Here is a 60222-nt window from a genome sequence, read left to right as displayed (position 1 = left end):
AATGTATTCGATCCCCTGCTGATTTTGTACGTTTGCCCACTGACAAAGAAATGATCAGTCTATCATTTTAATGGTAGGTTTATTTGAACAGTGAGAGACAGAATAACAACAACAAAATCCAGAAAAACGCATGTCAAAAATGTTATAAATTTATTTCCATTTTAATGAGGGAAATAAGTATTTGACCCCTCTGCAAAACATGACTTAGTACTTGGTGGCAAAGCCCTTGTTGGCAATCACAGAGGTCAGACGTTTCTTGTAGTTGGCCACCAGGTTTGCACACATCTCAGGAGGGATTTTGTCCCACTCCTCTTTGCAGATCTTCTCCAAGTCATTAATATTTCGAGGCTGACGTTTGGCAACTCGAACCTTCAGCTCCCTCCACAGATTTTCTATGGGATTAAGGTCTGGAGACTGGCTAGGCCATTCCAGGACCTTAATGTGCTTCTTCTTGAGCCACTCCTTTGTTGCCTTGGCCGTGTGTTTTGGGTCATTGTCATGCTAGAATACCCATCCACGACCCATTTTCAATGCCCTGGCTGAGGGAAGGAGGTTCTCACCTAAGATTTGACGGTACATGGCCCTGTCCATCGTCCCTTTGATGCGGTGAAGTTGTCCTGTCCCCTTAGCAGAAAAACACCCCCAAAGCATAATGTTTCCACCTCCATCTTTAATGGTGGGGATGGTCTTCTTGGGGTCATAGGCAGCATTCCTCCTCCTCCAAACACGGCGAGTTGAGTTGATGCCAAAGAGCTCCATTTTGGTCTCATCTGACCACAACACTTTCACCCAATTGTCCTCCGAATCATTCATATTTTCATTGGCAAACTTCAGACGGGCATGTATACGTGCTTTCTTGAGCAGGGGGACCTTGCGGGCGCTGCAGGATATCAGTCCTTCACGACGTAGTGTGTTACCAATTATTTTTTGATGACTATGGTCCCAGCAATCTTGAGATCATTGACAAGATCCTCCCGTGTAGTTCTGGGCTGATTCCTCACCGTTCTCATGATCATTGCAACTCCACGAGGTGAGATCTTGCATGGAGCCCCAGGCCGAGGGAGATTGACAGTTCTTTTGTGTTTCTTCCATTTGCGAATAATCGCACCAACTGTTGTCACCTTTAATTTCGATTTAAAGCTTTCGCGACTGCAGGGATTCATCCTCTTGGTTCTTTCAGTAAAGTCACGTAGAAGGGAAATAATAAAATAATAAAAATAAAACATCAAAAAAATTTATTCTCACGACGTTTCGGCCACAACGCAAGCAGCCGTCCTCAGGTGAAGAACAGGTCTGTCGGAAAGACAGCGTCTGAATGAAACACCACCAGGCTTGGAGCGTATATTTAAGCTGGGTTGGAGGGGGAAGAGCGCGTTGACAAACTAATTTGCATATCAAGAGGAATTTAGCATATTTATGGAAAATGCTGATATGGGATTAGTCATTACTTGTGGAATTCGTAGGAGGTGAGCGGGGGGTTTCAAAGTCAATTACGATACTATATATTACCTTTTACATTGTATTAAACATTACACTTTTATACTATTTATTATTATACAATCTGCTATACACTATTCCATTGACCGTCGCGTGTATAGTGAATATACAGCAGTGTGGTATACAGTAGGGTGGGTAGAATAATACATAGTATAATATTACAATGTATAGTCTAAGGTATAGGGTGGTGTATAGTAATACAGTATATAATTTAATGTTGGGTTTGTCTATGGCAGTATATAGTACGGGGTAGACCCGTGTGATGTAAGAGAAAAACGTTTAGCTGGAAGCATATTATATTTTTTGCGACATAGAAATGTAATGTATTACTTACTGTTAGTAGCTCAGCTTATTGGAGAGTATATGTAGTATACTGATGATACTGATATAGTTTATACTTTAGTTTTTTTACGTGGTGGTTTAGTTGCTGCAGCTCCAAACTATTAACATTCCTTCCCTTTATTAATGCTAACCCTAATGCAGTGATACCTGGGTTCACGAACTTAATTCGTGAAATGACTCTGGTCGTGAACCGAATTGGTCGTGAACCGAGGCACATTTTCCCATAGGGTTCAATGTAAATCCGGTTAATCCGTTCTGACCTTTTTTTTGGTTTTTAAAGCACAAAAATATGAAACAAATGACAATACACATTACTGTAGTACTGTACAGTATAGTAATGTATAAAGAGAGAACACTAACCTTGCTTGAGATGACTTCTGGCATGTAGGAAGGCAGTTGGGAGGCGGGTGGGAGGCAGTTATTGTTTGGAGGGAGAGTCCCACTCCATAAGGACATCAGGGGGATCTCCTTCAGGGGTTTCCTCTCTCCTTTGTCTCCTAGCTGCAGGCTCAGTTTTGCTGAAAAATCTGTCCAATGTCACTTGTCTCTTCCTGCGCTGCATAACCCTCCGGAAATGAGAGACCACATTATCATTCATGAGATTTAACACTCTGTTCGTGACAGCTATGTTGGGGTGGTGCTTTTCTAAAAATGTCATGGCACTCATTCCATTTTTGCATAATGGATTTTATGGCATCACTGCTAACCTCCTCCCTTTCTTCCTCTTCCTCAGTGGAATGCTCCTCAAGAAGTGCCTTCTGTTGCTCACTGTGGAGTTCAGAAAGTTATTTCGTGGTCAGCTCCTCCCTATGTTCCTCAACAAGCTCTTCCACATCAGCATAATCAACGTCCAGACCCATACTCTTGCCCATGGACACAATTTCCTCCACTACCTCTGCATCAGACCCTTCTAAGTCATGTTCACGTTCAGTGACACATTCTGGCCACAGTTTCCTCCAGGCTGAATTTAGGGTTCGGGGAGTGACCTCTTCCCAGGCTTTGTCAATGAGGTTAATGCAGTGGACAACATTGAAATGTTTCTTCCAGAAGTCTTTCAAAGTCAAGGACGTCTCTTCAGTGACATTAAAACACCTAGTGAAGAGCGCCTTTGTGTACAGCTTCTTGAAGTTGCAGATGACTTGCTGGTCCATGGGCTGCAGAAGTGGTGTTGTGTTGGGGGGGAGGAACTTTACCTTGACGAAGTCATACTCCTGTTCGTGAACCGAAGCGGAGTTCGTGAACCGAAGCATATTTTTATGAAATTTTCTGGTCGTGAACCGAGTTGTTCGTGAACCGAAGCGTTCGTGAACCGAGGTATCACTGTACCTCCCTTTGATGCTGCTAATCCTGCATAATCCTGATCCTGCATAATGCACGGGCATATTATGACTTTGAAACCCCCCGCCCACCTCCTACGCATTCCACAAGTAATGACTAATCCAATATCTGCATTTCCCATAAATATGCTAAATTCCTCTTGATATGCAAATTCTTTTGTCAAGGCGCTCTTCCCCCTCTAACCCAGCTTAAATATACGCTCCAAGCCTGGTGGTGTTTCATTCAGACGCTGTCTTTCCGACAGACCTGTTCTTCACCTGAGGACGGCTGCTTGCGTTGTGGCCGAAACGTCGTGAGAATAATTTAATAATTTTTATTTTTATTATTTTATTATTTCCCTTCTACGTGACTTTACCGAAAGAACTAAGAAGATGTTGTCACCTTCTCACCAAGCTGCTTGGCAATGGTCTTGTAGCCCATTCCAGCCTTGTGGAGGTCTATAATCTTGTCACTGACATCCTTGGTGAGCTCTTTGGTCTTGGCCATGGTGGTGAGTTTGGAATCTGATTGATTGCTTGCTTCTGTGAACAGGCATCTGTTATACAGGTAACAAGCTGAGATTAGGAGCACTCCCTTTAAGAGTGTGCTCCTAATCTCAGCTCGTTACTTGTATAAAAGACACCTGGGAGCCAGAAATCTTTCTGATTGAGAAGGGGTCAAATACTTATTTCCCTCATTAAAATGCAAATCAATTTATAAAAATTGACATGCGTTTTTCTGGATTTTGTTGTTGTTATTCTGTCTCTCACTGTTCAAATAAACCTACCATTAAAATTATAGACTGATCATTTCTTTGTCAGTGGGCAAACGTACAAAATCAGCAGGGGATCAAATACTTTTTTCCCTCACTGTACATGACATCATAACAACAGTCTGGAACACTGAATGGGTTCCGCAGGACTGGAAGGATGCCCTAGTGGTCCCCCTCTTTAGAAGGGGGACCGCACAGACTAACAACTACAGGGGCATCTCACTCCTGTGTGCCAGGAAAGGTCCTGGCAAGGATTATTCAACATCGCCTTGCTAGGCACGCCGAGGAGAGGCTTGCAGAGCCCCAATGCGGTTTCAGGAAAGGGCGGTCCTGCACAGATGCCATATTTTCTGTCAGTCTGCTACAACAGAGGTGTAGGGAGCATCTCTGCTTTATTGACCTGGTCAAGGCCTATGATACCATCAGTAGGCCTGGGCTCTGGGTTGTTCTTCGTGATTTTCGAGTCCCTGACTCTCTGCTCACGATCATTAAGGACCTTCATGATGGTGAGCGGGCTCGTGTAAAACTAGACGAATCACAGCTGTGTTCGTTAGTTTCTGAAAACGCTTGTCCTGGTGAGGGTTGTGGTGGCAGCATGCTGAGTAGGGTGGTCCAGGTCTCCCTTTCCCTGGCGACAGACTCTAGCTCATCCTGGGGAATTCCAAAGTGTTCCCAGGCCAGCCGAGCGACATAGTCTTGGGCAAGCCCCGGGGTCTTCACCCAGTGGGACGTGTCTGGTAGAGTTCCAGGGGGAGTCTATTGGGGAGCATTCTTACTTATATTCTATATTGATATCACCCCTAGAGCCAGGCCCAGGGGTTGTGTAAACAAAACAAGCGCCTCGTGGCTGTGTGACCCACGAACTCACTCAGGCCAACTCTAATTGGCTAAGTGGTGCCATCCTGTGCGTCAAACATCCACAGGATGAAGGGTGAGGGGCCGGTGCGATGCCAGTATGGCAGGGAGAGGGATGGTCTCAGATGGACTAGACATTGACGATGGATACTCAAAGCTTTGTATGGAGCAAAAGTACAGGCACCTTCCACACAGTGTTATAGTCTAATGAAAGAATGCGGCTCGACCAATTTTAAATGAGACTTTGGCTGCCAAACCAGAGCTGGTCGTGAACACATTAACTAGGTATGGAAGCTCCTCCAACACTTGTAGAACTTCCTGATTATTCATGTAGAGTTGAGCAGGTGCAGTGTTGTACAACATGAAATTCCCAGGCAGGTCATTTATTTTTGTGGAACATTTGCAAGGCCCCATTTCATGATGGAATTATCAAGGCACAGAACAAGATTCCCTAATTCCATCCCACTGAGTAGCCATTACCAAATCATCAGCAGATATAACATGGTTGACCAGGCAGGGAATGATCTTTTAACTATAACCAGGCATTGATTAGCGTATCATTGTAACCGTAACGAATGCAATGGTTTGTATATGACCATTGGGAGCTTCTCAAACTACATAGTTATTGAAGATGCTATGTAATGTAATGCATGGGGTCAGAGTGAATTTCTGTGACAAGCTATGTTGAACAGGAAATGGCTCGGACTCCTGGTTACGCAGCGTTAGACCATCCTGCCCAAAATCATACAAATCCTCAAATGTGAGCAGATGCATATATATGAATACAATTAACAACCCAAAGCCCCAAGCCTCTTTATGGTACTATAGGCCTTAATTTAATTAAGAATGCAGAGATCTAGTTTCTGTTGAAAATCCGTAAGCCTCTGCTGTAGTCAATAGACAGAAAATACAGCAGCCCCTAGCTTATCATGCAGGTTACATTCTGGGAAATTGCCGCGCGAAAGCTAAAAGCGCGATATTCAATACTTAAGCCTTACCTAAGTAATGGCGTTAAGCAAATGTCAACTACATTTTACAATTAAATGAAGTACTGTACTGTATTCCAAATAAACTATACAATTGAAATAAAGAAGATACCTATACAAAAAGTATTCCAAGACGAAAAATTGTATGGTATAAATCTATGAAGATAAAGCAGAGAGTTGCGCTTGTGTAGATTTTTTGTGAACGAAATTGCAGCAAACACACCTTCTCACCTTCATCACCTATACCACCTGCACACTCCAACCCCCCCCCCCCCCCGCTTCTCACCTCCCCCCCTCACTTTATCTTGCCATGTGTTAAAGCCCGGGCATTCTCACTACTTCCGGTTTCCCACACATGACAACACATTTTGACATTTCATCTACTACAATTCCACATACTCACCATAACATAAGTGTCTCCACTGCACTGCTATATTTGCTCTCACAGATTTACTTGCATGTCTGACAGCACTAGACAGGCTCACCAGCATTGCAACAATGTCATCAACACCAAGATGCAAACCCTGCAAGGTGATGATGGCGACCATTTCCTACTCCGCCAAAGTGACCCAGCAATAGGCTTGCCAAAACAACATAAGATTTCTGCCATGGAGGTCTTTGCCTTCAGGATCATGGTATGAAACGGCGGCTTCAATATCTGCTTGAGATGCAAAGAGCTCTTCCCCTAATTTGCTGTCGACATGTATGCCAAAATTTAAGCTTCATTCAATTAAACCCATCAGATGGCAAAACATCCAACATTGTCTATCCTGAAGCTCTCCAAGGGCAACGGATTGAAAAGCTGCCCTAATTATTAAACAAACAAGCCCTGCGATTGTATAACAACCGAAAAACCGTTACAAAAAACACATACCGACTTCATTGTCAGAAATCAATTATTCTAACAAAGCAAGCATGGCAAGACATTACTCATGTTTGATTACTGAGACCTGTGCGAAGCTGGGTAACTTAGCTAGTACTGAATAATTATTTTACTTTCAATGATGTTTGTGCGTGAGTGGGGAGCGGTAGTGCAACGCTTAGCATGCTGAGCTATAATCCCAGTGAGCCGATTTATATTTCCACACAGCCAAGCCACAACATTTGGCTATCGCTTGATTAAGCTGGTTGTAATTACTGGCGAAACGTACTCAGATTGTAAATGTTATGGCTTGGCTCTCCAACACACAACCGGTGTCGTGCTGCACTAGTGACGAATTGGCCACGTGCTGTTCATGTGACCAACCCTTAGTTGGCAGTGTCGGGTGGTGGCGGGTTTAACGACACATTTATATAGTTAGACGATCTAACCCAAACAAACCTGTATTAAAGATGTATATTTTTTTAGATTGCGTGTCTCTCTCCCCGTGGTCGCGTGGATTTTCCTCCGGATCCTCAGGGTTTTCCCATCCACATTTAGAGTCAACATCACCACGCGTTTAGAGTATTTGACCGACAGACATTTTCACACGTTGATAAGCCACTTTTGTTGTGGGCAGGTCGCTTCTGAAAACAAGAGCGGTATAGCAACTGAAGTGGGCTTGGCCTGGTAAGAGAAAAAAAAACTGTAGAAATATTTAAAATAAACAAAGTTTCAAAGTAGTGAGCCAGATGAAGACAAATTAAACTTAAGCAGAGAATTAAAGCAAATGCAATCAGGCGAGGGCAGGAGGCAAGGCCCCGCGTTGTAATGTTCCAACCTGGACATCGATTCCATACTCGCTGCTACTCAATTGATATCCCTACGAGAGAGAGAGGAGCGAGGCTCTACCTGGGTAAACAACAACAACCACCACCATAACCACGATGTGAACTTCTCACCTCGGATCTCAGTGAGAGCGAGCGCGGTGCAGCAGCTTTCGGATATATCGTGACGTCACGTGGCAGCAGGAGGTGACATGACGTCACTTACGGGGTTCATCACACAATCCCCTCCCCTAACAAACTGCGGTGTAATTGTAAAAATTATGTTAATAAGTTGGGCCCATGTGGGGTGATTGGGGTTGGCTGCTGAACCCGTCGCAATGAACTAGCGACGGTATTTATGAAAAAAATATGTTAATGAACCGCCAGTGACTGGGCGTAGCTTTGCCCAAAAAAAGATTTTACTGGTAGGAACCTCCTGGTTACACCAGCCCACAGGGGATTATTCTGACCGTCCGTCGTGCAGGGAGGGGCTGGGTGGGGAGGGAGGGGCCTAGTGGGGAGGGAGGGGCCGAGTGGGGAGGGAGGGTGGGGAGGGGCTGGGTGGGGAGGGTGTGGAGGGGCTGGGTGGGGAGGAGTTGGGTGGGGAGATTGGGGAGGGGCTGGGTGGGGAGGGTGGGGCTGGGTAGGGGGTGTGGGGGAGGGGCTGGTCACCCCGTGGTGCCCTTATAAAACTCAACTTTAACCTACTCACGCCGGCTTGTGCCCACCCTCACAGTCGGGCATATTTGCGGAATGACCCTGGCCATTGACCGAGTAACCCAACGTTCCTACCAGCTCCCTCCGCAGGAATGTGTTTACTGGAACGGAAATCAGAAGTGACCAACCAGACGTGACGTCACGCTCAAAAGCGAAGTAGAGGGGGGGGTGAATACCTTGGTGACATGGCGTCACTAGCGGGGTACAGCTCTCTCTGGCGTCTCACGCCGACAAGTTAATGAGTGGTGACGTCCGAGAGCGAAGTCAGGGTTAGAGTTTAATTCTAGATTTGAAGCTTTCGTGACTGCAAGGATTCATACTCTTAGTTCTTTCGGTAAAGTCACGTAGGTAAAAAATGAAATTAAAATTAATAAAAAATAAAAACAATAAAATCACGACGTTTCGGAGGCAACACAAGCTTCCGTCTTCAGGTAAAACTGTCACAGCAAAATATATATATCAAGTGAAGAGAAGTCCCAAGAGGTACGACCTTATATACTGGTTAAGGGGGGAGGAGCCAGGAAGGGCCGCGGGAGAGGAGGAGTTGTGAGATGATCAGTACTGCTGCTGGAACTTAGCCTTTGTAATGTAGATGGCATATAGGTTTAAGCTGCCTTTTGTTATGCTGTTGGGTGGGTAAATTAATTAAATACGATTAAGCCACCTTTTGTTATGCTGCTGGGTGGGTAAATTAATTAAATACGAAAAAGGAGAGTACTGTTAAACGCTGGGGATGTTAACACTCGGTAGAGTAAAATAGTGCCTGTCAGATAAGATGGTCCAAAAATGTGTAGTTAAATTTTTTTTGCATGGTTGATAACATCTTTCCAATGATTGCTAAGTTTGTACCCATCATCACGGTTGAAATTATGTCTGTGTTTGTATATCTGAATGGCTTCGTGTACAAACCTTTGATGGTAGCCAGAGGGTTTGCAGAGCACCTTAGTCTCGGAGAAAACAATATCATGAGAGCCCACCGCATTGTAGCAATGATCGGCAACGGCGGAAGACTCAATTTTGCCGTGTTTCAAATCTGACTTGTGCTCGCGGACACGATCAGAGACATGACGTTTCGTTTCCCCAATGTAACAGTCACCACAGCTGCAACTCAGTTTATAGACTCCAGGGTATTGCAAGTCAGGGATGACATCCTTCACAGATGGAATTAGATCACGGATTTTATGTACTGTACTGAATCGGACTTGGATCTTATGTTTGTTCAGAATTTTGGAGATCTTTTTGGTCACGCCTGCTATGTATGGTAACGTGACAGTTTTGATCGGAGTTTCAAGTGACTGTTTCTGTATGGTGGGAGACACAGCTTGGCGGATGGTGCGTTCAGAGTATCCGTTCATCCTGAGGGCCCGATGTATGTGTCTTAATTCACTGGCCAGGTGGTGTTGGTCAGAAATGCCATGAGCTCTGTGGTATAGCGTTTTGATGAGAGCGTTCTTTTGAGATGGGTGGTGATGGGAATCCGGTTTCAAGTAGGAATCTGTGTGGGTGGCTTTCCTGTAGACAGAATGTCCCAAGGATCCGTCAGGTCTCCTCTCAAACAGAATATCTAAGAATGGTAGTTTGCCATCTTTCTCCACTTCCATGGTGAATCTGATGGATGGGTGTCTGGAATTGATGTGGTCCAAGACGTGGTTCAATGCTGGGAGGCCATGTGGCCAAATAATGAAAGTGTCACCCACATACCTCTTCCACAGGGAAGGACGCAGGGTGGATGTCTGGATGGCGTCTGATTCAAACTTTTCCATGAACATGTTGGCTATCACTGGTGACAAGGGGGAGCCCATAGGGGTACCCTCATTCTGTTTGTAGAAGGTGCCATTCCAGGTAAAATAAGTGTTGGTGAGGCAATGCCTAACCAGCGCAGGTACATCCGAATTCAATCCATGTTGGACCAAGTCCTCAATTATTCTTAGGGTGTCAGGCACTGGAACTTTGGTAAACAGAGATACTACATCAAAACTGACGAGGATATCATCAGGAGATAGTACCATGTCCTTGACCATAGAGACTAATTGGGTTGAGTTGAGTACTGCCGAAGAGGTCTTGCCTGTGAAGGGAAGTAGAGTATCTGATAGAAAACGGGCTAGTTTGTAGGTAGGGGAGTTAATCGTTGACACGATGGGTCGTAGCGGGGTGCCTTCTTTATGGATCTTGGGAAGACCATAGAGTCTGGGAGGTCTAGCAGCCGAGGGTTTTAGAGAGGGACGTTTGGTTGGTTCAATTAGGGAAGTCGAACTCGTGATGATCTTGTTGGTTTTTGCCGTTAGGCTGTTAGTAGGATCGCTTTTAGAGTTTAAGTTTATTTAGGTTACATTTATATTGCTCCCTCTCTTGAACAGAGACCTCTTGGGTGCGTGAGCTCAACAACAACGTGAACATTATTGTGTGTGTACACTGTGTGTGTGTACACTGTGTATACAATTTGTATGTGTACACACTGTGTATGTGTACACTGTGTGTGTACAAACTGTGTGTGTGTGTGTGTATACACTGTGTTGGCACAGTCAGGGGTACAGGTGGTGCATCGGCCAGTCAGCTGAGTCAGTCGACCCATGGCACCTGGGTCAACCCCGTGCACATAGCCTGGCACAAGCGCCATGGTGACGTCACCACCACTTAGTAGCGAATGGCGGTCGTTGTTCTTTTTACTGTGGACAGTGCTGTGGGGGGAGGGCCAATTCCGATTAGACTTTTTCCCCAGGTGGCTCTGGACGGGTGCGAGGGGGTGGTACCCCCTCCACCTTCAATAAATTACCACTAAACCACGTCTAAGATATCTAATCTATTTAATAAGCTTTTGCCAGAGGCTCCGGGGGGACAGGTGTCTATGACATCTCCTGGTCAAACCCCATCTGGCGCAGCCAGGAGATTGAATCTCTAACCTCGGGTCTCCTCCAGAATCAACAAAAAGCCACTACGGATGGCCACGTGGAATGTTCGAACGCTCACTGCGGAGGAGAGGCTACCACTCCTCTGTCGGGAACTGGACCGGTACCGCCTGGATCTGTGGCATTCAGAAGGTCTGGTGGATCGGCTCTGGCTCCTGCCACTATGAGGGGTGGACAGTCCTCTAATCAGGGCAGGAGACTACTAAACAACAGGGAGTGGCTCTTCTTCTGAACAAAACAATGAAGGGGGCATGGGAGCGTGGCGGTGAGGTGTGGGAAGCTGTAAGCCCCAGGCTACTTTGGGCTCACCTTCTCATCAACCGGAGGCGAGGAGTGGTGGTCGTGGTTACTTATGCCCCCACCGAAGACGAACATCCGTGGAGAGATGCAGGCAAGGCCGATGAGTCAGATACCTTCTATGACCTCCTGTCACAGGTGCTGGCTAAAGTGGCCCCTCGGGATAGAGTCATCTTGTTGGGTGACTTCAATGCCCGAGTTGGTCATGATGCTGGCATCTAGACTGGAGTGATTAGACGGCATGGGCCCAATAAGATCAATAACAACGGTACGAGGCTGCTAGATTTTTGTGCAGCCCATGCATGAGCTTGTAATTACCAACACGCTGTTCAGAAATCGGCACATCCACACAACATTATGGATGCATGCCGGGTCCAAGCAAGAACATCTGCTGGACTACATAGTGATGGATCAGTGGATGCGGGCCCATGTCCTTGACACCATGACCTACCGTGGAGCTAATCTGCCCTCTGACCATCGACTTGTCATCTGTAAGATTCGCCTGCCATTCTTCCACTCCAGTGGTGGGTGTACACCCAGGACCCCATTCCAACCTAAAGTGGCCTGGTCTTAGCTAGCTGATGAAAGTTGCAGGCGAGAATTTCATCATCGCTTACAGCTGGGGTTGGCATCGTCCCCCACTCCCCCAGATGTCGAGAGTAAATGGGCGAGGTTTAGGACTGTGACTCATGCAGCTGCAATGGCTGCTTTTAGTAAGCGGTCCTGACCTCCCCAGAGACCCTGGCTAACAGAGGAGGTGTTCAGGATAGATGAGAAAAAGCGACAGGCCCACTTTAATCATCTACAGCATCCTACGTCAGATTATGAGGAGGCTTACCGCAGCCTTCGCTCGGAGGTTCGGAGAGCCGTGAGGCACTGCAAGTGTAATAAAAGGACTCAGACACTTCTTGCTGACTCCGTGTCCTTTATTTGGGGTTCGCGTTCTCCTTCCCACACGGCACTCCTCCTGAGACTCTCTCCCTGGCAGCCCCACATCTGCCTTCGCTCCCGTAGCCTTCCACGCTCCTGCAGCTCCGCTGCAGGCTCTTGGTACAGCCCTCTGGCTGCTCCCCCAGCAGCTCCATCTCTGCTCCCTGTTCCTCCGTGCGTGGCGATCTCGCCACCTCCCAATGTCAGCCCTTCGTGGCCTCTATGGCTATCTCGCCATTTCCTACCTCAGCCCTTCGTGGCCTCTGTGGCTATCTCGCCATTTCCTACCTCAGCCCTTCGTGGCCTCTGTGGCTATCTCGCCACTTCCTACCTCAATCCTCCACTCTCTCTTCCACCCCGCTGGCTGGCGCCGTCATGAGCCCCTCAGCCACCAGGCTGAGGCACGGCGACCACCCAACGTGTTCACCACCCTTCACTCCCCCGACTGACCCAGATAGCTTCCTGTCTCCCCGCTATAACTTCTCCCCCACGTCACCCTGACTCCTCCCTCTTGGATCGTCATATCCGCCCCGCCCATTTACGCCCGCATTACACAAGGATGGGTGGTGGTCGTGGGTTGCTGTGGAGATGGAATCTGCCTCAATGGCCCGCGATCACAAATCCCTATATAACTCCATCAAAAAAGTAACCTGCAGTGCCACACCTATTACCATCATTAGAGGAAAAAACGGTGATCCAATTTCCGACCGCCAGGAACAGGTTTGCAGATTTGCTAAGCATTTCTGTGAGGTCCTGGGGGAGGGGAAATTCCTCGGCATGGGAAACATCGTGGGACAAAGTGGGGATGATCCTTCGGAGGCTGCGGTGCCCCAAATATTTGAAGAAGTCACCCCCTGTGAGTGACTGGCTGAGGTGTCATTAGTTGAGGAGGTACAAAAGGCGATCCAAAGTCTGAGACCAGGAAAGACACCGGGCAGAGATGATCTCCCAAGTGAAATGCTGAGGGAGGGTGGCGTTTGTGCACAGACTGCCCTACATGACATCATAATAACAGTCTGGTCCACTGGACGGGTTCCACAGGACTAGAAGGATGCCTTGGTGGTCCCTCTATTTAAGAAGGGGGACCGCACAGACTGTAACAACTACAGGGGCATCTCACTCCTCAGTGTGCCGGGAAAGGTCCAGGCATGCTGAGGAGAGGCTTGCAGAGCCTCAATGTGGTTTCAGGAAAGGGTGGTCCTGCACAGATGTAATTTTTTCTGTCCGTCTGCTACAGCAGAGGTGTAGGGAATTCCAACAAGACCTACATCTCTACTTTATTGACCTGGTCAAGGCCTATGATACCATCAGGAGGCTTGGGCTCTGGGTTGTTCTTCACGATTTTGGAGTCCCTGACCCTCTTGCTCACGATAATTAAGGACCTTCATGATGGTGAGTGGGCCCGGGTAAAACTACGTGGCCGGGAGTCGGAGCCATTCGCTGTACACCTTGGGGTGTGACAGGGATGTCCTCTGGCTCCCATATTATTTAACATCACGTAGTTCGTGAGGCCTTCAATACCTGTACCGAAGGAATTTTCATCTGGTATAGATATAATGGGAGGCTGATTGATGCCCGGGTGCAGTTAAGGGATGGCTCCCTATTGCTCAACCATGTTATGTATGCCGATGATCTGGTAATCGCTGCTCAATCAGAGGAGGAGCTGGAGGCACTGCTGCTAAACCTGGAGCTTGCCACTAAGAAGTGGGGCCTTACCATCAGCCCCACCCAAACTAAGCACCTGCCAGGGTATTTTGCACCATCGGACACTCCACCCCCACAGCTCCCAATTGGTGATGGGGCAGTTGTGGAGAGAGTGGAGAGTTTCCCATATTTGGGCAGTGTGCTTATGGCCAGCTCCGGTTTAACAGCAGAGGTCTAACTCCGAATCAATCGAGCAGCATTATCTTTTCATCAGTTGCGTAACGCTGTGTGGAAGCTACCTGGTCTGTCGCTCCGCACAAAGCTTCAGGTCTTCTTGGCTTGCGAAACGTGGACCCCCCTTAATGGAACATTTTCGCCAGTTAGAAACATTTAGGCTGGCCTGCCTACGATTCATCCTGGGTTTAACCAGGCTGGATTGTGTGAGAAGCTCACAAATCCTTGAAAGATGTTGATAAAATCCCATCGGTGAGCTCCTCCAGCAGGCAAGGCTGCATTGGCTGGGCCGTGTAGCGCTCATGCCAAGTCACCGCATGCCGAAACAGCTTTTGTTTGGCCGGATCGAGGGGGCTAAACGGGTGTGGCACAGGTTAGAGAAGAAATGGAGTGATATGGTACAGGAGGATGTGGAGCTGAGTGGACTTGCCGATGACTTGTACCAGTGGTGTCAAGATCGGTCTCTGTGGAGGAGGCTCGTGCAGGACGCTACTGGGCAGTTGGAGGCAGTCGCCCTCCAACAACAAAGGAGGGTGGAGCGACACTCACAAGAACGAGTGGAGCATCGACTGACTAAAGCACAGCAAGTTTGCACAGTAGAGGGCACAGGTGGTGCATCAGCCACTCATCTCAGTCAGTCGACCCGTGGCACCTGGGTCTGCCCCGTGACCTCCTGCCAGTGGGCGTTCGACACTTCACGTGGCCTCAAGGTGCATATAGCCTGGCACAAGCGTCGTGGTGACGTCACCACCACTTAGTGGCGAATGGCGGTTGTTGTATACTGTGCGGGTACATTGTTTACGCTCGGTGTGTATGTACATGGTGTGTGTCCACCTCGTGGGTACACTGTGTATACTGTGCGGGTACACTGTGTGTGTTTTCGCTGTGTGTGTACATAATACATGTCTACACTGCGTATGTGTGTACACAGTGTGTGGGTGGTCCGAAAGTCGGGCAGCATTATCTTTTCATCAGCTGCACGATGCTGTGTGGAAGCTACCTGGTCTGTCCCTCCGCACGGAGCTTCGGGTCTTCTCGGCCACAGTCATACCCTCCCTTCTCTAGGCATGTGAAACGTGGACCCCTCTAAATGGAACATCTGCGCCAGTTAGAAACATTTATGCTGCCATGCCTACTCAGATTGAGGGAAGCCAGGTGGTAGCACCATCTCTATTAAAGAAGTGGAAAGACAAACGCGCCTGTGGAAGGAACGTTTGGACGAAAACGGGATGAGGTTCAACATCAAAAAGACGGAGTATATGGAGTGTGGCCCCCAAACCGACGGCACCATCAGTATTGACGGAGAAGATCTGAAGAAAGTGACGGACTTTAAGTACCTGGGCTCCACCATCAGCTCAGATGGTAGCATCACGACTGATGTGAGGTCACGAGTCAATGCAGCGTGGATGAAATGGAGGCAAGTCACCGGAGTCCTCTGTGATCGGAAAATGCCGGATAGGCTGAAGGGAAAAATATACAAGACCATCGTCCGACCGGTGGCACTCTATGGATCCGAGTGCTGGCCAGCCACAACTGTACACGAACAAGCTCTCCACACCATGGAGATGAGGATGCTCAGATGGAGCCTCGGGCTCACTCGATGGGATCGTGTCAGGAACGAAGACGTTCGGAAGCGACTTGGTGTGGCCCCCATTGCGGACAAGATGCTTGAGGCAAGGCTTCGGTGGTACGGCCATGTGATGCGAAGTGAAGAGTCATCAGTGGCCAAGACTGCCGTGCGTATTGAGCCAGAGGGCCGCCGTCCACGCGGACGTCCGAAGAAGCGATGGATGGACCGAATAAAGGAAGACATGAAGACGGTCAACGCATCCCCTGAAGATGCCCTGGACCGAGCCAAATGGAGAAGACAATGCCGAAAAGCGGACCCTGCGCCACAGCGGGAACAACGCTAGGAAGAAGAAGAAGGTTCAAATCTGACAGGCACCCCTGTCTACTCCAGTAATATTTACCAAAATATGCATCGTTTGCTTAAAAGCGGATGTAAACATACTATTGTGTCATTCAAAACGCATGTCATTGCATGTTGGTGTTATCTTCTTATATGTAAAAGTCTCCGCGCACTCGAGCTTGCGGGGGATTTGGCTCTCGGACGTTGGAGTTTAAGACCGAAATAACTTGCCAGCCGGCACGCCCTAAGCCCCACGGTGGGAATAGGCTATTCCGTTTTCACGTCCGTAAATTTTAAAGTCGTTTAATTAACGAATTAGTGGCATTCTTATTTTAATTATTTACTTATTGCGCGATACGGACCGTACCAACTCACGACAATTGCCTGGGGGCGGGCGGACCCTGCCAAGTGATGCGCGTTGCCTCCAGCTCAACGGGGGACATTTGATTTTATGCGTTTAACATGGAATAGATATACACATCACGGTGCCGATTTCTCTTCACAGTGTGATGTCCCCCCCCCCCATCCCAATGCGTGCAGTTACTGATATAAAGTCCGTAGATATTAATTTAATATTATTTAAGCACTTACATAATATTATTCTGCCTCGGGCGGGGGGATGGTGGGGGGGGCGGGGGTAGCGGCCCACCTCACAGCCTGGCAACGTCTCACCTCCTCCGGCTTGCCAATCTAGGCGAGGCCGCGGGCTCTGCACGGGATAAGGCATCACCACGCCTAGGTAAAGTACAATTTTATTGAATCTTTCACTAACAACTCAGGTTTATTGTTTACTATTATTAAACAAATAAGTTTACTAATATTACAATGATAATGTTTTTGTGCACGTAACTCTGCTTCATTCTTTACTATTATGAAACTAATACGTTGCCTAATACTGTATTACTATTATAATGTTCGTGTGCAGAAACTACATGCGTGTGCCTAAAGTCGATGTCTGTGTGTGTGAGTCCATATGTGTTTGTGTGCGTGTAAGTCGATGGGTTTCTATGTGTGTGGGTCCATGTCTGTGTGTAAGTACATGTGTGTGTTTCTGTCTTTTTCAAACGGACAACGCCCCATGTATGTGTGTACGTACAAGTGTTTGTGTGTGTCAGTCCATTTGTGTGCATATCAGTCGCAGTGTGTGTGTTAGTCCACATGTGTGTGTAAGTCCATACGTGTGTTTCACTCGATGCGTGTGTGTGTAAGTCAATGCGTGTGTGCGAGTCAATGTGTGTGCATGGCTCCATCTGAGTGTGTAAGTCAATGTGCGTTTGTGTGTCTGTGTGTCAGTCGGTGTGTATGTGTGTACATTGATGTGTATGTGTGTCAGTCCATACGTGTGTGTTAGTCCACATGTGTAAATCCATACATGTGTGTGTCACTCGATGTGTGTGTAAGTCAATGCGTGTGTGTGAGTCGATGTGTGTTAATCCATGTGTCTGTATCTAAAGTAAATGTGTGTGTCACAGTCCATATGTGTATGTGTGTAGGGCAATGTGTGTGTCAGTCTATGTATGTGTGTGTAAGTCCATGTGTGTGTGTCTTAGTCGATATGGATGTGTGTAAGTACATATGTGTGTTTACGTCATGTGTGTGCGAGTCCACGTATGTCTGTGTGAGTCGATGTGTGTGTGAATCGCTGTGTACGTCGATATATGTGTGTGTAACTCCATGTGTGTGTATCTAAAGTGCATGTCTATGCGTGTGTGAGTCCATATGTGTGTATCAGTCCATGGGCGTCTGTGTTAGTCGCTTTGCGTGCATGGCTCCATGTCAGTCAGTGTAAGTCCATTTATTTGCGTGTCTGTAGGTCCATGTGTGCGTGTGAGTGAATGTATGTGCTTTATTGACCTGCTCAAGGCCTATGACACCATCAGTAGGCATGGCCTCTGGGTTGTTCTTCATGCTTTCGGAGTACCTCACCCTTTGCTCACGATCCTTAAGGACCTTCATGATGGTGAGCGGCCCCGCGTCAAAGTAGAGCCATTACCTCTACATCTTGGGGTGTGACAGGGAGGTCCTCTGGCTCCCACATTATTTAACATATCTTTTGACCACATAGTTCGTAAAGCCTTCAATGGCTGTACTGGAGGAATTACCATATGGTACAGATACAATGGGAGGCTGATCGATGCCCAGGTGCGGTCAAGGGATGGCTCCCTATTCCTCAAACATGTTATGTTTGCCGATGCTCTGGTGATTGCTACTCATTCAGAGGAGGAGTTGGAGGCACTGCTGCTGAACCTGGAGCTTGCCATTAAGAGGTGGTGGCTTACCATCAGCCCCACCAAAACTAAGCACGTGCTTGGGTATTTTGTATCATCGGACAATCCACCTCCACAACTAACAATTGGTGAGCGGCAGTTGTGGAGAGTTTGGAGAGATTCGCATACCTGGCCAGCGTGCTCATGACTGGCTCTGGTTTAACAGCAGAGGTCTCACTCCAAATCAGTCGAGCGCCATTATCTTTTTATCGGCTGCGTTATGCTGTGTGGAAGATACCTGGTCTCTCGCTCCGCATTAAGCTCCAGGTCTTCTCGTCCACGCTAATTCCCTCCCTTCTCTACACTTGCAAAACGTGCACCCCCCTAATGGAACATCTTCGCCGGTTAGAAACATTTAGGCTGGCCTGCTAACGCTCTATCCTGTGTTTAACCATGTGTGTGTGTGCGTCTAAGTCGATGTGTTTCTATGTGTGTGGGTCGATGTCTGTGTAAGTTCATTTGTCTGTCTGCCTTTATCGCCCGGGCAACGCCGGGTTCTTAACGCGAGTGATCAATATTTGGGTAATTCCAAACATCAAGAAATTACATAATGGAGATTACACGTCAATTATCGCCCCCTACTGACAGACTCATGCCCAAATGCAGGCTGGTACAGGGCCACCCTATGCCACACAGGTGCAGCAGCCTCTTGGGGGTGCTCTTCGAGTGTTTGTGATGAGATATATACAAAGCTCCGAGTTTCTGGGGCGATTAAGCAAGCACCATATAAATGATATTATAACAGAGTTAATGATTGGGAGCTTATTGGCTCTCGCTCCTAGTTAGAGATCTACCCAACCCACAGGTCCGCAAATACTGGTTGCTCTTACTCTGCAGGTTGAACCGAGGAATGGAGTGTTCAACTTCACATTCTATTCATTAAAGGCCTGTGACAAATGTGAATATATTGGGGCTTCATTGTCTCAAGCTTACACATCAACCGGGTCTCCATTTGACTTTGTATTGTCAAAGAATTTCACCCACACCTCTACTTGCACATACTGCTTGGAGTTGCCTCGCTCTGCATCAGAATTCTCCTCCTGCTTCACGTTGCCTCCATCGATGTGAAGGTCCGATTTTGGAGTTGAATCTTCATCTTCACATTTTATCTTCAATTATTCGCTATTCACCATCACTTCGATTTCAGACTCCACTGCTTGGGGATCTTCTGATGCCTGTGTGTTATCTGGTGTCTTTGAAGATGTGATCATGAAGGTGCAAACGCCTTCCTTGGTGCTGTGTCAAATTTCCAGTACGATCCGTGCTGTATGCACACTGGTCGCATTGTTTCCTTCTTGTACCGAGCTGCGCTGAGTGCCTTTGCTCCATCAGACCAATTTTGCAGAGGAAGCGCAAATGCAGACAGAAAAAAAAATATCCACACCATCTACGTCAGTATCGAGGCACAGATGAATGCATATGTAATAAAGCTCGTTGAGGCAACTTCTGGAATTCGTCTTTTATTCAACTTATCTTACAGTTTACTTCACGCTGGCTGATAGGCAGCGTGAGAGGGACAGATATAGAGAGAGAGACGCACTGCCACGTAGCAACTCGGAGCCCCGCTCCCGCATGGCCTCCCCCCTCTGTTCGTTCCCGTTCGGACCACGTGTCGTTCGTTTCCACCCCTATTTAATACCTGGGTTACGTGGTACGTTTCCGCCAATCCTCGTTAGCCTGCATGGAATCTTCCAGGCTCCCTCGTCATCACCACGCCCCTGACTCATCTCCCCATTGGCTGTGGCCAAAGCCAGCAGAACCAATCCTTATAGCTGTCACCTTTCCGTCACGCCAGGGCCATGCCCCCAGGCTTCCCCCCATTGGCTGTAAACCAGGACCGGCGGAGCCAATCACCATGACGAGTTGTGATACGTCAGTGAGCCGGATATATCCTCATATTACATCACCCCCCCCCCCCCCGGTGTAAAAAGTCAGCCGTCTCGGCTGGGAAAAGGGTGACAAGCCGAATCCAATTTAGATAAATATTAGGGCGTCTGAGACGCATTAACAAGGTAAGGGGGGAGGCAGGCGTCTACGCGCCGAGGAATTAAAAACATTAAACAACGGACATACATTAGGGCGCCCCTGTAGCGCAGGGTAACAGACCGCAAGGCAATCATTACTAACGAAACGGAAGAGATTTCGACCGCGTACGCGACGCAGGACCCTCTTTGTTTTTCGTGCATGGTCGCCTCGCCCCCCGATCTGCAGGAGGTGGTTGCCGTGGAGAAGAAGAAGAATGTTCGGTTTCGGTCGTATCTGGGATAGGTCCCGTTGGAGGAGGGACGTCCAGGGTCTCGTTGTCCCTCAAAACCTGTTCATCTGCGGGGGGTACAACACAGCCCCGCTGGGGATCAACGGGCGAGGCAAGTGGCACATTCGGCACGCCAGACCCCGGCAGATCAACAAGTGGAGATGAGGGCCCAGCCTGCGGGTCAACGTAGGGTTTGAGTCCCGACGAATGGACATACCAACGATGTTGGCCGTACTGGATGCGAACACTCTGGGGGTTCCGAATGTCCACCAGCCTCACAGGCCCCCGCCAAGGCCTGTGCAGTTCAGCGGACGTTCCCACTGGTACCTGAGGGCAATGGAGCCATGCCAAATCGCCCACCGACCAAGGCATGTCAGTTCGCGATCGACGCGCATACCTCTCGTTCCTTGCCTGCGTACGGGCCGTCGCACATCTGGCGGCCTCTCGCGCCTCTGTAACCCGTTTAAGTGAGTCCCGTACGTGATCAGGCAAGGAAGGGGACGGTTGTTTACCCACTGTACCCAGTTGCACATCGATCGGGGGTACATTCTTACGGCCATACATCAGGAAAAATGGCGAATATCCTGTGGACGCGTGCGGAACCATGCGGGATGCCACCAGGACGCTCGGTATGTGCAAGTCCCAATCGGTTTGTTTTTCACTTACCGTGTGACAAAGCATGGCCGAAAGGGTGTGGTTAAACCATTCCACCATGCCATCCGTTTGCGGATGGTAAGGGGAAGTGCGGATTTTCTTTGTGCCCAGCGCAGTGCATATGTAGTGACATAAAAAGGGAAGGGCTGCTGGGGGCTCTGGGACCCTGGGCGGGCCAGGCGCTTAAGCTTCTTGGCGCCAGGCGCTGGGTTCCCAGGCAAGTCAGACGCTTAAGCCTCTTGGCGCCAGGCGTTGGGTTCCCAGGTGGCCCAGGCGCTTAAGCAGCTTGGCGCCATCAACGGGGGGGTGGGGGGGGGGCTGTGTGTGCTCTGTGGGATATCTGGGGGCGCACACGGCCCCACCCCTCGTTGGGGACTAGGCATAAAAGGGGAGCTCCCTGAACGATCAGGGCCAGTCGTAGCTCAAGACCCAAGACCCAAGACCAGCCATCTGAGGACCCTGGGACGCTGTGAGAGCCAGTGGTGGGACTCTGGAACTCCCGACTCTACGACCTTGTGAGGGCGAGTTCCAGAGCGTAGCCAGAGTAGAGTATCTCGGCTGTGTATCTAGGCTGTGTACCTAGGCTGTGTACCTGGGAGTTGTTACAGAGTATCAGGCCCTGTTGGACTGTTGGAGTGTTGGACTGTTGGAGTGCTGTTACAGAGTAATAAAGAAGTTACCTCTACAAGTGTCTCTGGAACCCGTTACATTTGGCGTCAGAAGTGGCCATGGAGACAAGAAGTAAGCCACGTACCTTCAGTCCTGACGGCGATGTCGAGGAGCAAGCGGCGATGGGGCAGCCAACTCGGGCCGATAACGACGCCGTACCGCCGGCTGAGCAGCCGTCCACCACACCTGCCGATCCTCCTCCAGCGTTGGGAGCAGCAATGGAGGAAACGCTGCTTCGCCTCACTGAGCTGCTCCACGCCACTGTCTCCATCCTGGACGACATGCGTCGCTCACAGGCGGAGGCAGGAGGGAGAGAGGCGGCGCAGCGGCCGCGCCATTCCGCCGGCTCCAACACAAAGATGGCAGCCGTTCCCGCCGCAAATACATCCGGGTGTGTCGTCACTTCTGCCGGGGGAGCAATGACCGCTGGGAGCGACGTCACTTCCGGGCCCAGCGTGGTCAAACCAAACAACGCCGCGTCATCAGCGCTGCGTCCATCACCGCCGGGTGACAGCTGTCTGCAACCTAGCAACGCCGCGTCATCAGCGCTGCGTCCCTCACCGCCGGGTGACAGCTGTCTGCAACCTAGCAACGCTGCGTCATCAGCGCTGCGTCCCTCACCGCCGAGTGACAGCGCTGCGAACGCAAAGCCAGCTTCAGCCGGGTTGCCAGGCAACGAGCGCGGGGCTCACGTCCAGCAACGCCTGCTGGAATTCAAGGCATTTTCTTCAGAGGGGGGTGAGTGGGCAGCGTTCGAACGCCGGTTCGTCTCTCTTATAGAGACGTCCGGCTGGTCGGAGTATGAAGCGCTCCAGGGCCTCCCGGCCATACTCGACGACGACGCCCTCACAGCACTTCTTGCGGTGCCACAAGCGAAACGTGCCACGCTCACGGATGCCCTTCATCAGATGCAGCTGATTTATGGACCTTCGTCCGAAGCACGTCACCGCTTCCATGCGAGGAGGAAGAAGGCCTCCGAGTCGGCGATGGGGTACCGCAGCGCGCTGCTGGCCATGGCGCGGGTTGCCTACCCTCGCATGGATGAAGACGCTGTGGAGTCACTCGTGCTGCAGAAGCTCATGAGCTTGGCCCGCCAGCTTCGAGTTGCCATGCCGACAGCCGACGATGACGACTTCACGTCGCTACGTGCTGCCAGGTGCATCCAAGCACACCTACATTGCGATGAGGACACGACCATCGCCGCCTGCGCAGGCCCACCTGATGCACAAGCCTATGACGTGCATTCGGGGCCTTATCAGGCCTTCGCGGCAACAGAAAGTCGGGGATCGTCCAACTGGCGATCCCAGCGAGATCACCACCAGCGGGACCGGCCAACCTCGCGCTAGGTCGGGGTGTCCATCTTCTGCCACAACTGTGGCCATCGGGGCCATGTGGCGTCCGGCTGCTGGGTCCCCCGACGCCGGACTTCAGGACCTCCGGCGCATCGCCCACCACCGTATCCTCGGCATACCCAGGCGAGTCACGACACCTCGCACTCTCGGCCCCCACTTACAACAAGCAAGCACCCTCACACCACACAGGGAGGTCATGCTTCGGAGGAGGGGGATTCGGGCCCATCATTGAACAACCGGGCGCTCGGGCCAGGTCAATGGTCTGAGTTGGCCCATAGGGTCGTTGCCACGGCGGCAGGGTCCTCTGCCGTAGTGGGTTCCATCGAGGGCGTTGATGTTCGTATATTGATCGATACGGGTGCGTCGGCGACCATCATTTCAGACATAATTTATAACATTCTGCCCGATACATTCCGTCCCTTGCAGCCAGTTGATGTGCCATGCTATGCCGCAAATGGGGGTTCATTGGGCATCACCGGACGGATCAATGCTCAGATCCGCATTGCTGACGTCCAATTAGTTGGGCCCATTTTGGCCTTGCCGTTCCGTGCCTCCTCGGAACAGATTTCTTGGGGAAGATGCCCATTAAAATTCTCATTAACAAAGGGTGTATTGAGCTCCCCTCCTGCCGACGCATGGCCTTCCTGCCCACACCCACTCGGTTGCACTCCGCATCTACGACGGTGCAGGCGTTGGCGGCCTGCACAATTCACATTCCTCCCGGCTCTCAGATGTTAGTTCCCCTCCGGTTTCGTAAACCCCTTGACTACGACGCGTTCATGGGGGGTGCTGTGATCGGGCCTTCGCGTTCAGCTGAGCGGGTGTCGGACCTCGTGTGTGTACAAACGCTCATGCGAAGCGACCACGACCCCTTTATCCAGGTCCTTAACGCGGGATTGGAAACGGCTGTTATCTGTCAGGGAATGGTGCTTGCTCACGCGACGCCAGCCCCGTCAGAAGATGTGATCGTGGGTCACGTAGGGGGCGAGTCCTCTTCCGTTGCCAAGCCAGGTCCTGACACAGGATGGCTCGACGCGCTTTGCTCCACTTCTGCCGATTTGTCACCATTGCAGCATGCTAAATTACGCACGCTGCTGAGCGATTTCGCCAACGTTTTCAGTCAAAGAAAATTCGACATTAGCTGCACTAAATTGCTAAGCCACCACATCGACACGGGTGATGCCGCTCCAATTCGTCAAAACCCATTCCGGTTGAGCCCGGCCGAAAAGGAACATGTACGGGTGGCCGTCAACGATATGTTGGCGGACGATGTCATTGCGCCATCAAATAGCCCATGGGGGGCGCCGATCGTTCTTGTTAAGAAGCACGACCGGAGCCTCCGCTTTTGTGTTGACTTCAGGAAACTTAATAAGATTTCTGTGGCCGACGCCTACCCGCTTCCCAGGATGGATGAGTCGCTCGATGCCTTAGCAGGTGCGTACTACTTCTCCACCTTGGATCTCCTCTCGGGGTTTTGGCAGCTACCCCTTGATGACGCATCCAAACCAAAGACGGCCTTTCGCACGCGGCAGGGACTGTTCCAATTCAACAGACTTCCCATGGGTCTTCACTCGGCCCCGGCGACGTTCCAGCGCCTGATGGAGCTGGTCCTCGCTGGGCTCCAGTGGGATTCTTTCCTAATCTACCTCGACGATGTAATCGTGTTCAGCAAAACTTTTGATGAACACCTCACGCGATTGAAGGCAGTTTTCCTTAAAATGCGGGCGGCTAACCTCAAATTCAAACTGCAAAAGTGCCACCTCATGAGGGATTCGATTCGTTACTTGGGCCATATTGTCAGCCGCTCGGGAATTGCCACGGACCCCGAAAAGACAAATTGCATGCGCTCATGGCCAACTCCTACCTCTGTTGGGGAGGTGCGGAGTTTTATCGGCTTCGCCTCAAATTATCGACGATTTGTTGCGGGATTCGCATCCATCGCAAAGCCCCTCCACGCATTAACGGCCAAAGGGGTAAAATTCCGTTGGGGAGAGTTAGAACAGGCATCGTTCAATGCCGTCCGAAAAGCACTGGTCAATGCTCCTACCCTGTCTTATCCAGATTTTACCACTCCGTTCATTCTGGATACAGACGCCAGCAACACCGGAATTGGAGGGGTGCTGTCGCAAATTGTCAATGGAGTGGAGCGCGTCGTCGCCTATGGCAGCAGGGTGCTGTCGCCCGCGGAGCAACGTTACTGCGTGACGCGCCGCGAATTACTTGCTGTCGTTTTTTTCATAAAGCAGTACAGACCATACGTGTATGGCAGGCATTTCACAGTACGCTCCGACCACGCGGCGCTACAATACGCCTTGCGAATGGACCAACCATCTGGACAGCTCTCGCGTTGGCTCGAGATCCTCCAGGACTTTGCGTTCACTGTCATTTACCGCAAGGGGATTCAACACGGGAACGCCGACGGGTTGTCGCGACTGCCGACCAATGGGCGCTGTGCTTGTTTTTTGGGTGCGGGGCGTTGTAGGCCGCCTGACAGGGTACCGCCCCCATCCCTTGCAGCCGCGGCCGGGGATGGGGTTGGGGACCACGGGGCTCCCTCCACGCAAGTTCCGCAGGACGCATTGCTAGGCCTCGGGTTGGACGTCTGGGGACGTCTTCAGATGGACGACGTCTCCCTCCTCAAATTGAGACGCCGCGCTAGGGATGCCGAGGGTCACAGGGTGCAGGGGGGCCCCGTATCATATGTCATCCGGGAAGGCGTCCTCATGCATTGGGATGGGGGGTCCCAATCCCACACGTTGGTGGTGCCCACCTCCCTGCGGGGGCGACTTGTGTGGGAAACCCACAGTCGCCTCTTGCACTTGGGTGTTCAGAAAACACTAGCTAAAATCCAATTGGAATTTTTCTGGCCGGGCATGGCAAACGATGTGGCTGACCTTGTGCAAGGTCGCACAGAATGTGCACGGTGGAAACCACCTGCTAGGCCGTCCTGCCCGCCGCTCCAATCCATTAAGGTTTCCCGGGTCAATGAGATCGTCGCATTGGATATTTTGGGTCCGTTTCCTGCTACTCCTCGGGGTAGTAAGTACCTTTTGGTTGGGGTCGAATATTTTACCCGATGGGCCATGGCCTGGCCACTCCCCAACCAGTCTGCAGCAGCCATTACGGAGGCCTTTTTCCAGGGCTACGTCCTGGATAAGGGTGCTCCAGAACGCCTGCTGACCGACCAAGGGAAAAATTTCTCTTCCACCCTGTTGCGGGATGTGTGCAACCTGCTAGGGACACACAAAATTCGCACCTCGCCATATCACCCCCAGACTGACGGTATGGTCGAGCGATTACATAGGACACTTACCTCCATGCTAAGCCACCAGGTGTCTGAGTCACAGACAGATTGGGATCTCCACATACCTGGTGTCTTGGCCGCCTATAGAATGGCGCCCCATGCTGCCACGGGGTACTCGCCATTCTATCTTATGTATGGTAGGGAGGTTTGCCCCCCAATCGACGTACAATTGCACATTAAACAGCCCGCACCTAAGGCTAAGATTGCCGACCACATCCGTGCTAATGTGCGTCGTCTCGTGGATGCCCGGGAGGCTGCTCAAAATAACTCAGAAGCCCGTCAGCTTGCCAACGAGCGGTTGCGGAATCTCCACACTTCTCGCCACATTTGGGTAGAAGGGGACCGTGCCTGGCTCCACTGCCCGCAGGTACCATTGGCTACTTCCTCAAAACTGCTTAAGCCTTGGAGAGGCCCGGTTGTTATTATTCGCGTTCTCCGCCCGCAGTGTATCAGGATCCAGCATGGCAAGCGACGTTGGTTCGTGCACCCGTCACGTCTAAAACCTTACATTCAACCCTACACACCTCCTTCACTTCTCCGGGACCGAGAGCACGACATGTCTGACGAGCCGCGCCGCGATAATGCTGCTTCTAACTCTCGGGCAGGTCCCGCTGTCCCGCCCTCAGGTGCCTTGGGAATGAAACCCGCCACGGCCGCGGGATCAGCGACCCAGGACACAAGCGCAACAGCGGGTCGTCGGTCCCCTCCCACCTCCGTCGCGACCGATGGACCTGCCACTCGGACTCGCTCCAAACTCAAACGATTTTCATGACCCCCGCCCACGAACTCTCGTCCCAACGCGACGCCACTCACCTTGCCATCATGTATAGTGGGCGATTGGGGCGTGCGTTCATCCTGCATATATGTGTTTATACAGTGTTGTTCTGCATCGGTGGCCTGGAGTTTTTTTTTTATACGCGTGACCACAGGAGGGGGAGAGGCGCTTTCTTCTCATTTTTTTTCTCTTAATTTGTCACACACTCATTCTGATGGTTAACAAATCATTTATTGTACAATTGTATTTTTTTTGACAGCCGGGTCGGCTGGAGGCTACGTAGAGGGGGGTAATGTAGTGACATAAGGGAGGCGCTGCTGGGGGCTCTGGGACCCTGGGCGGGCCAGGCGCTTAAGCCTCTTGGCGCCAGGCGCTGGGTTCCCAGGCGGGTCAGACGCTTAAGCCTCTTGATGCCAGGCGTTGGGTTCCCGGGTGGCCCAGGCGCTTAAGCCGCTTTGCACCACCAACGGGGGGGGGGGGGGGGGCTGTGTGTGCTCTGTGGGATATCTGGGGGCGCACACGGCCCCACTCCTCGTTGGGGACTAGGCATAAAAGGGGAGCTCCCTGGACGATCAGGGCCAGTCGTAGCTCAAGACCCAAAACCCAAGACCAGCCATCTGAGGACCCTGGGACGCTGTGAGAGCCAGTGGTGGGACTCTGGAACTCCCGACTCTACGACCTTGTGAGGGCGAGTTCCAGAGCATAGCCAGAGTAGAGTATCTAGGCTGCGTATCTAGGCTGTGTACCTAGGCTGTGTACCTGGGAGTTGTTACAGAGTATCAGGACTGTTGGACTGTTAGAGTGTTGGACTGTTGGAGTGCTGTTACAGAGTAATAAAGAAGTTACCTCTACAAGTGTCTCCGGAACCCGTTACACATACATCCTTGAGCAATTTGGAGGAGAAGTTACATCCCTGATCCGTGAGCAGCCCTTCAGGTGCTCCTTTATCCATGACGTAACCATTCAAGAAAGCCTCGGTGATGGACGCTGCCGTTTGGTCAGGCAGAGGCCAGGCCATAGGCCATTTGTTTCCCCTAGCCGATGGAGGGAACGGGCCCAGGATGTCCAGAGCAACTAGTTCATTGATACGAGATACCTCAATCGAACCGAGTGGCGGAACATAATGTTGCCGAGGCGGTTTCCTCTTCGCACAATCATGGCATGACCGGACAAAGTCAGTGACATCTGCCGTCATGCCGGACCAAAAGAAATCCTGCTGCATCGCGGCCAACGTTTTCTGCACGCCGAGGTGCATCAATTTGTCAGCGTGCAGAGCGCGGAGCAGGTCGTATAGAAGGGATGTCGGCACGACCAGGCGTGAACGGTCAGACAATCCATCAGTACACATCAATGGTCCCGCCTGGCCCCGGAGCATCTGCCATTTCCATCCCGCCAAATGAGCTCTCGGTTTCCCGATCAGTTTCCGCAGCGGAGCCAGAGAGGCATTGGCCTCCTGCTCGCGTAGCCAATCGAGTGCGGCAAACGCAGTGTATCGTCGGCGCCAACGGGTACATACTCGCCTTCATCGTTCGACATTGCCCCCATAACCGGACAGGGCGAGGTAGGCAGCGCTGCACAGCGGTGCGTACCCGTCAGACAGGCGCAGGGAGGAGTGGGTGGCAACCTGGAGAGAGCGTCCGCATTGGCATGGCGAGTACCCTTGCCGTACGTGATATCGAAGGAAAATTCCTGTAATGATTCCAACCACCGAGCCAATTGGCCCGATGGTTGGTCCAATTTCAACGAATATTGCAAGGCCGCGTGGTCAGTGCGCACGAGGAATTTCCTTCCATACAGGTACGGCCGGTACTGGCGAACAAAATGTATGATCGCTAACAGTTCCCGTCGCGTCACGCAATATCGCGTTTCGGCAGGGGACAGAACCCTGCTGCAGTATGCCACCACTCGCTCGACTCTGTCTTTCCGTTGCGACAAAACGGCTCCTATGCCGATATCACTAGCATCCGTGTCAAGGATGAACGGCTGGGAAAAGTCTGAGTAGTCGAGCATAGGCGCCATGGCGAGGTGATTCCGAAGAGATTGAAAAGAGCGTTCCTCTTCCGGGCCCCATTTAAATCTCTGATTTTTCTCCGCAGAACATGCAGTGGCTTAGCCAGTGTCGCGAATTTCTTAACAAAATGGCGATAGTAGGATGCAAACCCAATAAACTGCCGTACGTCGCCCACTTCAGTGGGCGTGAGCCACTCTCGGACACACTCCATTTTCTGAGGGTCCGTGGACACACCGTCCGAACTGACGATGTGACCCAAGTATCGGACGGACCGTTGCAAAAGATGGCATTTCTTTGGTTTAAATTTTAGGTCAGCCGAGCGCATCCTCTGAAAGACCGTCTCCAGGCGTTGGAGGTGTTCCTCGAACGTGCGGCTGAATACGATATCGTCCAAATATATGAGGCATGTTTCCCACTGCAACCCCGCTAGCACCAGTTCCATCAGGCGTTGGAACGTCGCCGGTGCCGCATTTAAGCCCATAGGTAAATGGTTAAACTCAAAGAGGCCTTGTGGCGTGCGGAACACCGTTTTTGGTTTTAACGCGTCATAGAGGGGAAGCTGCCAAAACCCAGACGACAGGTCGAGGGTGGAGAAAAAATTTGCCCCTGACAAAGTGTCCAATGAGTCGTCCATCCGTGGCAAAGGGTATGCGTCTGCCACGGATATCTTAGTCAATCGGCAGAAATCCACACAAAACCTCGTCCCACCATCTTTTTTCTTAACCAGCACCACCGGCGCGCCCCAAGGACTGTTGGACGGCGAAATTATATCAGCCGCCAACATATCGTCCACCGCACCGCGCACGTGTTCCCTTTCAGCAGGGCTCATGCGATGGGGGTGCATACAAATCGGTCCCTCCGCACCGGTGTCAATATGGTGCGACAAGAGCGAGGTATGGCTGAGATCCAAATCGTTTTTACTGAAAACGTCAGCGTACTCTAACAGTAATGAATGCAAAGCGCTCCTTTGCGTGGTCGACAAAGACGTATTTTCCCCGCACAAATCTGCGATCCATCGATCCTGTGAACGATCGCATCGAGGTCCCTCAGTGGTTATTTTAGTGGGTCGTTTACCCTCAAAGCTGGTGAAATCGTTAGTGGCGTGAGCCAATACTGATCCAGCCGGAACGACGACCCGGTCCGGGCCCCCATTCAACACTTGTATGAACGGGGCCTGACCCGGCCGAACGATAGTTTGAGCCGCTACCAGGGAAAAAGATTTAGCCACCGAATTCGACGGGGATAACAGCACACCCGTCGCACCGTCCGCAGCATCCAAAGGCTTTCAGTAACGCAGCAGAATAAGCATTTGTGAGCCCGACGGCACCTCTACCGTGGCAGCAACAATCGCGTTAACTGCGTTACCCATGGGCGGACGGCCCAGCAGGAAAGGCAGGAACGACATCCTACGGCCCCCTGGCATTTCTAAGCAACCTTGATCGACAAGTATCTTAACTGGCATGCGGCGCAAGAAATCGGTGCCTAATAGGCATGGGACGGCCAGTGAGCGAGAAATCAACACTGGTCCCTCCGCGGTAATATTCCCGATAGCAATGCGCACATCAACTTGTCTGAAAATACCCATGCTACCCCCATTAGCAGCAACACACGCGTCATTGACCGGTCGGATCCGTGACGTGGGAATAGACAGAAGATGAAAAATGACATCGGAAATGATGGTGGCAGACGCGCCTGTGTCCACCAAAATACGGACATCGATCCCATTGATGGTACCCCGTACCATCGATGAGCCCGACGCGGCAGCTACCACCCTACGGGCCAATTTTTTCCATTGTGTCGTAGAGTGTGGCATCGACACAGGTGTAGAAAAATTTCCGTCTGGAGCGCAAACATGTGTGCGAGTGGATGGGTGATGTGACAAGACCTGCCGGGTGTCCGATTTGTGCCGACTCGCCCGAGGGTGTCGTGGATCCGCGTCCGGTGGAGGAGATGGAAGCCGACCCGACGGGAGCTGAGAAGGCAGAGGTCGGCAGCGGCAATCCCGGGCAAAATGGCCCCATCGGCCACACTTGAAGCACGTGGCCGTCGTCGCCCGGCGGTCGCTTGTCCCGGCCCCTGCACGTGGTCGACCCGTATCATCACGCTGGTCACGCAGCCGGCGTCTCGGGACCCAGCGAGGAACAGCAGCCATCACCTTGTCGTCATCACCGGAGTAATCGGAGCAGTGGATGACCCGCCGTGAAGACCACCTCGACGGTGGACCGTCTATTTGGGGATTCCCCGTCCACGCCGCCATCTGATCCTATCGCTTCAGATTGAACTTAGCGTCCAAGCAGCGCGCCACCCAACGCGACGTGAGCGGTTTGTGGCCACATACCGGCAACGAGATGTTCAGTTCCTGGGATAGCTCCAGCATTCGGGAAAGATTGAGAGGTCAGCCGACGAGTCGTAGTAGGCGGCCATGGCCAAAGCTAACAGCGCCCCCCGGTAAGCCAAGGGCGATTCCTCTGATCCTCGACGACATGACATAAATTTTTTCGTAGCCGCTATCGGCGGGTCATAAAACTCCGCCATTTCTGCGAAAGCATCACGCAGCGTCTTCTTCTTGGTCGCCGGGATGGATCGGAAGACCGCCAGGGAGACATCATCCAGCAGCGTGGGTAGCGCCTCCAGTGGCTCCGCCTCCATCCATCGAACGGATCTAAAAGCCGACTCGAAGCGCCACGTGAAGGCACTCCAATCGCCCCCGGTGATAAATTCCTTGATTTGAGGAAGGCGATGTCCGCGGTGAATGTCCGACGCCTCGAGCGTCTCCATTCCCGCTTCCCGCGTTCTTCGCGGCTCCATCAAAATGGCGTCCGGCGGCCACGTGGCGACAGCCCCGCCCAAGATGGCGTCCGGCGGCTCCATCGCAGCCACCCCGCCCAAGATGGAGGCCTCTCCCCGCGCGGCAGGAGCAATGGCAGATGTCGATTCCCGCTGAAAATGCACTCGGCTGAAACCCACGTGGCCGACCAAGGGCCGCTGAAGATGCGACCGCCGTCACCAGATTCAGCAAAATCGCGCGGAGCAACTCGATCTGCTCTGCCATTAGCCGCCATCCCTTGTCCGCAGTCGAGGCCATCGCTTCTCCAGCCTGTCGGCGATGAGCGGCGTCAAGGAGAGCAGCAACCGGAGGCAGAGGACCCGCAGCTTCCAGCAGTTCGTCCTCGTCCGCCTCAACTTCTTCTTCCGACGGAGGGTCCGGTGGGTTCTTCTTCCTGAGGTGCTTGGACATCTTGAAGGATCATCCAAACGGTCTCAGAAGATTCTTCTGACACCAATGTAATAAAGCTCGTTGAGGTGACTTCTGGAATTCGTCTTTTATTCAACTTATCTTACAGTTTACTTCACGCTGCTGATAGGCAGCGTGAGAGGGACAGATATAGAGAAAGATGCACTGCCACGTGGCAACTCGGAGCCCCGCTCCCCCGTTGGCCTCCCCCCTCTGTTCGTTCCCGTTCTGACCACGTGTCGTTCGTCTCCACCCCTATTTAATACCTGGGTTACGTGGTACGTTTCTGCCAATCCTCGTTAGCCTGCATGGAATCTTCCAGGCTCCCTCGTCATCTCCCGGGACCACGCCCCTGACTCATCTCCCCATTGGCTGTGGCCAAAGCCAGCAAAACCAATCCTTATAGCTGTGTACCTTTCCGTCACACCAGGGCCATGCCCCCAGGCTTCCCCCCATTGGCTGTAAACCAGGACCGGCAGAGCCAATCACCATGACGAGTTGTGATACATCAGTGAGCCGGATATATCCTCATATTACACATATATACACTGTCACACATGACTTACACGTCCATACTTTTTCATATATTCATGATATAGTAAAAAAGATTCCCCAATTCATCACACGGGCTGTTAAGGCATGCATATGCCTGGAAACCCTAGTATCTTCAAAACTCCAAGGACACAATTTTTGCTGTCTGGCTACAAAAATAATATTTATAATAATTCAGCAAACATAGCAAAGGATGTAGAAAATAATACTATTTGTATTATGCAGAAATGTATAAATGTATGTTCAATCGCAACTTAGAGGCGTGAAGCCAGGCTCAGACTTGTTTGAATGCTTTGATGAACAGATCTAACTTCAGCTGGAAATGTGTTGTTAATTTCCTGCCTTTATCCATTCTTAGAAAAAGTTCCAGAAGAAAACAGAAATAAACAATTGTTTTGATTTAACCTGCGTGTTCAATGGAGTTAATATATTTTACAGCAGACACAAACTTGACACTGTCACACACTGGCATGGTAAATGTGGTGGTGTGTCCAGAACCATGCCTGGCCACCTTCATCTGCTCAGTATTAATGTTTCCTCACTTCACCATGTAATTAATTGAGGATCAATCAACATAGAAGTCCATAATAAGTTCAGCTTTCACCTATCAATGATGTTTGCTGTCGACGATTATCAAACTCTTAATTGTTGAATTTATAATGCAGTGATATAACTTCGCCACCGCTCCTCACATAGATAAAGTCTTATATACACATACATTGCACGTGGATCATTAACATAAGCTATAAAAATCAGCCACCCTTCCAATCAGATGCTTACCCTGGTTTCCCGCCGTTCGTGGCTCCGCCCCCTACCTGCCTGCTAACCCGTCTGTGTTGTGTGTGTCTTAACCGAGGTGGCTGAGTAGCTTCGTCATGACCGTGTAATTTCACATTAATTCACGGCGCCGCAGTGCCATTAAACCTCGGGGAAGCCTCGGTCAATTCCCTGGCCCCAGGAAACCGTGGAGAAGGTTCCCCACGAGGAGGGCTCCTGTGTGAAAAACTGTAGGCCAGGTGACTTTTCCGCGAGGCTCTAGGTGGGGGTGTGTGCGTGTGTTCATGTGGGGGGTGGTGAGGGAAGAACAGCATCGGCCAGGTCGCTCCGTGGTGTGGGCATCGCGGGTGCGGCGCCGGCAGAGCGGCTTCGCCGCTGTGGCATCACATAGACCCCGAGGTGCCTGTCCCTGTCCCTGGTTGACTGGAGCACCTCGCCTGGGCTGCCCCCACGAGGTAGCGCCACGGGGTCCATGGGACTCGCCCGGCCCTCGTGGCCGGCCTCGGGGGTGGTGGCTCTGTCCTTGGGGGTTCCCGCGGTGGTCTCCTTCTCCACTCCAGCGGCTCCTTTTGTCCCTAGGCACCTGCAGGCTGGGGAACAAACTCAGAGGCTGAAGGCTTTAGGGGCCGTCGCCCCCGCAGTCCCCCGGCTAGGCCAGGGCCTTTCGGGGCCCAGGGCCTTGCGGGGCCCATATAGCATGCGAGGCCCCCGAGCATGCGGGGTGTGGGGACACCAGGATTTCGGGGCACCCAAATGGCGGGGTCCTCCCTCGCCGGGGCTGCCTTCCATAGTTTTAATCGGCGGACGTTGACCACCATCTCTCGGCCCCTCTCCCCACCCTGGATCAGCACCGTCCAGGGGGAAATCTGCCGCACCATGGTCCAGGGTCCATGCCAGTAGGTCGTTAGTTTCCCCACCTATCCCGTGCCGAGGCGAGGGGTGTGAAGCCACGCCTTAGAGCCTGCCGAGAAGAAGAAGGGCTTCCATACGGGGTCGGGCGCCCTGCTCCTGCCGCCGATGCGTGGCCTTTCCTTGCGGGTAGGCACGGCCCCGGGCCCCTCGTAGAGTCTCCATCAGGTGCTCCATGGGGCGGCTTCCTTTCTCCGGTTGTGGTGGGGGAACGCCGAACAGCAAATCTGCGGGTAGACGAAACTCACGGCCAAACATCATTAAGAACGGGGTCTGTCCCGTCGACGTGTGTACTGTGGTGGCGTAGGGGAACAGGGCATAGGGGAGGTGTTCGTCCCAGTCCTGCTAGTTGGTGGTCTGGTTCAAACGCTCCACCATACGGTTCGCCTGGGGGTGGTACGCCGTGGTTCGGTCCTTCTGGATTCCGAACTCCCAGCACAGAGCCTGAAACAGCTCTGCCTCGAACTCACTACCTTGGTCGGTAGTGACTCGTTCGGGGATCCCATGTTTAAGTACGTAGTGATCCACGAATGCCTGGGCGACCACAAGGGCCGCCGGGGATGGCCACCGCCACGGGTTAGTGTGAAGTACTCCACTGCTACGAGGATATATTGGTTGCTCCGGTGGAATCGGGGAGATGGCCCCTGTAGGTCGATCCCAACCAGCTGGTTCGTCCAACGAATGTGGAACGGCCTCAGGGGTACCTGATATCGTGCCGGTTTCTGAGTAGCCTCGTCGTGACCGTGTAATTTCACATTAATTCACGGTGCCGAAGTGCCATTTAACCTCGGGGAAGCCTCGGCCAATCCCCTGGCTCCAGGAAACCGTGGAGGTTCCCCACGATGAGGGCTCCTGGGTGAAAACCTGTGGGCCAGGTGACTTTCCCGCGAGGCTCTAGGTGGGGGTGTGTGCGTGTGTTCATGTGGGGGGTGGTGAGGGAAGAGCAGCGTTGGCCAGGCTGCTCCGTGGTGTGGGCATCGCGGGTGCGGCGCCGGCAGAGCGGCTTCGCCACTGTGGCATCACAATATCATCCCTGGGGCCCGGCCCAGGGGTTGTGTTTGCCAACAAGCACCTTGTGGCCGGGTGACCCACGTTTCCCGGTCTGGCCCAGCCTGAAATGGCTACGTGGCACCCTCCAGTGCGCCCGCCATCTGCAGATCGAAGGGTGAGGGGCGGGTGTGATGCCAGTATGGCAGGGAGAGGGATGGTCTCAGATGGACTTGATCTTGGCGATGGACACTCATACAGATTTGTATGCAGCCAAAGTCCAGGCAGCTTCCACAGTGTTACAGTCTAAAAAATAATGCTGTTCGACACATGAACCAGGTATGGGAATTTATCCACCACTTGTAGAACTGCCTGATTATTATTGGAGAGCTGAGCAGGTGCAGTGTTGTAGGACATGGATTCCCAAGCAGGTGATATATTTTTGTGGAACATATGCAAGGCCGCATTTCATGATGGAATTATTCAGGCATCAGAACAAGATTCCCTAACTCTATCTCATTGAGTAGCCATTACCAGATCATCAGCAGATAAAACAGTGCTGACCAGCAGGGAATGGTCCCTTAACTATAACCAGTCATCGAAAAGCGAATTATTGTAACTGCAACAAATGCAATTTATTTATACGGCCATTGTGAGCTTCTCAAACTACATAATTATTGAAGATGCTATGTAATGTAATGCATTGGGCCAGAGTGAATTTCTGTCACAAGCGGAGTTGAACAGGAAATGGCTCCAACTCCTGGTCACGCACCTTTAGATGGGCCTGCCCAAAATCCTAAAAATCCTCAACGAATGTGAGCAGAGGCAGAGACATCGAAATTAAGGAACCCAAAGCACCAAGCCTCTTTATGGTACCATAGGCCTTAATTACATCAAGAAAGCAGAGATCTAGTTTCTAGTAAAAATCCGTACTCCCCAGCTGTACTCGATCGACATAAAATACAGCCGCTCCTTGAATATCGGAGGTTACGTTCTTGGAAAGTGCCACGCGACAGCTAAAAACGCGATTTTCAATACGTCGGCCTTACCCAAGTAATGGCGTTAGGTAAACGTCAACTAAAATTTACATCACAATTGAAATAAGTACTGTATTCCAAATCAACTAAAAACCAAACAATTGAAATAAACATTGGGAAACCGTGTCTCATGCTTTTGGTTACAGGTCTATCCAACACTTATGGTCACACATGCTGTCTGCTTCTACTCTACATTGTCCGAAAAGTCCTCCCAAACCTCCACATCCACAAATGGCTGTGATTTGTCTCGGGCTCCATTAGCTACCTAAAAGTCAAACCCTAGAGCCTTCACAGGTCACCTTTTAGGAATGCATGTGTTCAGTACAAGCCACTTGTGGAATGGTTTGTGAACAATGTCTCAACAGTCCAGCCTGCTTCAACAGATGTTCATCAGCAAGGTCCATTTCAAGTCTCAGTTCCAAAAAAATGTATATACGTAGTACAAAATGATAATTAGTGTTCTTGTGGAGAATGTATCTCCTATACGTAACTTTTAAGTGGCATACCTTAACTGATGAATGATCCGATATATGCTCCAGATTTCAAAGACAATGAGTTGCCCCAGAGTCCGATGCGTCCTGATTCACAAAAATACCCTTTGACCCGTATCACAAAAACAACAGCTCTCATGTGAGTTATATGTAGAGATTACCACCAAAACAGATACTTTGTCCGGACATCACATATTCCATGTTTGACATTAATACACAAAATATTGTATGTACGTACAGAATCAGACAGGTATTATTTCAATTATGATTCAAAATAATCAAAAGGCACATTGGCAACATTTTATTACTATACTGAAATGTACTGCGTCACGTTGCAACGTATTTACAAGTTGATCTGGCGAGATTAGGCCTATATGTGCCGCACTCTCATAAAGGGAAGCCAAGTAGTAGTACATTCTCTATTTGTTGCAGAGGTTAAAGGTTCAAATCCGACTGGCATATCAATCATCACCCCCGACTTACAAACTCATATCCACATGCAGGCTAGTGAACAATCACCTTGTGACAAACAGGGGCAGATGCCCATTATGGGCACCCTTCGAGTGTTTAAGATGATATATGATAGAAAACACTTGAGTCGCTCCTGATTCGAGAACGACCCAACCCACAGATCCACAAATACTGGCCTCTCTTACACTGTAGTTTGAACCTAGAAATTGAGTGTTCAACTTCACATTATTTTCATTAGAAAGGCCTGTGACAAAGGTGCATCCATTGGAGCGTACTTGTCTTAAGCTTGCACATCTACCTGGTCTCCATTTGACTTTGTATTGTCTAAGAAGTCCACCCACACCTCCACATCCACAAACTCCTGGGAGTTGCCTCGCTCTGCCTCACAGTCAGAATTTAGTTCCTGCTTCACACTGCCTCCACCTATGTGAAGGTCCAATTTTGGAGTTGAAACATCTTCACATTTAACCATCACTTCTACGCTCTTCACTGTTACTTCTTCACATTTCACCTTCGCCTCTTCATATTTCACCTTGATACCTTTCAAAGTGTCCAGGCTGGGATTGTCTTCTGGTTCTTGTTTCATGAACAATGGGGTCATTGCAGCACTTTGACTTTCACAAGCTGATTTCAGATTACAGTTCTTGTTGATTTTCTGATGCTTGTGTGTTCTCTGGTGTCTTTCAAGATTTGATGAATGTGCAAACACCTTCCCACACACAGCGCACTTGAAATGTTCCTTTCCTGTGTGTGTTCTCTGGTGTCTTCTAAGAGCAGATGAATCTGAAAATGCCTTTTCACACACACTGCACTTGAAGGGTTTCTCTCCTGTGTGTGTTCTCTGGTGGGTCTTAAGATTTGATAACTTTGCAAATGCCTTCCCACACACAGTGCACTTAAAAGGTTTCTCTCCTGTGTGTGTTCTCTGATGTGATTTAAGAATGGATGACCGTGCAAACGCCTTCTCACACACAGTGCACTTGAAAGGTTTCTCTCCTGTGTGTGTTCTCTGGTGTGATATAAGAATGGATGACTGTGCAAACGCCTTCTCACACACAGTGCACTTGAAAGGTTTCTCTCCTGTGTGTGTTCTCTGGTGGGTCTTAAGATTTGATGACTTTGCAAACGCCTTCCCACACAGAGTGCACTTAAAAGGTTTCTCTCCTGTGTGTGTTCTCTGGTGTTGTTTAAGAGTAGATGAATCTGAAAATGCCTTCTCACACACACTGCACTTGAAGGGCATCTCTCCTGTGTGTATTATCTGGTGCTGTGTCAAGTTTCCAGTACAATCAGTGATGTTTGCATTCTGGTTGCATTGTTTCCTTCTTGTACCGAGCTGCGCTGAGTGCCTTTGCTCCATCAGACCAATTCTGCAGAGCGAGCGTCAGCTGCAAACAGAAAAGCATGTCCACACCATCTATGTGAGTATTGAGGCACAGAGGAATGCATATATACACAGTCACACATTACTTACACATCTATACATATTCATATTTTCATGATATAGTGAAAGAGATTCCCCAATTCATCACACGGGCTGTTAAGGCACACAATGAGAGGGAAAATGGTCATGAATATGCCTGGACACCCTAGTGTCTTCAAAATGAATGTTTACCAAAAACTCCAAGCACACAATTTAGGTTGTCTAGCTACGACAGGAATATTTGTTTAAGAAAAATTAGCTAACATAGCAAAGGCTGTTGAAAAGAATACTATTTGTATTATGCAGAAATGTATAAATTAATGTTCATTTGCAACTTAGAGGTATGAAGCCATGCTCAGATGAGCTTGAATGTGAGGATGAACAGATCTAACTTCAGCTGCATATGTGCAGTGTTAATTTCCTGACTGTTTCCATTCTTATAAAATCTTGTCCTGTACCTGTTGAATTCCATGATGAAATGGGGCCTTGCATGTTATTACAAAAAGATCACCTCCCTGGGAAAATCTTGACTTAAAACTTTTGTGATAGCGGAAATTCATATTCTTTGGTTATTTCGGTAAAGTCACGTATATAGAAAATAATAATACAAATAAAGTGAATAGAAGAAAAAAAACGACTAATGTAGACTGTAGCCTGGTTCTTAACCTCGGTGAGCGTATTGGCAGTCTATAATGTAGAATATTGTCTGTTTTTTTTAGAAGACCTTTGCAATGGACTAGACCAGGGGTCCTCAAACTTTTTAAACAGGGGGCCAGTTCACTGTCCCTCAGACTGTTGGAGGGTTGGACTATAGTTAAAAAAAAGCTATGAACAAATTCCTATGCACATGGCATATATCTTATTTTGAAGTGAAGAAACAAAACGGGAACAAATACAATATTTAAAATGAAGAACAAGTAAAGTTAAATCAACAAACTTGCCAGTATTTCAATGGGAACTATGGACCTGCTTTTGGCTAATGAGATGGTCAATGTCCGGTTCCATATTTGTCACTGCCAGTCGTAACAAGTGATGCAAGTGTGCATCCGTTAGTCTAGATCTGGTTGGAGATTCCAAATGTTTCATTCTGGAAAAAGTCTGTTCACAGACATAAGTGCTGCCAAAGATGGTTGCCATTTTGAGTGCATGGTTCCTGAGATGAGGATATGTCTCAGAGGGGAGAGATGCATAGACATTATGAAGGCTGCTTGACTTGAATGCGTCTTTCAGAGTCACAATTCTGCAGTTCAGCCAGTTCCATTTGGTAAATTGTATCCACATTTTCAATGTCAATAGAAAATGGGTTACGGAAAAGCTGTATGTCCTGTTCATGGAGATGAAGCTCTTTAAATCTAAATTGGAACTCCTTTTGCAATTTTTCCAGTGAATCCACACATGTTTTGTTTGGGAATTGCAACCAATGGTTTTTCCGCTTACAGATTTAAAGTTTTGGGGAGATGGCAGAAGTTTCCTCCTTAACTTGTTTGATGAGGAGGCCTAATTTTACTTCAAATGCTTTGACATGTGATTGCATATCACAGATGAGCTTCCCCTTTCCTTGAAGTTGCACATTGAAACTGTTGCGTAGCTCTGTTACATCTGTCAGAAAGGCAAGGTGCCATTTCCATTCTGCATCATTGAGCTCTGGTACTTCTTTGTTTTTTGAAAGCAGAAAAGCTGTAATCTGTGGAAGTAAGTCATAGAAACGTTTCAAAACTCTCCCTCGACTCAGCCAACGGACTTCTGTGTGGTACAGAACATCTTCATAGTCAACATTTAGTTCAGACAGAAATTCCTGAAATTGTCTGTGGTTTAGTGCATGAGCTCTAATGAAGTTAACACAAGATTCCACAATTTTCATAACAGAGTCCCACTTCAGTGATTTACTACACAGCGCTTGTTGGTGGATGAGGCAGTGTATGGCTATTGGATGAGAATGGTTATGTTTGTCCATCTCTTGGTTAATGCGAGCAATTACTCCTTTCTTAGACCCCACCATGCTAGGAGCACCATCAGTTGTCACACTGGCTAGTTTAGCCCAGTTCAGCTCCAAACCATTCACAGTTTGGCAAACTTTTTCATAGATATCCTCTCCTGTAGTTGTTCCTTTGATGCTTTGCAGTGCAGCAAGCTCTTCTGAGACTTCAAAATAGTCATTCGTCCCACGAATAAAAATTAGAAGTTGTGCAGAATCACGAACATCATTGCTTTCGTCGAGTGCCAAGGAAAAATAGGAAAGTTTTTTTGTGGAGTTTTGAAAATGCTGATGCAATTTGTCTCCCATTTCTTCAATCCTCCGTGTAATTGTAGGTCCTGAAAGACTCACTGTACTAAATAAATCGGCCTTCTCTGGACACATCTCTTTGGCAACAGAAAGAAGGCATTCTTTAACAAATTCTCCCTCCACGAATGGTCTGCCAATGCACGCTATTAGCTTGGCAACTTGAAAACTTGCTCGCAGTGATGAAATATTTAGCTGCTTCTGCTTCACAAAAGTATTTTGCTGAGTTGTTAATGTATTTTTCAGTTTTAATATTTTATCTTTTCTCACTTCTCCGACCAAACAATTATATTTATCTTCATGTTGAGTTTCATAGTGTCGACGTAAATTGTATTCTTTGAACACAGACACTATATTCTGGCATATCAGACACACAGCTCTTTCCTTGTACTGCATGAAAAAGTAATCATAAGTCCACTGTTCTTTGAATATCCTACACTCCGAGTCAATTTTTCTCTTTCTTGACATCATTGTTTCCTAGGGACTCAAAATTGCTATTAGTAAAATACCAATATATATACAGCACTACAAAAACAATATACCAACAATAACTTTGCCCACACAGAGACATACAGACTGCACTGCCCATCAATGCAGTCTGATTGGGGGAACTCCGCTTTTACCCCAGGCTCACACTGGTGCGGGTGCCATTAAAAAGTGAATTACACCTGCAGTTTTGTTCATAGATCGCAGTACAGCCCAATTAGTGCTCACAAGCGCAGCCCAATTAGTGACCATGGGCCGGATAAATGTCCTCGGCGGGCCGCATGTGGCCCGCGGGCCGTAGTTTGAGGACCCCTGGACTAGACCTTGGCGATGGACACTCACAGCTTTGTATGTAAAAAAGTCCAGGCAGCTCCAACATAGTGTTACAGAGCCTAATGAAAGAATGCTGCTAGACTAATTTGAAGTGAGACTTTGGATGCCAAACCAGAGCTGGTCGTGAACACATTAACCAGGTATAGGAGCTCCTTCACCACGTGTAGAACGACCTGATTATTCATGGAGAGCTGAGCGGGTGCAGTGTTGTATGACATTAAATTCCCAGGGAGGTGTTCTTTGGGTCTTTCGGTAAAGTCACGTCACTTAACCGAAAAACCCAAAGAATATGAATTCCTGCAGTTACGAAAGCTTTAAGTCAAGATTTTCCCAGGGAGGTGATCTTTTTGTAGAACATATGCAAGGCCCCATTTCGTCATGGAATTCTCCAAGTACAGAACACGATTCTCCAACTCAATATCATTGAGTAGCCATGACCAGATCATCAACATGCGTAACATAACCAGGCATCGATTAGCGTATCATTATTACTGTATGAAATGCATTTTTTATAGGGCCATTGTGAGCTTCTCAAAACACATAATTCGTTGAAAATTCTACGTAATGTAATGCATGGGGCCAGAGGGAATTTCGGCCACAAGCCAAATTGAACAGGAAAGGGATCCGACTCCACGTCACGCAGCTTTAGATGGGCCAGCCAAAAATCTTATAAATCCTCAACGAATGTGAGCAGAGGCAGAGACATCAAAAACAAAAAATAACCCAAAACCCCAAGACTCTTTATGGTACTACTAGCTGTACTACCCGGCTTCGCCCGGGACTTGGATCCACCACGCCCGGCCGCCTTTGTCTCCCCAGTGGCGATGTTCATACGCCACACCAGTTACTCGTTTTGAGGCTGAGTCGACCTAGGGGAGGCCCAGGACCGGTTCAAATAATCGTCACCGGTGGTGGCCGTGAGCGGAAATGGAACTCGGGTCGCCGGGTTCGTAGCGCGGCGCGCTAACCACGACACTACAATGCGTTACGCTTCCGTTGTAGGGTTTGTGTAAGGCGCGCCGATCCGTTGTAGGATTTGTGTGAGGCGTACCGATCCGTTGTAGGATTTGTGTGAGGCGCGCCGATCCGTTGTAGGGTTTTAGTGAGGCGCGCCGATCCGTTGTAGGGTTTGTGTGAGGCGTGCCGATCTGTTGTAGGGTTTTAGTGAGGTGCGCCGATCCGTTGTAGGGTTTGTGTGAGGCGCCGATCCGTTGTAGGGTTTTAGTGAGGCGCGCCGATCCGTTGTAGGGTTTTAGTGAGGTGCGCCGATCCGCTGTAGGGTTTTAGTGAGGCGCGCCGATCCGTTGTAGGGTTTGTGTGAGGCGTGCCGATCTGTTGTAGGGTTTTAGTGAGGCGCGCCGATCCGCTGTAGGGTGGTGGGGTGTCGAGGCCTAGTAGCGTGCAGAGCCTCCGGCCTCGCCTAAATTGCCCACCCGGCTGAGGCTGGGTACGGGTGCCATCCCCCCCCCCCCCCCCGCGCTACAATAATACTGTCTAATCGCTATAATTTTATTATCTACCGACCCTATAATAGTAATTGCACACATTGTGGTGGGGGGGGGGGGGGGAGTGAAGAGGACGTGAAACTTTGATGAATTTACCTCAGAGTCGCGTGTTAATGCGTGCACATATTTTTAACGGGAATTAAAAATGGCGTCCACCCCGCAGCGAATGCGTCGCTACCCGTTGCCAGGGGCAACCGCCGTCCAATGAAACTGTGTATGGTCCGGCGACACACAGACACACACACAGACAGACAGACAGATTTGCGATTTTATATATATAGATAGGTCATAATTACACCAAGAAAGCAGAGATCTAGTTTCTGCTGAAAATCCGTACTCCTGTGCTATAGCTGATGGACAGAAAATACGGCAGCCCCTTGAATAGCGCGGAGGTTACATTCTTGGAAAGTGCCGTGCGAAAGCTGAAATGCCGATATTCAATATTTAAGCCTTACCTAAATAATGGGATAAGGTAAACGGCATATAAAATATACATCACAATTGAAATAAGTACTGTACTGTATTCCCAATAAACTAAATTACTGAAATAAATGTGGAGAAACCATACACAAAACATTCCAATATGAGTATAAATGTATTTAAATAAAGCAGACTTCCTGTGTTTTTTTGAGAACCAAATTGCGCCAACACTATGAAACATACACACATAAAAAAAATCGATGCGTATTCAAGGGTAAGTTATTATGTTTTTCACACAATTTTTTGCTTACCTGTTCACCTTCAACACCTGTAACATCTGCACACTCCAACACCCCGCCACTGCTATATTTTTTCTCATTTACCACATTATCCTTACATATTATTAGGCCTGCATTTTTGCCACAAAATTCATTCAGTGCCGGCTCCTTACTGTCCTCTCTGCACACGCACGGCTCACCTCTAATATACTGCAATATTTCTCTAATGGAACCTTGCCAGTACCAAAATATGAGAATAGGTTTTCCCCGTTTTTCTGGCAACAAAACAGGTGTTAAGATGTTAAAACACCAAACAGAAACCTTTTACAAGGAATCATGTGTGCATTAACCACAACAATTGTGGTCAGAATGCAAACAAAAACACTCTGATAGAAAATACATGGTCTGCTGCTGAGGCAGACTGTTGTAAAAGGTTTGAAATGGGTGTAGCCCAAGGGTCATAAAGAAGTGGCCGGGCTAGTGATGTTAATGTGATACATTAGCATGTTAATATGAAATCGAAGAGTAGTGCAATCCAAAGCGGCCTCCCTACAAGACAGAGAAGGAGAGAGGCTCTACCTGGGTAAACAACAACTGCCACCACGACAACAATAACCACGATGTGAACTTCTCACTTCAGATCTCAGTGAGCGCGCACGAAAATAAATCACTTTTGCTAACACAGAGCGCACGCCTGGGATACACTGCCGAGATCATCGATGACCTCGCTGCCGAGAAAGTTCAGCAGTACCTGATAGGCACAACGGGGTTGCAGCCAGATGCGAACTGCCCATATCCCCCATTTAACATCCTTGCCGAGCACGCGCACGTGTGTGCGAGAGATTTGCTCGCGAGCGTGCGGAATTCCGACGACTGGGACGGGATAGCACCATTGCAAGTCTTCTTCCAGAGGAGGAGGTGAGGGGGGGGGCGAGGGAGCCTCCGGTACCCCGTGAGACAACCCCAGGATGGGTGGCAGGGAGGGAAAAAAGTATTTGATCCTCTGCTGATTTTGTACGTTTGCCCACTGACAAAGAAATGATCAGTCTATAATTTTAATGGTAGGTTTATTTGAACAGTGAGAGTCAGAATAAAAACAACAAAACTCCAGAAAACACATGTCAAAAATGTTATAAATTGATTTGCATTTTAATGAAGCAAATAAGTATTTGAACCCCTCTGAATCAGAAAGATTTCTGTCTCCCAGGTGTCTTTTATACAGGTAACGAGCTGAGATTAGGAGCACCTCTCTTAAAGGGAGTGCTCCTAATCTCAGCTTGTTATCTGTATAAAAGATACCTGTTCACAGAAGCAATCAATCAGATTCAAAACTCTCCACCATGGCCAAGACCAAAGAGCTCTTCAAGGATGTCAGGGACAAGAATATAGACCTACACAAGGCTGGAATGGGCTACAAGACCATTGCCAAGCAGCTTGGTGAGAAGGTGACAACAGTTGGTGCAATTATTCACAAATGGAAGAAACACAAAAGAACTGTCAATCTCCCTCGGCCTGGGGCTCCATGCAAGATCTCACCTCGTGGAGTTGCAATGATCATGAGAACGGTGAGGAATCAGCCCAGAACTACACGGGAGGATCTTGTCAATGATCTCAAGGCAGCTGTGACCATAGTCACCAAGAAAACAGTTGGTAACACACTACGCCGTGAACGACTGAAATCCTGCAGCGCCCGCAAGGTCCCCCTGCTCAAGAAGGCACATATACATGCCCGTCTGAAGTTTGCCAATTAATATCTGAATGATTCAGAGGACAACTGGGTGAAAGTGTTGTGGTCAGATGAGACCAAAATGGAGCTCTCTGGCATCAACTCAATTCGCCGTGTTTGGAGGAGGAATGCTGCCTATAACCCCAAGAACACCATCCCCAACGTCAAACATGTGTGGTGGTCAAGGTTGACACCAAGGTTGACACAGGTCACACAGGTCACACAAGCTAGGGGAGAGGTACGTACCGGTCTGGACCGGTCCGGACCGGCAGGGACGAGAGGGGGTTGGAACCGCTCTGAGGGGAGGGGGCTGGCGAGAGCCAGGGCCCCGAAACAGCCCCGCCCCTCAGAGAGAGGGGATATATAAGACGGCTCCCGGAGAGCGGAGGGGGTCCATCTCACCAGAAGCTGAAGGAGGTACGGCCGGAGATCCTGGACCCCAAGCCTCGAGGATGCCGCCCCGCTGGGACTGAGTGGGCTGAGTAGCTGTAGGCTAGGGAAGGAGAGTAATTGAGTAGCTGTAGGCTAGGGAAGGAGAGTAATGAGAATAGGGCCGGAGGCTGTACCTCCCTAGGTTGTGTGGTTGGGCTGTTCCCCCAGTGAGTCCGGAGGACTAGTGTTATTGGAATAAAAGCGTGTGGCCTCTACGAAGTCTCCGTCTCATTCAAGAATACTACAACTGGTGTCAGAAGCGGCCAAAGAACCTCGCCAACATGGAAACAAGACAGAAAGCGCTCACCAGGGGCCTGGAGAAGGACGTCGAGGGCGACGCTGAGCCGGAGTCGGGAGCGCCATTTCCGGGGGACGGGTCTGCGGGGGCGGGCTCGGGTTCTCCGGGGCCCTCCAGGAGTCCGCTGACGTCGAGATGGGCGATCCAGTCGGCCCATGCCCGGCTGGCCGATCTCCTCCATGCCGCTGCCTCCATCCTCGACGAGCTCACGCTGGGGGGAGCGAGAGCACCGGGTGTAGGACCAGGCCGGAGGATGGGAGGGGTTCCCGCCGAGAAACGCGCCATTCCCACGCGAAATTTTGACGTCACCTCCGGAGGGGGAGACGTCACTTCCGCCAGGAATGCGGCCGCCGGAGATGACGTCACTTCCGCTGGGGGGGTCACCGCTTCCGGGGGAAATGACATCAACCGCCCAGGAGGTCAGGGGGCACAGGTGGCCCGCGTCACATCCGGCATCGGCGGCCTTACATCGGGAGAAGCAGAGTTTTCGGGTAGGTACCCGCCGATTCGGTCGGATATTCTGCCGCCGGAAGACGCTTCAGATACTGCACTTGGGACGCTGCTGTCTTCAAGGGGGGACTACATCCCGGCGCTGCAACAGCGCTTGCCTTCACTGCAGGTTTTCGCGGCAAAGGGGGGGGACTGGGCTGCTTTTTCACGCCGTTTCGTGGCTAATGCCGAGACGGCTGGGTGGTCTGCCGACAACGCTCTCCGAGCCCTGCCTTCCGCCTTGGACGACGTGGCCTTGGCCACGTTCCTCCTTAATCCACGGAGGGAGCGCTCCACCTTGCAGGAGGCCCTCAATCGGATGGCCTTAGTGTATGGACCTCCATCTGAGACAAGACATCGTTTCGCCAGTCGGAGGAGGGAGGCGGACGAGACACCCCTTGCCTATCAGAGTGCACTGATGGCGTTGGCTCAAGCGGCCTATCCTCGAATGGACGATGTGGGCCTGGACTCCATCATGCTCGAGAAGTTGCTGCTGCTGGCTCGGGAACTGAGGATTGCCGTCCACGTCAAAGACGAAGCTAACCTTTCCTCGCTGGGGGCGGCGCATTACCTGCACACAGAGTTGCTCCTCCAGCGGGATGGGCAGGTGGCGGCGTACGCCGCTGCAAGAGTTGACAAGGTCCCGGATACCCAGGCCTTCGCGTCGCAGCGGGCCGCCAGTTGGAGGGGGGCCGACTGGCCTCGCCAAGGGGAACCCTGGCGGAGACACGGATCCCCGCGGGCGTGGGCTCGCGTCACGTGTTACAACTGTGGCCAGCTGGGTCACCTGGCATCGGGTTGCCCAGCACCCCGGCGCCGGGCTCCGGGTCGTCCACCATCGTCCGCCCATCCGCCGGCCGCTCCACAAGAACTCCAGGCATGTCGCGACACCTCACGCACACGGTCCCTGCCCGCATCTCATACACCGAAAGACCGCGAATCAGCGCGCCACTAAATCGCGTTGCGTTGAGGGGTGGGGAGCGGAACGGGGCTGATGTTCGGGGGCCACTTCGCGCGGTTCAGTGGTCCGAGTTGGCCCACAGGATCGTGGCCGCGGCGACGGGCTCGTCGGTTATTCTCGGGGATATTGAGGGGATTCAATTTTGATTGTTGGTGGATACGGGGGCTTCGGCTACTATAATTTCCGACCTCATATACAACGTGTTACCAAAGAGATGTCAGGCACTCGCCCCGTTCTCCATCCCTTGCTTTGCGGTGAATGGGGGTTCCCTGGGGATTATTGGTCAAATAATTGCACAAATTTGTATTGGCGACATTAAATTATCTGGTCCCGTTTTGGTTTCAGATGCCTTGGCCGTTCCCTGTTTGTTGGGTACGGACTTCTTGGGGAGGATGCCCATCAAAATTTTAATTGACAAAGGCTGCATCGAGCTTCCTTCGGGCCGCCTGATGGCGTTTCTGCCATCACCAAACTGGCTGCGCACAGCTTGCGCGACTGTTCCAGCTATGGCGTCTGAAACCATGCGGATTCCGCCGGGTGCGCAGATGCTAATACCGCTTCAGCTACGCAAACCACTGGAGGCAGACGCTACGTCGGGGGTTTTGTTGTCTCCTTCCAATACGACCGAGCGAGGGTTGGACCTGGTGGGTGCACAAACGCTTGTGCCTAGAGATGGACAGCCCTTCATTCAGGTGCTGAATGCGGGGTTGCGGACGAAGGTCGTGCACCGAGGGGCTGTGATTGCACATGCGTCGCTGCCGCTGCACACTGACTCCGTCGCGGCTCATGTCGATGAGGCGCCGGCGTTCGGGACGCAGGTGGGTGTCGATGAGGTATGGATGGATTCTCTCTGTTCAGGGGCTGAAAATCTTTCCGAGTCACAAAGATTAAAGCTGCGCATGTTGCTTCGTGAATTTCCCGATGTTTTTAGCAAACACAAATTCGATGTTGGGTGCACTAATCTATTGAAACACCACATTGATACGGGGGATTCCGCTCCCATTCGGCAAAATCCATTCCGATTGAGTCCGGCAGAGAAGGAACATGTCCGGTTGGCAGTGAATGACATGCTTGCCGCAGACATTGTGGCTCCCTCCAACAGCCCATGAGGTGCGCCGATTGTGCTTGTTAAAAAACATGATGGCAGTTTGAGGTTTTGTGTGGATTTTCGGAAGCTTAACAAGGTTTCGCTGGCGGACGCGTATCTGCTCGCTCGCATGGACGAGTCGCTCGATGCCTTGGCGGGGGCGCGGTATTTTTCAACCTTGGACCTTTTGTCGGGGTTTTGGCAACTGCCCTTGGATGAGGCTTCCAAACCTAAGACCGCGTTCCGTACGCCACAGGGCCTTTATCAGTTCAATCGGTTGCCCATGGGATTGCACTCAGCTCCAGCGACGTTCCAGAGATTGATGGAACTGGTCCTCGCTGGCCTGCAGTGGGACTCTTGTCTTATATATCTGGACGACGTGATTATTTTCAGCCGTACGTTTGAGGAACATCGGGACAGACTGCGGGCTGTATTTCTCAGAGTGCGATCGGCTAACCTTAAATTTAAGCCTCAGAAATGTTTCCTGTTGCGTGAATCGGTGCGGTACCTCGGCCACGTTGTCAGTTCTACGGGTATAGCCACCGATCCTGCTAAAACTGACTGTGTAAGAACGTGGCCCACGCCAACGTCTGTGGGGGAAGTCCGCAGCTTTATAGGCTTTGCGTCCTATTACCGCCGGTTTGTTGAGGGGTTTGCGACGATCGCCAAACCCCTTCATGCTCTGACGGCTAAGGGGGCTAAATTCCATTGGGGGGAAGAGGAAGACAGGGCGTTCAGGGCGCTTCGCGATGCCCTTGTCCGAGCTCCTCCCTTATGCTATCCCGATTTCACGTTGCCCTTCATCCTGGACACCGATGCCAGCAATACCGGCATCGGCGCGGTGCTTTCGCAGGTTGTCAACGGGGTCAAACGGGTCGTTGCCTATGGTAGTAAAGTCCTGTCTCCGGCAGAACAACGTTATTGCGTCACCCGCCGTTAACTGCTCGCTATTGTCGTGTTTGTTCAACAATATCGACCGTACCTGTACGGTAGGCATTTTACGGTTTGTTCCGATCATGCCGCGCTACAGTATGCGTTGAAAATAGACCAGCCGTCCGGCCAGCTGTCACGTTGGCTTGAGGTCCTACAGGACTACACGTTCACGGTGGTGTACCGGAAGGGGACACAACATTCAAACGCGGATGGCTTGTCACGCCTTCCTCCGGGTGATGGGTGCGCGTGTTTTATGGGCTCGGGGAGATGCAAATCGGCCACGAGTACCGCTCCAGCTTCTCCCTTGGCGGCGGCAGCAGGGGTGGTCGATGGGGAACCTGTCGCCGAGGGGGACTCGCAGGTGTTGGTCGCTCGCGACTCGCTCCTCGATCTGCCTCTGGACGAATGGGGACGGTTCCAGATGGAAAACAATTCCCTCCTCAGGTTACGCCGTCGTGCGGAGAGAGGGGGAGATTGTCAGAAAAGGGTAGGTACTGTTAGGTTACGGGAGGGTCTCCTCATGTCATGGGACGCCAGCTCGGGGCGTTACAAAATCGTCGTCCCCAACGCTCTGCGGGGCAGGGCCGTGTGGGCGGCGCATGAACGCATCCTGCATTTGGGTATTCACAAAACGCTCGCTACACTGCAATTGGATTTTTTTTTGGCCGGGAATGGCGCGCGATGTCGCCGACCTTTTGACGAAGGAGATTGTCGTGGACTTCAGGAGAGTGCACACCCAGCATACTCCGCTAACCATCAACGGTGCTGCAGTGGAGAGGGTGAGATGCACCAAGTTCCTGGGTGTGCACATCTCTGAAGACCTGTCGTGGAGTCACAACACTGCATCACTGGCCAAAAAAGCCCAACAGCGCCTGTATTTTCTCCGCAAACTGAGAAGAGCAGGAGCCCCGCCCCCCATCATGCACACCTTCTACAGAGGCACCGTTGAGAGCATCTTGACGAGCTGCATCACCGTGTGGTACGGCACCTGCACCGTGTCCTGCCGCAAGACTCTGCAGCGCATAGTGAGAGCAGCTGAGAGGATCATTGGTGTCTCTCTCCCCCCTCTTCTGGACATTTATAACACCCGCATCACCAGCAAAGCAATCAAGATTGCAGGTGATCCCACCCACCCATCTCACAGCCTCTTCAGCCTGCTGCCGTCAGGGAGGAGACTGCGGAGTCTTCCAGCCAGGACCAGCAGGCTCAAAGACAGTTTCTTTCACCAGGCTGTCAGGAGACTCAACTCCCTCCCTGCTCTACCATCACTCCCCCCCTCTGCCCACCCACCCCCCTTTGCCCCCTGACCCTATCCCCCACACACACATTCACTCGTACATCCTGATCTCTGGACTGCACATTGCACTACATCGCACTACCACACTGGTTTAAATATCTTATTTCTTTAAATACTTTATTTAAATAATATTTTACATTTTAAAAATTCTTGACTGTTGTTTATTTTAAGTTTATTAATTTTTGATTATTTATCTTGTGTTGATCGCCGATTGTTTATTTATGTCTGTTAATTGTGATTAATTTTTTAATTGCTTGGTTGCACCGTGGGACCAGAGAGGACTGTAATTCCATCTGTGTTGTATGTCATGCATGTAACACACTTGACAATAAAGTGACTTTAAGACTTTAAGAATAGTTGCACGCAGTGTGCGCGGCGGAAACACCCGGCTAGGGCGGCTTGCCCACCCCTTCAGTCCATTCAAGTGTCCCGGGTTAACGAGTTGGTGGCTCTTGACATTCTGGGTCCCTTCCCTGTCACCGCTCGGGGTATCAAGTACCTGCTGGTTGGGGTTGAATATTTCACCCGTTGGCCTATGGCCTGGCCCCTCCCCAACCAGTCGGCGGCAGCCATTGCGGAGGCGTTTCTCCAGGGCTATGTCCTGGATAAGGGCGCCCCGGAACGGCTGCTAACCGACCAGGGAAAGAACTTTTCGTCCAATCTTCTGCGGGAGGTTTGTGACCTTTTGTGCACGCAGAAGGTCCGGACTTCCCCCTACCACCCGCAGACCGATGGTATGGTCGAACGTCTACACCGGACCATTACCTCTATGTTGTGTCATCAGGTAGACGACACACAGTTGGATTGGGACCTGAGGATTCCCGGAGTTCTGGCCGCATATAGGTTGGCGCCTCACGCGGCCACGGGCTATTCGCCCTTCTACTTAATGTACGGCAGGGATGTCGACCCCCCCCATGGAGGTGCAATTGCGGGTCCAGACGGCGGCGTCTCGCTCGAAACTGTCCGAACACGCTCAGTTCAATATTCGGAAGTTGGTCGAGGCAAGGGTGGCCGCGCAGGAAAATTCCAGGGCAAGGCAACGGGCCAACGAGCGTCTGTATAATCGCCGGGTTACGGTGTATAAATGGGCGGTAGGGGATAAGGCGTGGCTGCACTACCCGCAGGTGCCGCTGTCAACGTCATCGAAATTGCTGCGGCCCTGGAGGGGGCCGGTCGACATTGTTCGGGTCGTTCGGGACCAGTGTGTTAGGGTCGCGTGCGGACGGCGTTCTTGGTACGTGCATCCCTCGCGCCTGAAGCCCTATGTCGCACCACGCACTCACACACCTTCATCTCGCAGGGGCCGGCCGCGTGATGTGTCCGGCAGGTTGGGGGAGGGGCCTCGTGATCCCCTTGTTGTTCCGAAACCCCCTGCCACTCTTTCGGATGCTGCAGGTGTGAGTCCACCTAGGGTGGCCTCACCAGAGGAGCGGGAAGCGAGCCGGCCGCCTGTCCAGCAGGAAGACGGCTCGCGGGCTTTGTCCCCGGGGCCTCGGGACGTGCCGGACGCCCGTCATCTGGCCCCTCCTGACCCTCCGCAAGGAACGCTGGCCTCTGGCGATGGACCCACCACACGGACTCGTTCGAAGGGTCTCAGGTTCTCCTGAGACCTGTCGCAGATACACTGCCTCCTCGCGGGGCCTGGGTGTTCGAGTCACCTTGTTCATTGGTGTGGTGTGTCTGCAGTGTTCTTGTGTACAGGGGGGTTGAGGTAAATTATTGGGGATAGTTGTGTTTGTTGTTCTGTTGTTGTTATTGTTGTGTTGAGGCTCACGCATTGTTCTTGTCGTGTTCAGAATTCCTGGTTCGCGAGTTAGGGTTGGGATGTGGATAGCTGCGTGCTGTATAGGGGGGGGGGGGGTGATGTGGTGGTCAAGGTTGACACCAAGGTTGACACAGGTCACACAGGTCACACAAGCTAGGGGAGAGGTACGTACCGGTCTGGACCGGTCCGGACCGGCAGGGACGAGAGGGGGTTGGAACCACTCTGAGGGGAGGGGGCAGGGCCCCAAGACACCCCCGCCCCTCAGAGAGAGGGGATATATAAGACGGCTCCCGGAGAGCGGAGGGGGTCCATCTCACCAGAAGCTGAAGGAGGTGCGGCCAGAGATCCTGGATCCCAAGCCTCGAGGATGCCGCCCCGCTGGGACTGAGTGGGCTGAGTAGCTGTAGGCTAGGGAAGGAGAGTAATTGAGTAGCTGTAGGCTAGGGAAGGAGAGTAATGAGAATAGAGCCGGAGACTGTACCTCCCTAGGTTGTGTGGTTGGGCTGTTCCCCCAGTGAGTCCGGAGGACTAGTGTTATTGGAATAAAAGCGTGTAGCCTCTACGAAGTCTCTGTCTCTTTCAAGAATACTACACATGGAGGTAGAAACATTATGCTTTGGAGGTGTTTTCTGCTAAGGGGACAGGACAACTTCACCGCATCAAAGGGACGATGGACGGGGCCATGTACCGTCAAATCTTAGGTGAGAACCTTCTTCCCTCAGCCAGGGCATTGAAAATGGGTCGTGGATGTGTATTCCAGCATGACAATGACCCAAAACACAGGCCAAGGCAACAAAAGAGTGGCTCAAGAAGAAGCACATTAAGGTCCTGGAGTGGCCTAGCCAGTCTCCAGACCTTAATCCCATAGAAAATATGTGCAGGGAGCTGAAGATTCAAGTTGCCATACGTCAGCCTCGAAACCTTAATGACTTGGAGAAGATCTTCAAAGAGGAGTGGGACAAAATCCCTCTTGAGATGTGTGCAAACCTGGTGGCCAACTACAAGAAACGTCTGACCTCTGTGATTGCCAACAAGGGTTTTGCCACCAAGTACTAAGTCATGTATTGCAGAGGGGTCAAATACTTATTTCCCTCATTAAAATTCAAATCAATTTATAACATTTTTGACATGCGTTTTTCTGGATTTTGTTGTTGTTATCTGTCTCTCACTGTTCAAATAAACCTACCATTAAAATTATAGACTGCTTATTTCTTTGTCAGTGGGCAAACGTACAAAATCAGCATGGGATTAAATACTTTTTTCCCTCACTGTATGCGACCAATGGGGGCATCTCGTGAGAGACAGTCCCCAGATCGCCCGCGCGAGAGAAGCACCAGGGTTAAATACCAAGGCCTCCCTAAAGAGGGGACCACAGAGGGGTGTAATCGACGTGGTCCCAACACAAATAAACTGTCATGATAATGGTGAGCGAGTGACCCCCACGCAGATGCCGACAACAACACCCCAGAATGCGGCGGCCGTCACCGTTGGCATTGGTGTTCCACTGGGTTTCCGCTGAGCTGCATAGTTCTTTTTCAGACTCGACCTGTACACAAATGATAGCTCAACTTAGTGGCTTATAATATGGAAATGTATTTCAGCCAAATTCTCAAAATGCATGTTTCTAAATGTGGAGAAAAATCAAAGCCACTACGTGGAGAGAGAGAAAAAAATGTAAACTACAAATAATAAAGCCGTCAGGGTTGGAATCGAACCCACGACATCCTTCATACAATGTGAGGTAGTTAAAATCTCGCCACCACAGCACAATATATCACACACAAATTACAATAAACACACTGACTCCCTTGCTCTGTACACACTCTACACGCGTGACTCACTCTCAAGCACTCGCCCCAAGCGCACCGCTTGCTGCTGTCCCCAACTCCTCTCTCCGGTCTGCCCGTGGTGACGTCACCCGCCAGACAGGGGGAGGCGCCGACTCTGAGGGTACCCACACCGAGTAGAGTACATACACTCACACAGAGTACACACACAGAGTACACTCGTACAGAGTACACACACAGAGTACTCTAACACACAGAGTACTCTCACACAGAGTACACTCACACAGAGTACTCTAACACACCGAGTACACTCACACAGAGTACTCTCACACACAGAGTAGAGTACACTCACTCAAAGTATTTTTCCTCCAGATCCTCCGGTTTTCCCTCCACATTTGGAGTCAACATCACCACGCGTTTAGAGTATTTGACCGGCAGACATTTCCACACGTTGATAAGCCACTTTGTTGTGGGCAGGTCGCTTCTGAAAAAGAGCAGTATAGCTCAAGTGGGCATGGCCTGGTAAAATAAATAAAAACTCTAGAAATATTTAAAATTAAAAAAAGTTTCAAAGTAGTGAGCCAGATGAAGACAGATTAAACTTAAGCAGAGAATTAAAGCAAATGCAATCAGGCGAGGGCAGGAGGCAAGGCCCCGCGTTGTAATGTTCCACCTGGACATCGATTCCATACTCGCTGCTACTCAATTGATATCCCTACGAGAGAGAGAGAAGGAGCGAGTCTCTACCTGGGTAAACAACAACAACTATGACCACCACGACAACAACAACCACGATGTGAACTTCTCACCTCGAATCTCAGTGAGCGTGCGCGGAGCGACAGCTTACTGATATCTCGTGACGTCACGCGGCAACAGGAGGTGACATGACGTCACTTGCGGGTTACACCGCCCCCTCGCGTCTCACGCCGATGAGGTAATGCAAAGTGATGACGTCAGAGGGCGGGGTTAGAGTTTGTCTATTTAAATTCCTATTCCATTGCTCCTTCTCTTGAACATTGACTCCTTGGGTGCGTGAGCTCAACGACAACAACGTGAACATTATTGTGTGTATACACACTGTGTGTATACACTATGTGTGTGTCCACTGTTGGCACAGTCGGAGGCACAGGTGGTGCAGCGGCCAGTTATCTCAGTCGACCCATGGCACCTGAGTCTGCCCTATGATCTGCCTGCGGTTATTCGACACTTCACGTGGCCTAAACATGCACATAGCCTAGCACAAGCGCAGTGGTGACGTCACCGCCACGTAGTGGCGAATGGCGGTTGTTCTTGTTAATGTGTCTGCGTATGTGCAGACTGTGTACACTGTGTGTGTACGCTCTGTGTGTATGTACAGTGTGTGTACGCTCTGTACATGGTGTGTGTGCACCCTGTTGGCACACTGTGTGTGTACATTGTGTGTACACAATACATGTCCACACTGCGTATGTCTTCACTGTATGTGGGCGATCCGAATCAGTCGGGCGACATTTTCATCAGCTGTGCATTGCTGTGCTTCGTGTCTTCTCAGCCACAGTAATGCCCTCCCTTCTAGAGGCATGTGAAACGTGGACCCCTGTTGTATCTATGCCCTGTTTTCCAAAATTTAATATTAAGAATAAGGCAAAAAAAATTATTGTGTTTTTTTTTATATCTATATATTTTTTTTAAATTAAATAATGATAACAGCCCCTACTCACAAGCACACCAGGAATCTGTGAAACGGGGAGGGCCATTAAACGTCAAGATTTCAGAGCACAGAGAGGTCAGAGACATCCAGATGGACAAAAGGTCGATGGCCTAACCTTCCCAAGACGTCTGGAGATGCACGGATAAGGTGCAGAGCAGAGAAAAACAACTGTTGCAACTCGCGTTTTCTTTAACGTTTTCCTTAACGAAAAGTAGAAAATTAACAAAAGAATCAACCAGCCTACAATAGGGGCTTTTTATTAGATATTCCCTTATATTACTCGTATTCACCGCATATATATTATTTGTATTGTATGTTTTTATCTACATGACCTTACCAAACACTAAAGAATACGAATTCCAGAAAGCTTAAGTGGAAACTTAGTTACACTTAACCTCAGGACATTAAAATATAACTCAGAATAAACACCAATCCCTGGAGACAAACGCATAACCAAACTTGGCAAAGCCCTCAAAATAATGATGTAACGAGGATCATTACGAATATTCATTAAACATAGACCGAATAATAACCACGATATACTAAGACCGAGGGAACTCATAAGAAATATCAAGAATAAATGTAACACACAGGACCACATAAATGTATTGCAAAAAAAATCTCCTCAGCCACCTTTGTCTCCAACGGTCTGGCACAGACAGATGGCACCATAAATACTCAAAGGGTCGCGAGAGGGGGGGTCTGTTTTCTTGTTTGTTTTTCTCTCGCAGAGAGGAGAGGTTGTTTTACGTTTTGGGTTATAAACACAAACAGACATGGGCTTGACGTAAAACAGCACACTCTGGGTCACCAAGAGACGCGCAGAGAGGAGAGGGTGTTCACGTTTTGAGTTTTAAGCACAAGCGCACATCACGAAGAGCAGTCTGGTTCGAGTCGCGCTCAGTCTTGCAACTCGGCTTGCGACGCGGCGTTGCGACGGGGCTCGCAAGGGAGCTGGGGCGAGTCGTGCCTCGAGGAGAGATGGGACGACGTGGGGTCGTTAGAGTGACAGTCTGAGTGCAGTCTGGTTCGAGTCGTGCTCAGTCTCGGGACTCGGCTTGCGACGCAGCGTTGCGACGGGGCTCGCAGGGGAGCTGGGGCGAATCGTGCCTCGAAGAGAGATGGAACGAGGAGGGGTCGTTCGAGTTGCAGAAATCTGAGTTCAACCTGGGTCGAGGCTGGGTTCAGCCGTGCTCTGGCTGGCGGAGCGTTGTGAGGGAGCAAACACCGACACCGACGGCCGGTGTCGTTTCTCGCAGAACGAAGTGGCGAGGTGTGGTTAAGTGCGAGTGAAGCTGGCAGCTGCACGAACAAAGGAAAGCACGGAGAAGAGAGAGTGACGAGTGACAACAAGCAATCAACCTGTAGAAAGGGCGGAAATCGCCAAGCGTCGACCAAGTGAGCATCGAAAAGGACGAGCAGCAGCGGATGACCAACAAGAGCCATCGTTCATCGCCAGAGCGCTCCAAGCCGGTGAGCGCGCACAGCCGCGTCGTCCAGAGCCTGAGTCAACACAGCCTGAAGTAAGGGCGGGTGTCCGTGTGAAGTTGGCAGCGATCAAGGAGAGAGGGACAGCAGCAGAAGTACTCCCGAAGGCGAGCATCGTGCCGACTCAACAATCATCCAGCAGTGGAGAAGCCTGGAGCTGCCACCAAGCGAGAGAGAGAGAGCGCCATCGAATGCTCCGTGTGTTTGATACACACACACTGACCAACACCCAGTGAGAACAGACAAGACGTCCAGCAGCGACGACGGAATTATCGCGCACCATGTCGGCGAGCGTTGTGCCAACTCGTCATCCAGCAGCGAAGAGAGAGAGCGCACGAGCAGCACGACTCGGGCGTCACCGAGCGTCGTGCCGACTCGTGGAGGAGCTGCGCGGTATCCGACGACGGAATCATCGCGATGGCGAGCATCGTGCCAACGCCGCTCAATCGAGCAGTGGAGAGAGAAAGCAGAACGGGCTCGCTGCGGCCACGCCCAAGCGAGAGGAACCTCTCTGGCCGCTGGTTGTATCTCCCCTCCCCCACCCCACAAGCTCCGACACAGCGCCCTGCCTCTGCTTAAAATATAAATTTTACAAGGGGACAACGCACACACAACACGCACACGAATAAGACTTTCAAAAAGTTATATTTTGTTTCAAAAAGGGTTGCCATTTCAAGGTGGTGCGTTCAATATCAACTGATCGTGCAAAGCAGTTGCTGCCGTCGAGTTACATGAATAAGAAATGTTTTAGTCATTTATTTTCGTTAATTGCATAATCTTGCCGATGAATCTATTGACGCATACTTTTGCCTTTGCATATAAGAGTGTCATATGTTTGTTTAGAAATTGCTTAACACCAAGTGTTCGAGTGCTTCGTTCCCAGTCCATGCAAAACTGTCTTATTCATAAGAACTGTTACCTGCGATGAGATATGAATTTGGAGACCTAACATAACATAAACACACTAAGATAATCAGTAAATGTTTAATCAAAGATAATCGTTTTATCCCGATTGATACAACTCTGGATAACGAAGCTAAGCCTAATTATCATAACTGCACACATTAACATAATCGCAAGCATTCGCATAAATTACTACGATTATCTCCGTGATTACCATAATTTATGCATTGTATTACACACATTAACATAATTCATGTAATTTACACATTTTTCGGAAAATTATTCATTTGTATTATTTTGATCAAAATTTCATAATACGACACATACAACACCCCTCTAAATGGAACATCTGTTCCGGTTAGAAACATTCAGGCTGGCATGCCAACACTCAGATTGAGGGAAGCCAAGTGGTAGCGCATTCAGTTTAACACGTAGGCTTTCGCGACCAATGTTATTCATAATCAACGTTTTTGGGTTTAGATCGCGTTTATTTATAAATGTGTCGTAACCCTCCACCACCCGACACGGCCAATCTGTAAAAATGTGTCACGTTGACAAAGACAAATAGTTCACTGCTTTAGCCCACCGGTGTGTAAATGTTGTAGCTTCAACACACCGGTGGGCTAAAGCAGTGAACTATTTGTCTTTGTCAACGTGACACATTTTTACTGATTGGCCGTGTCGGGTGGTGGAGGGTTACGACACATTTATAAATAAACGCGATCTAAACCCAAAAACGTTGATTATGGTAGCGCATTCTATTTATTGCAGAGGTTCACAGTACAAATCCGACAGGCACCCCT

At 50.4% G+C, this 60222-nt stretch overlaps 1 protein-coding gene across 10 annotated transcripts; it reads right to left on the bottom strand.

The window, feature by feature from the left end:
- Positions 1 to 32838: 32838 nt before the first annotated feature.
- Positions 32839 to 56233, bottom strand: LOC133361613 (zinc finger protein 239-like). 10 transcript variants are annotated; one of them, XM_061580571.1, is made up of 6 exons: positions 56148 to 56195; positions 55393 to 55495; positions 55037 to 55097; positions 43962 to 44075; positions 38136 to 39225; positions 32839 to 37453 (listed from the first exon to the last, which is right to left on the bottom strand). In XM_061580571.1, the coding sequence occupies exons 5-6, from the start codon at positions 39195 to 39197 to the stop codon at positions 37418 to 37420; spliced, it is 1098 nt and encodes a 365-aa protein (XP_061436555.1). In that variant the 5' UTR covers positions 39198 to 39225; positions 43962 to 44075; positions 55037 to 55097; positions 55393 to 55495; positions 56148 to 56195; the 3' UTR covers positions 32839 to 37417. The 10 variants fall into 10 exon arrangements, 7 of the variants coding, with proteins under 7 accessions (XP_061436555.1, XP_061436553.1, XP_061436554.1 ...); XR_009757388.1 differs by lacking the exons at positions 55037 to 55097; positions 55393 to 55495 and having other exon boundaries at positions 32839 to 36002; positions 37382 to 37453; positions 37886 to 39225; positions 56148 to 56187; XR_009757390.1 differs by lacking the exons at positions 55037 to 55097; positions 55393 to 55495 and having other exon boundaries at positions 32839 to 36002; positions 37382 to 37471; positions 38113 to 39225; positions 56148 to 56187.
- Between the last annotated feature and the right edge of the window lie 3989 nt (positions 56234 to 60222).

The sequence above is a fragment of the Lethenteron reissneri genome, unplaced genomic scaffold (genome assembly GCF_015708825.2).
Source record: "Lethenteron reissneri isolate LAM-NWPU_2019-01 unplaced genomic scaffold, ASM1570882v1 scaffold_115, whole genome shotgun sequence".
NCBI lineage: Eukaryota > Metazoa > Chordata > Hyperoartia > Petromyzontiformes > Petromyzontidae > Lethenteron > Lethenteron reissneri.
Note: the sequence above shows the minus strand (reverse complement) of the source record. Positions and strands in the feature narration are given on the sequence as shown.

Coding starts and splice junctions, on each gene's coding strand:
- LOC133361613 (XM_061580570.1), bottom strand. CDS start 39,197: ATGGAGCAAAGGCACTCAGCGCAGCTCGGTACAAGAAGGAAACAATGC. Junction 37,454..38,135: donor CAAAGTCAAATGGAGACCAG/GTAGATGTGCAA, acceptor TTTGTGAATCAG/GACGCATCGGACTCTGGGGC.